We start from the raw sequence: 72,089 nt of genomic DNA on the forward strand, positions 1-72,089 counted from the left end.
TAAATATTTCAACTAATAAATCATATTTCTGCTATTCTCCACCGTTGGTAGCCTTTCACACTTCAGAGTAACTCTTCTGCTAAATAGTCACTGTTGTCTTGGAGTGTCCATTGCACATATATAATATAATGTATTAATAGAATCCATTCCTAACTATTACGAGTGCAATAACCTAAATATGCAATATTCAAGAAACATTAGCTGATTCATGATAGTTTGTAGCCTGGATCCAACTCACAGACTACACACTGCTGTATATGGAAATCTGCTATTAGCCATTATACACTCTCACTAAATCCATGGAAATTTCTGGGAAAAATAAGGGGAAACAGACATACAGTAGACACAATTCATTGTTATATAAGAAATGCAGTTTTTTTTCCCTTAAACTTTTATGCTCTGAGGACTATTTTGTCAGATCAAACCACTCCCAAGGGCCACAACCAGAGATATTCAATACCTCTATTATCATCTATTAGGTAAATGTCTAATAGATGGGAGTCAAAGAAGTGTAACCCCCGCAAAATAGCATGCAGCACCCACCTGTATCTGCTTCTGGCAGCGCTGGAGGTTCTGGCTCCCGACCACGGGAATGGAAGATCGTGATGTCACGACTCCGCCCCCATGTGACATCACGCCCCGCCCCTCAATGCAAGTCTATGGGAGGGGACATAACGGCTGTCACGCCCCCTCCCATAGACTTGCATTGAGGGGGCGGGGCGTGGCGTCACACAGCGGCGGGACCCCCCGTGATCAGACATCTTATCCCCTATCCTCTGGAGAGGGGATAAGATGTCTAGTGGTGGACTACCCCTTTAAATATCTTTGTTATATCCACTTGGACTAATAAAGAAGCTATGCTATTATCTCACCCTGTCATGCTATAGAGTGGTTCCTCAACATACGATGGTAATTCGTTCCAAACGACCCATCGTTTGTCGAATCCATCGTATGTTGAGGGATTCATGCAATGTAAAAAGTGCATTTAATACTCACCTGTCCCCTCCGCTCCAGACCGCGTCCTCATCGCTCCCGATGCTGTCCCAGGGGCTCCCGATGCTGTCCCGCTGCTCCGACATCTTCTTCGGGATCCTCTGGCTTCTTCCGTATCTTCTCCGGGGTCCGGGCCTCGCTTTCTGGTGACGTTATTACGCATGGCGTGCGCAGCGACGTAGTAACGATGCCGGAAAGCGAGGCCCGGACCCAGGAGAAGATGCAGAAGACACCGGAGGATCGCGAAGTGGACCCGGAGCAGCGGGGATAGGTAAGTGAACCTGTCCGGGATGCTTAAACTGCTATCCGACAGCAGCTTAAGCATTTTGCGCTGTCGGATAGCAGTTAATGCGATGGCCCCGACATATAAAAGCATCGTATGTCGATTTGATCATATGTCGGGGCCATCACATGTCGGGGGTTACTGTATAAGCATATGTGCATATGTTAGGGTCTGTTATAGCATAAGAGTGGTGTGAAGATAACAACTTTAAATGCCATCATATTTGATTTCACATGTAAACTATTTACATCTGAATAATTTTAGAATGAAGTAAGATGCCATAAAATTGCCTTTCACATTAAACACAAGAGAAAGGTCTTTTGTCTATTTTTAGAGTGTTATTCAGAACTCTTTTTTGTACGGTCCTGATAAATTGCCAGTCATTCAACAAATCAAACAAAGAGAAAAATACATGGACAGGAAAAAAATGGTACTTAAAGATTTTTCTACTCCCCAAGCCATTTGATGTTTTCTCTGGATGCTTTTTCTTTTTCTGTAAAGTACTTTCTCAAAAGTTTACGATTAGAAACAAAAAGTATATATATATATATATATATATATATATATATATATATATATATATAGTTTTTTTTTTTTAAAGATAAAAAAAGATTATAATAATGATATTTCATCCTAAATGTTACATCTATTGTGCATATGCTGCTCTCCAGATAGTGATTTAATAGGGGGACATCTTAATCAGCGTTGACAACAACCAATTATGTGCCAGAGGAAAAACCATTCGTTTGAATTTGCCGGTGGGTACTTTAAACTAATGTGCACTGTCAATCTAGATGCTAAACGGGCAGATTTCAGGCTCAATATTGACTTCTTGTTAAATTAAGCATCACTCTTATTTACCTCAGATTTGCCAAGAGGACAGTGCCCAAAGATTAGGTGCACATCTTATATAGTGATAGTTTTACACTGTGGTGGATTCAAGCTTGGGAGATACTATTAACTGAATGATGTAAGTACATATTTGTGGATTATACAGCTGCTTTATAATATATCGGTTTCCATGATTGAGAAAAATGTTGGTGATGGTTTCGATGGCTTTTCTCTGGCTTCCGCCTCTAGTCATACAGAAGATAATACATCACCGGAGGTTTCCTTTCCTTTTTTCTCTTCGAAAACATGAACAATCCCAGGTTTCAGAAGCAAGTCATCGGATTCTATCTGACTTTTACTTTCTTCTACTTCACTGTACTTCCCTTTGGATGGTTGAGTTGCCTTATTTAAGACCTCCTTTAAACGGTTCTTGAGTTCAACATCTGGACAGAACACATATTCATACAGGACTCCTGCCAAAACTGCGCCTACCACTGGTCCAACCCAGTACACCTAAGAAAATATATGATAGATTATTAATATGAACACTGAACAGTGGAGCATAACACCAAATTTAAAGCCCACCTATCATTTGTAAAACCTTTTTCGATAATGTAGATAATAACATTATATGTATATTTGTAGTATCCAAGCAGCAAACAGGTAAATCAGCTCACATCATACCGTCACATGGGCACGGACCGGTGCGGACCTCAACGTAGCAGCTATAATAAAATGAACATACGTCCAGCCCAATAGCTCGAAAATATGATGCTTGACTTTATTCAGAACTACTACATAAAACACAGATGCAGACACATAAGTAAGGCTCAAGACATGGGCCAAAACGTGTCACTGTTGTGTCCGCATCTGTGTTCTATGTAGCAGTTACGAATAAAGTCAAGCATCGTATTTTTGAGTTATTGGGCTGGACTTATGTTCATTCTATTATATTTATAATACACATTGGTCAAAGTGTGTATATTTTGGGGTAAAAAATACTGTGTTGTCCCTGCAGCTTTTGCCTGTGGGGCCCATTACATGACACTGCGCGACACTGCTGCGGTGGGTGATAAGCTGAGCACAGTGTGACGCATCTGGCTTCAGGAAGCGAAAGAAGACCAGGCCTAGAATACAGAAGAGCAATATTGGCGCACTGGGGAACGTGAGTTGAAGTTTGTTATTTTACTTTTTTGCAGCTGGGGCATAATGGAAAGGTAAAAAATGCCACTGGAGTAATCCTTTAAGGTTAAATTCAATTTGTATATAAGCAAATTGCCCATCTCTAAAACACTATTCTATTTGCCTCATATCTCATATGAAGCAATACAAGAATCTTTCTTTACTGCAATGTTCCATGTTGCCTTAGATTCCATATTATCTCCAGGGGAGGAGATATTTCTTCCTAGAAGCAATAGCCCACATTTTACTAATCAGATTAAGTCCATTTGGGACTTCTGTCTGCAAATTCTATGCAAAAAGGTTGCAAATATGATGTATGTGAATTTGCACTAAAATCTAGTCTTATCATTATATATCTGAAAAGTTACAAGAACAGTCAGCCTGGAGACGGAGGAGATGGAGATTTGTTAAAACCAAAAACATTAAATGAATCAAGTGGAAAATTGTGTAAGAAATGCAGATTTGATTCTCTACATGTGTAAAAGGACAAATTCATCTAATTCTTTCTCTTTCATTGGCAACGGCTCTCGGTTTCTGATCCTTCACAAGGCTCACCCAGATGTGCTGCCAGGGGGCACAAACAATCACAGGATTGTTTGTGTGGCCCTATAAATTCACCATTGCAGCCCTCATATCCTCTGTTTACAGAAGGCGATGTACATTGGATAACAATAATTTAAATGGCTGCACAAAGGATTCAGTCATGAATTCAGTCATGAATGAGCTTACTCATTTGTTGGCTTAAAGGGGTACTCCGCCCCTAGACATCTCATCCCCTATCCTTTGGGTATAAGATGTCTGATGGCGGGGGTCCCTCTGCTGGGGACCCCCGGGATCTCGGCTGCGACACCCCGCTGTCATTACTGCACAGAGCAAACTCGCTCTGTGCATAATGACAGGCGATACAGGGGCTGGAGCATTGTGAGGTAATGGCTCCGCCCCTCATGATGTCACGGTCCGCCCCCTCAATACAAGTCTATGGGAGGGGGCGTGGTGGCTGTCACACCCCCTTCCATAGAATTGCATTAAGGGAGCGGGCCATGACGTCACAATGCTCCGGCCCATGTATCGCCCATCATTACGCACAGAGCGAGTTTGCTGTGTGGAGTAATGACAGCAGGGTGCCGGAGCCGAGATCCCAGAGGTCCCCAGCATCGGGACCCCCGCAATCAGAAATCTTATCCCCTATCCTTTGCATAAGGGATAAGATATCTAGGGGTGGAGTACCCGTTTAACGCTAGCCCTTTTAGGCTATTCACATTGGGCATTTAATCAGTGGTACCACCATTTTTGAAATTGCCATAATAATTGCACAATTTTTCCGTGATTCGCATGACCATGATAAGATTGTGCTATTCATGGTATAATTGGGGCAGTAATTAACATGATGCAGCTTATTAAATGCCCCTTGTGAACACAACCTTACATAGGCTGTTTATAGGAAACAAGTGTTCCTAGGAATGCTTATTTGCCTGCAATTGGTCTGTGTAAAAAGTTCTTAAAGGGGTACTCCGCCCCTAGCATCTTATCCAAAGGATAGGGGATAAGATGTTAGATCACCGCGGTCCCGCTGCTGGGGACCCCGGGGATCGCTGCTGCAGCACCACGCCATCATTACTGCGCAGAGCGAGTTCGCTCTGTGCGTAATGACGGGCGATACAGGGGCCGGAGCAGCGTGACGTCATAGCTCCGCCCCTCATGACATCACGGCCCGTCCCCTTAATGCAAGTCTATGGCAGGAGGCGTGACAACTGCCACGCCCCCTCCCATAGACTTGTATTGACGGGGGCGGGCCATGACATCACGAGGGGCGGAGCTGTGATGTAACGATGCTCCGGCCCCTGTATTGCCCGTCATTATGTGCAGAGCGATCTTGCTCTGTGCAGTAATGATAGCGGGGTGCTGCAGCAGCGATCCCCGGGGTCCCCAGCAGCGGGACCCCGGCGATCTGACATCTTATCCCCTATCCTTTGGATAGGGGATAAGATGTCTAGGGGCGGAGTACCCCTTTAAAGGGGTACGCTGCCCCTAGACATATTATCCCGATCTTGGCTACGGCACCCCAGAAATCCGGTGCATGGAGCAAGACATCATGAGCAAGGCATGGCCATGACGTCACGAGCCTCTGCCGCTGTACCCGATGCTCTAAACGAATGCTGGGTGCAGCAGGGAGAACAAGGGGGACCCCAACGGCGGTGACCCCCGCTATCAGACATCTTATCCCCTATCCTTTGGAATTCAGCCTAGATCTCGACACAACTGATGCCACAACTGATGACAAGTTGTCATCAGTTGTATGTTGTCCGGAGTCCACTGTTTCTGCATTCTCCTGTTCGGTGCCCTCTGGCATGTCCAACCATCCGGCGTCAAAATTATGACGCTGGATGATTGTGAACTGTCTCATTTTAATGAATGGGATCAGTTCTAGCATCAGTTTCCCTCTGATGCACGCCAAAGGGAAACTATGTCGGACGCCTGATATATGTTAACCCAGCCTAACAGTGACACACTGTGTGCTTAGTGTGCTTAGTATAGTATAAAACTTTTAATACTGGCTCTGAGCCTTTGTGTTAAGATAAAGACAGAGTCAGGTCTATTGAATAAAGAATGTAATTTAATACAAGTTAAGAACAATTCTAATAATATAATGAATATAGATCATCATACCCAATGGTGTTCCCATATGTTCATAATGACAGCTGGTCCAAAGGATCTAGCTGGGTTCATGCTGGCTCCTGTATAATTGATCTAATAAAAGTATGGAATAAATATAATGTTAGAAACATCTTGTTAAATTAGAAGCAAACAACATTTATAACAGAGATGAGGTTTTATAGAATTAAGCATTTGTAATGTAGCACAGTAGGGACAAAAAGTGGAACATAAATCACTGTTAACCATACGTAAGCCAAGAAGTAATGACGAAAACAAGTGTTTCTTTATTCAATAAAATTAGTGATTTACATTTTTATGTATTCCCCGATCTTATTGAAGACTATTAAGAATATGTAATAACCACTGCAGCCATTAGATCAACAAGGCTTTACATTGTATGGTATTTAATAAAAATGTAATCTTATCAGTCACAAAGACTGAGAGAAACAATGATATGGCCTCCCAGAAGCTATACAGTATACTGAAGGAGACAGATAAGCCTTATCATACTCTCGATTAGGGCAAAGGGACATCATAGAGGGGAATTCCTTCACTCAAGACCCCATTAAAAGTAAGGAGAGGCCCCTAGACATCTTATCTCCGTGCTGCACCAGGCGTTGATTAAGAGCATCGGGTGAAGTGACGGAGGCTTGTGACGTCACAGTCATGCCCCACCCCGTTCATGATGTCACGGCCACGCCCCCTCAATGAAAGTCCCATATACTTGCATTGAGGTGTCGTGGGCGCGAAGTCACGAGTGGGGCGTGACTGTGACATCACAAGCCTCCACCCTGCATCGCCAGTCATCCGGCATGGATTGTAGTTCGCTCTGTGCACCCGTGATGTCTAGGGTGCTGCAGCTGAGATCACGGGGGTCCCCAGCGGCGGGACCCCCACAGTCAGACATCTTATCACATATCCTTTGGATAGGGGATAAGATGTCTAGGAACGGAGTACCCCTTTAAGCAGTTAATGTATTTTAAGGACAATCATTCATTTGAACTGAAGGAATCTCTTGCCATAATTCTGCAGGTTAAATATGCATTGCATAGGCCACCATCCAGTACATGGTTATGCTGGGATCCCTGCTATTCTTTGCTGTGAGTGACTAATATAAGTGGCCCCTCTATTTGATATTCCTATGTCCTAACAGAGATTCAACTATATACATGTAGCAATATGTCAAAACGTTCATAAAAATACTTAGATATTCATATTAAATTGTACTTACAGCAAATAAATGTCCTATAGCCACAGAAAATCCAATGGCTAATGCTACAGCCCCAGTGATGTCATTACGTTTTGAATCACAGCTTGCGCAAATTGTGAACAGCAACTGGAAGGTTATTACCAGTTCCACAAGGAGGCCATGACCAGGGGAAAGCATTTCATTCACCTATGGATACATTTGAAAAACATTATATCAAGTTGGACCAACTTATTGCAATAATGTAGACTATTTACAAAGTTAAATCATTTTGCATACAGGTAACAAATCAACAATAAAGCAAATCAATGCAAAAGTTTACAAAACCTTTAAAGGGAAAATGTGAGCTGCAATTTACATTCAAAACTACTGACACTGTTGGAAAGCTGCTAGGGCAAGGAGACACATGGTACTTTCATAACTATTTAACTCTCTGGTGCAAAGTGTCAAAAAGGCTGGAACACCTCCCCCCTCCTCCCACCCCAGCATCACTGTCCCTGCTTGATTGACAGTGAGGGCTCCCCTTACAGTGTCAAGCCCTGTTTTCATATCTTATTCCTTGGCTGTGAATACAAATTTTGTGCAGGTGTAAGATTTGGAAACAGGGCTTGGCTTCCAACTGACTGTTAGTCAAGCAGACACAGGGATGGGAGCGGGAGCAAAGGATGTGTTCCTGCTCTCAGCACTTCAGCATTTTGACTTTTTGTACCAAAGAATAACATTATTCTCCTTATGGAAATACAGACGGATATAGGAATGGCCCCATGGGGTGATTTATCAAAACCTGTGTAGAGGAAGAGTGGTGAAGTTGCCCATAGCAACCAATCAGATTGCTTCTTTCATTTTCCAGAGGTGTTTTTAAAAATGAAAGAAGCAATCTGATTGGTTGCTATGGACAACTGGTCAACTTTTCCTCTGTAGAGGTTTTGATAAATCTCCCTCCATGGGTTTGGAACAGATTCCCTTTAATTTACCTCTGGTTTGGGAAGGGTCTTACAGTAGTAAGTAGTAGGATAATATAGTGTGACAGCTCATACTGATCCTGATCTTCCCCAGGGATCCATTGTAGTTTTGAGAAGCCATGTATGTGATCGCTCTAAAACTACAAATCCTGCCATCTAACTTCCTCTTAAGCGTTCTTATGCTTCACTTATCTGAGCTGTGCTTCCAATGTCTGCCCCATACTGACATACTCAGAGCTGCTGCTATCATGTGCTGCCATTCTCTGCTCTCTCCTACTCCGAATATGCATCCCAATGACAGGATGCTTTGGGCATATGTACTTTAGAGCTGACCAGCAAACATTGGACAGAAGACACGTGGACGTCAACATACATCTGTGCAGTGCATCAGAGGAATGGGAATGTGCATTCAGTCCTAGACATAATGGTCATATTGAACATCACATGCTCCTGCGGGTCCTCACTTCCCATGGATGGAAATTAACTGGAGCAGGGAGACTTAGATATTTATACATGGAAGGAGATGCAGTAAAGTGTCAATACATTAGTAAATGGCATAACTTACCATCATACCATAATCTTACTTATAATCTAGAGCTATTTATACAAATATGGCCAATATCTTTTATTTACTGACATGAATTGGGATTTATAAAACAATGTATTCATTGGTCTTTTTTTATATTTACAATCATTATCATTGGGTGAGATATTTTCTGGTATCTATTGGAGATGAGCGAATTTTTGAAAAATTCGATTCAACCGATTCGCTGAATTTTTAACAAAAAATCGATTTGATGCGAATAAATTCTCGACTAATTTTTATTAATAATGTATTTTAGTAATGTGTTTAATAAAGTTTGTGTGTTTCACTTTTTTTCCTCTATTTTTTTGGCAGTACTACAGACTGTTTCATGATGAGAGCTGTAGTACCTGTGCTAATAGACAGATCACCCCGGGTGTCACTTCTGACACTCGCTGCTATCGTCCTGTATAATGCATAGATGCGGGCAGCCAGCCGCTCTTCTCTGGTCCCACTGTAGTATGAGTATATACCATATATGTACCTATTATTCAGTCGCATCGGGTGTCAGGAGTGATACCTGCTGTGATCTGTCACAGGTACTACAGCTCCCATCATGGAACAGTCTGTAGTAGTACTACCTAAATAATGAAAAAAATTAAATAAAATACACACACATTTTATTTAATTTATTAAACACAATATTAAAATACATTACTAATAAAAACATTTTAAAAAATGTATTATAAAAAATATATTATTTTTACATTTAAATAGCCCCTTTCCACATTTTTATTATTGTCGGCTACATTTTCAGGTCCCTGCCGCCCATATAAATTGATCCCTGTTTAAAAATTAAGATACATTTTTTTTTTTTTGTCTTTCAATTTTCGGGAGCGGGCAGGGACCAGAAAATTCAGCCGCTCAATATTAAAAATGAATGAGGAGTGCATATCGTAATTTTTTTTTTACTAGCTTTCATTCCAAATCATATTTTTTTTTATTTTCACTTTACTTTTTTAGCCCCATTTATTTATTTATTTTTGGGCATTTAGATGTGCTGCCATGCATAATTGCAGGGGTCAAAGAGGAGCCGAGGACAGGGACATCAATAATATGTATAATACAGTAGGCAAAAAAGGCTGAGTTTCCCTAATTTACCAAACATCCATAAATTTACAGAGTCCTATGATGGCGCTTCCTTCTCTTCAGGATCGCTGCTGTCTGGAACCGGGGGATATACGGGCAGTGATCATACAGCTCTGCCGGGAGAAGGTGGTGACTCTTTGTTCTATGTCCGTTTTGCTTTGTTTTTGTATTTTTGTGTAGTTAGGGACAGTTGTCATTTGATCCAATTTTTTCAAGTCAAAGCTTGTTGATATTGGTGACAGGAGATTAGTAAAGTTAATTTAGCTATTGAGGATGCTAGCTATAGCTGTATTGCCAGTCTAGCAGTATCCATTGGTAATGTAGCTACAGGTTGAGTCTATGCTCTTCAACTGAATATTTGCTTCCTGTCATTGCCTGTAACTGGACAAATGGCCTTTATAATGTGACCAGTTTATTTGTTGTTTATATGTTAACTACATAAAATTCAATAAAATATAAATGTTTAAAAAAAATCTACATTTTTAATAATATGTCTTTGAAGAAGCCATGGGCACCAATGCTATATGTGATATATTTAGGTCGATTGCCACAACCATGAGCTCCAGTTGGATTAATGTTGAGTAGACAGCCGATTTGGTTTATTGCACAAGTTTCTGAAAATGCAGCATTGTAATACCTGCAGCTAGGAAAGAGAGAGAGAGATAGTAGGAGAAGAACTAACTGCAGTGTAATGGACAAGCCTAACAAACAGGGGTGTTTGGTATTGGGTTCATGATGGCGGCTTTATGTTAAAGTGCTATTCCTGCCCCTATACGCTTATCCCCTATTTTATGGAGAAGTGTTTGTGGGCTGGAGTACCCCTTGATAAAGTTAATGGCCCCGATACAGAAACTGGCAAGGTGAAGCGAGAATCCCCCAACCAGAATAGGATATTTTTAGAAAGAAGATAAACCCTGTTATGGCATATGGTCAGATTGGGATAAATAGTCAAATGTTGTTGTATGTTATAGTAACCAACCATAGTTGTTGTACCTATTTGTACCGCTGTAGACACCATTTGTTACAATTTGGTCACATGCCTTAGATTAGAATACAAAGGTCCCACCACCAGGTGTCGCTATTGTAACACAATGTAGCTGATCTGTATATATGGCAACCGTAAGAATATATACTGCTGGGATAAATAGACGCTCTCCTCTATGGATGGATGTGATTTAAGGAAGTTATTGATCTACTTGCCTGTTTTACCCATCCTGAGAATTATTGGGCTTATTTGTTCTTATGGAATTTTTATGCCAGTGAAGCCCCGAATGGAGTCTGACTAAGGGGCGCTGTACTGTAGGTATCTATGGATTGTGCCCCACTTACCATGATTGAGCTTTAAAGGGGAAAACAAAGAAAATAAATAAATAAGGAGGTCACTGAAGGGTTAACTGTGTGTGCGGAGCCAAAGCCCCAATACTGGAGGTTTATTGGCTGATTATCCGAGCTTCGGTGATTATGATATTCCCGCTCTTCTGCTGATCGTTCTACCGCTCTCTCACCTTCCTCCATGTAATAACACGCGAGGTCAGGACGGGTCAGGCTCTTGGACAATTATTCCTGGTCACTCTCATTACACATATTGGGTCTTCATATAATGTCGTGCAATGTGTGCAGAGCATTCTGCCATCTGCTGGTCTCCGCACACACAGTATGCACCTCTCGTTAGAATGACTGCGGCTGATAATTGACTGCTCTACCTATTCTTTAAGATTATTCACAGAGTTTCAGCACATGTGGCCCACAGGTACATGGAGAGGCCAGCTGCGTCCTTAACCCCTTAAGGACTCAGCATTTTTCCGTTTTTGCATTTTCATTTTTTCCTCATCACCTTCTAAAAATCATAACGCTTTAAATTTTGCACATAAAATTCCATATCATGGCTTATTGTTTGCGCCACCAATTCTACTTTGCAGTGACATTGGTCACTTTACCCAAAAATGCACGGCAAAATGGAAAAAAAATGTATTTTGCAACAAAATTGAAGAAAAAATTTCATTTTGCAAATTTCGGGGGCTTCCGCAGTACAATTTTTGGTAAAAATAATACCTTACCTTTATTCTGTAAGTCCATACGGTTAAAATGATACCCTACTTATATAGGTTGGATATTGTCGTACTTCGGAAAAAAATCATAACTACATGCAGAAAAATTTCTATGTTAAAAATTCTCATCTTCTAACCCCTATAACTTTTTAATTTTTCCGAATACGGGCTGGTATGAGGGTTCATTTTTTGAACCGTGTTCTGAAGTTTTTATCGGTACCATTTTTGTATTGATTGGACTTTTTGATCACTTTTTATTTATTTTTTCATGATATAAAAAGTGACCAAAATTTGGACTTTGGAATTTTTTTGCGCTTACGCCATTGATATTTTTTTGCGCTTACGCCATTGATATTTTTTTTATAGTTCGGACATTTACGCACGCTGCGATACCACATATGTTTATTTTTATTTACACTGTTTTTTTTTTTAATGGGAAAAGGAGGTGATTCAAACTTTTATTAGGGAAGGGGTTAAAGGACCTTTGTTAACTTTTTTATTTCACTTTTTTTTGCAGCGTTATAGACCCCATAGGGACCTATAACACTGCACCCACTGATCTCTTATGCTGATCCCTGCAAAGTCATAGCTTTGCCCGGATCAGTAAGATAGGGGCTCGATTGCTCAAGCCTGTAGCTCAGGCTTGGAGCAATCAAACCCAGATCGGACGCTGCGGAGACAGGTAAGGAGATCTCTGACTGCGTCCCAGCTGATCAGAACATCGCGATTTTATTGCGATGTCCCGATCAGCACGACTGAGCTGCCGGGAACCGTTTACTTTCACTTTAAGACGCGGCGGTCAAATTTGACCGCCGCGTCTGAAGAGTTAATAGCTCACGGCACAATGATCGGTGCCGTGCGCTGTTAGCCTAGGGTCCCGGCTATGAATAGCAGCCGGGACTGACCCGGTGTGATGCGGGGTCACGGCGAGTTCTTAACTCCTTAACGACGCAGGACGTATATTTACGTCCTCCGCTGGCTCCCGCGATATGCCGCGGGGTCACGCGGTGTCCTCGCATCATATCGGGTCGGTCCCGGCGGCTATCAAAGGCCGGGACCCGCGGCTAATACAGGACATCACCGATCGCGGTGATGCCCTGTATTAACCCTTCAGACGCCGCGATCAAAGCTGACCGCCGTGTCTGAAGTGAAGGTGAAAGTATCCCGGCTGCTCAGTCGGGCTGTTCGGGACCGCCGCGGTGAAATTGCGGCATCCCGAACAGCTTACAGGACACAGGGAGGGCCCTTACCTGCCTCCTCGGTGTCCGATTGACGAATGACTGCTCCGTGCCTGAGATCCAGGCAGGAGCAGTCAAGTGCCGATAACACTGATCACAGGCGTGTTAATACCCGCCAGTGATCAGCATGAGAGATCAGTGTGTGCAGTGTTATAGGTCCCTGTGGGGACAAAAAAAAAAAAAAGGAAAAAAAAAGTGTTACTAAAGGTCATTTAACCCCTTCCCTAATAAAAGTTTGAATCACCACCCTTTTCCCATAAAAAAATAAAACAGTGTAAATAAAAAAAAAATAAACATATGTGATATCCCCGCGTGCGTAAATGTCCGATCTATAAAAATATATAATTAATTAAACCACACGGTCAATGGCGTACGCGCAAAAAAATTCCAAAGTTCAAAAAAGCGTATTTTTGGTCACTTTTTATACCATTAAAAAATTTATAAAAAGTGATCAAAAAGTCCGATCAAAACAAAAATTGTACCGATAAAAACTCGGTACTCGGTAAAAGATCGCGGCACAAAAAATTAGTCCTCATACCGCCCTGTACGTGGAAAAATAAAAAAGTTATAGGGGTCAGAAAATGACATTTTTAAACGTATACATTTTTCTGCATGTAGTTATGATTTTTTCCAGAAGTACGACAAAATTAAAGCTAAATAAGTAGGGTATCATTTTAACCGTATGGTCCTACAGAATAATGATAAGGTGTCATTTTTACCGAAATATGCACTGCCTAGAAACGGAAGCCCCTAAAATTTACAAAATGGCGTTTTTTCTTCGATTTTGTCGTACAATTATTTTTTTCCCCTTTCGCCGTGAATTTTTGGGTAAAATGACTAATGTCACTGCAAAGTAGAATTGGTGATGCAAAAAATAAGCCATAAAATGGATTTTTAGGTGGAAAATTGAAAGGGTTATGATTTTTAAAAGGTAAGGAGGAAAAAACCAAAGTGCAAAAACTGAAAAACCCTGAGTCCTTAAGGGGTTAAGAGGTTAAAGGGGTACTCCGGTGGTCAATGTGTTTTTCCGTTTGTGACTTACCCTATTTGTTTTGTTTCATTTCTATTCTTGTTGTTTAAGCTATTCTATTTTCGTTCTTTGTTGTCTTTTTATCCCCCACTTTGTTTTCCTATCTTTGCTTCTATTTCCTGTTTCTTTCTGTGCTGAAAACTACAAATCCCAGCATGCCACATGCCTTGCTGGTTTGGGGCGGACCCTTTTTTTTTGTTTGTTTGTTTTGCCCTTTACCCACCTTACTATTTTACTACACTAATATGATCAGCCCTGTTTGGGATACACTGGCATACACACACAAAAGGGACTACAACTCCCACCATGTGTCATTCAGGAGTCTTCAGTCTGTGGTATAACACTAGCATGCTGCCTCTGTAGTCTCCTGGGGGTTGTAGTTCACCACACCTCTGTAGGGCATACACCAGTATTTCCCAACCAGGGTGCCTCCAGGTGTTGCAAAACTACAATTCCCAGTATGCCCTGACAGCCTTTGGGCATGCTAGGACTTGTAGTTTAGCAACAGCTGGAGGCACACTGTATGGGAAACACTGGTGTAACATGGTGTGTATGCTGAATAGGCTAGAACAGTGTTTCCCAACCAGTGTGTCTCCAGCTGTTACAAATCTACAACTCCCAGCATGCCCAAAGTATGTCAGGGCATGCTGGGAGTTGTAGTTTTGCAACAGCTGGAGGCACACTGGTTTGTAAACACTAGCATACACACACACAACAGGGACTACAATTCCCAGCATATGTCATTCAGGAGTCCCCCCCCTCCCCCTTCACATATAGAGATCATTCCCAGTATGAGATTTATTCCCCTTCAGTCCATACATCCCCAGTCCGTGCACCTTCTCATCCTCCCTTTCAGATAACACTTATCTTCTCTGTGAGGTCCTTCTCCTGTGCAGACCTGTGTCCTTATAATACAGAGCAGGGGGGAGGGGAGGTGAGGAGCTGTGTACTCAGCTGGATGAGATGAGGGGGCGTGGCTTATTTTTCTCATGCAGACAGGATAAAAAAACAAAAAAAGCGATGACATCTTGTCCACAACAGACTCAGAACATGGCTGACCTTGTGGACAACAGTAAAAGAAAACCTTCTGAACTACAGAACTTCCTGCCCAACGAACAGGTAAGAAAAACACATACATGCTGCAAAAACATATAACACATGTATATTGCAAAAAATCTAAACTTACAAAGAAGATGCCATATAGAAAAAAAATTAACCACCCGAGTACCCCTTTAATTTCCATAAAAAAAGAAAAAGCAATTATATTTTTAAATAATTTTTATTTATATTACGCACAGAAGATATAAATGGGGGCAGCTGCACACAGTCAGGCAAAGGAATAGAGAGGAATTTTTCTGCCATTTATAAGTTGGGCAGAGCTGTATATATTTCACTGGTTGATAAAGTCACATCCTCTGTTTTGACCAATCCAAAAATACTTTCCCATAACTGTCAATCTCAATGACCAATTAGAATGTTTTTCTACAATTGAGGAGAGAACGTTCTAATTCCTTATTATGATTGACAGTTAGGGGAAAGTATATGTCTATTGGCTGGAACAGAGCATGTGACTTCATCAGATAATCCCCAATTGTTACAGAGGCACAAATAGATACAACTAGACTTATATTAAACCCACTATTCCAGTTGCGCTCATATCTGGTATACAGACAAGCTGGGCGCTTGTACTTTATATACTGTAACACACAAAATAATACAAAATAATACAGTGATGATCCTATAGGTTGGTGATAAAAAGAGAATTTAATGTAAAGGTTATAATAAAGTGTATGTTATGAGCATTAAATAAAAGCTATTGGTATTAATTATTGGTTCTAACGTTTTGGGGTTAATGTAACCCCGGGTTATAGAGATCACAGGGTCTCCTTATGATGGGGATGAGGGGGCAGTGCGCCCCATGACTTCTCCTGTAAACCCTCGGCATCCTCCCCTTAGAACAATACTTCTCTGTTCCCCAGTTAACCCTGAGGTGGCGCTCCCTGTACACCAGACTATCGTAGCACTATGTTCTACTCTTATCCGATTCTCGCCGTTACCACTGGGTAGTAGGAGTCCCGGTGATCACTGACTGTTCCTCTAAAGATCTCTGTATAGCGTTTGGGGAGAATTCATTCTACAATCCTCTCCCCTTGTAATATCAGAGAGAAACAATCTGTATCACACTATACATGTCCACCGATTATCAGACTCAGCTTAATAACTATACATATCATCCACCACAGTCTGCTCCATGTGAATCCAGCATCACTGCAACAAGAGAGTGCAGAAAGAGTATGGACATCTACAGGGAGAGGTACCGGTCCCCACCACTCACCCCTGGCAGGTGTTTGTTAATCTGGTCTACACAGACTGATAGAGGCAGATTTGGAGCTAATGGTATCGTCTATTATCGTGTGGTATGATTGGAGCTGTGATCAGATGGCTGCAGTGTGTATACAGTCCTCGGTGTTATATAGGATCAGTCCCCGCCAGTGCTCACTGCACAACCAGGAGGGACTGATCATGATGGGTGTGGTAAAGGGGGAGAACACGGGCATTAATTAGTTAACATTGACCTATTGGGATTTGAACAAATTTAATGCTGCCTATGAGCGGATAAATACCCCTGATACTGTGGTGTCCTCCCTACTGTGTATTGTGGGGCTGGGGTCCCGCTAAAGGGTTAACAATCTGATCCTGTGGGTACTCAAATAGGATGCGGGTCTTGTTCCTTCAACCAAGGTCAGATATGCTGCAGGATCGGTGGTACCCATGGACAGTTTGCAAATATATATTGTGCACTGTCGGTGGGTCCCGCAGCATATCTCTATACTGTTGCAGGACCGAGCATATTGAGTATATGTACCATATGGATAATATGTAATAATATATACTGTAGAGTAGATGTATGTAGATGTAAACAATTAAATTATATATATATATATCTATATATGTATATATATATATATATATATATATAAATATATATGTTTATATATGTAGCTATCCATCTCTCTCTCTCTCTCTCGCTCTCTCTCTCTCTATATATATATAGATAGATATAAATATATATATATATATATCTTATTTTATTTGCTCATGTAAATGTAGATGTAAACTTTCACATCAGATCATGTATGTACAGTGGTCCCTTAACATACGATGGTAGTTCGTTCCAAACGAGCCATCGTTTGTTGAATCCATCGTATGTTGAGGGATCCGTGCAATGTAAAGTATAAGAAGCTGTACTCACCAGTCCCCGCCGCTCCGGACCGCGTCCCGCCGCTCCTGATGGGGACCCCGAGCCTCCGCTGGGCTCTCCTGATCTTCTCTGGTCCTCTGCTGGGCTCTCCGGTCCTCCGCTGTCTTCTCCGGTCCTTCGCTGTCTTTCGCAAGGCCTTACTGGGCCTACGTAGCGATGTCATTACGTCGCTGCGTACGCCGTTCCTATTGGATGACGGGACGGCACGCGCAGCTTTGTATTGACGTCACCGGAGAGGGCCGAGAAGACACCGGAGGACCAGCGTTGGACCCGAAGGGCACCCCGGAGCATCGTGGAGGGGTAAGTAATACTCACCGCACCACACGGGGAACATTAAGCTGCTATCCGGCAGCAGCTTAAGCATTTTGCGCTGCCGGATAGCACTTAATGCGATGGCCCCGACATAAAAAAGCATTGTATGTCGATGCTTACATGTCGATTTGATCATATGTCGGGGCTATCATATGTCGGGGGGGTCACTGCATATTTATATATATGTATATATATATATATATATATACACACACACACGAGATCAGTATTTTCCTCGGGGAGAGGACGCCACTCCTGACGTGAGACAGAGATTTAAGTAGGCCATTTGCACTCCGCGGGCACCTGGGTAAAAAACATTCAAATGAGCTCACCCCACCCCCTATACAGGTAGTGTATCCTGCAACCAGCTCCGACTCCAGTTGAGAAGTCTCAGAACTGATTGGGATTTTATGCCAAGCCAGAACTCTCTCCAGAAGGAAAGAGAACCCATCTGCAGACAGCTGTTTCGGGGTGCTTGCCCCTCGTCAGTACAGAGCAGGGTTATCTGGCTGGGTGAGAGGCCTCTGACTAGCTAAACGGGATCAGTATTTTCCTCGGGGAGAGGACGCCACTCCTGATGTGAGACGGAGATTTAAGTAGGCCCTTTGCACTCCGCGGGCACCTGGGTATATATATATGCACTAACTGAGTACACGGCGTTGCCCGGTTTTTTCATCCTAATCCTTGTAGGGGAGGAAAGCTTTTGACTTCATATCCCATCCTCATATATTGTTGTCATATCCCAACCCCATATCCCGTTCCTATATCACGACCTCCTATCCCGACCTAATATCCCATCCTCATATCCCCTCCTCATATTCCGACATCATATCCCTTCCTCACATCCCGTCCTCACGTCCTGTCCTCACGTCCCGACCCCACGTTCCGACCCCATGTCCCGTCCCCATGTCCCATACTCATAGCCTGTCCTCAGTTGGAACTGATTTGTGATGAAGATATTGTAAGCTGAAAATTGAAGGGGATGTGGCTTTGTGTGACTGGGCGTGATTTGCAAGCCAGACCAATGCACAAAAGCGTAGAGAATAAAGGGGGTGGGGCTTAAACAGTGGGCATGTCTTTTGGAGATGGGGTGTGGCTTGCAAGCTGGATTGACACATTCACCAGGAGATGCAGAGCGGAGTTTGTGGAGTAAGGTACTGGAAGACCCAATTACTTGCATGGGACTTGAAACAAAAACCCATCTTTTATTTAAGGGTGTAGGTAAGGGCTAATTTAACTATCATATATTTGTATTTGACATATATGTAATATGTGTACCAGGTATTATTGAAATATCTCCAGCCGTACGGAAGTTATGGGGGAAGATACATTTCCCATTGATTTGCATGGGACTTTAAACAAAAACCCCGACCCTCACAAATGGGGTTAGTTAAGGGTTAAATTAACTATCCTATATTTTAAGTGGCCATATAAGTAACATGTGACCAAGTATTATGGAAATATCTTCAGCCGTTTGGAAGTTATGCAGCAACATATATTTCCCATACACTTGTATGGGACTTCAAACAAAAAACCCAGCCATTGCAAATAGGGGTGAGTAAGGGATAAATTACCAATTCTATGGTAACGTGTGCCAAGTTTCATGTTAATATCTTTAGCCGTTTGGACGTGATGCTGGAACATACACACACATTGGCCCTTATTTACTAAAGGAGAACCGATGGTTCTTCTCGGTTATTGCGCCCAAAATTTGGTCGCATCCCACGTGCGACCAAATCTGCACCCAAAATTTAGGCGCACAACCTACATTTTCAAAAACACTCGGAGAGTTTAATTTAACCTACAAAATGGGCGTGGTTTGCTCACAAATGGGCGTTAACCCGACAAAAATGGAAAAATCACTCGGAGTAATTGTGAAATCACTCTGAAAAAAGTGGGATTTCTCAACTCTGAAAAACCGACAGCCCAAGGGTCGAGTGAAAATGGAAAGATGGAGTGTTTTTGAGGAAGGGACAGCTGACCATTGTGGTTCATGATTAAATTACTTGTTTTATACTGTAAAAGCATTTTTAACCCCTCAACGCTTTTATGATTAAATTATGTAACAGATTTTTTTTATTTATATATATATATATATTTTTTTTTATATGTATATATTTTTTTAAACTTTTCAGTTGTTAACCCATTAACAATCATGAATGTAAAGTTACATCCTTGTGCAGAGTAACTTTACTTTATTTATTTGGTTTAATTTTTGTTTTTCCAGTGCAACACTTTTTATTCCTGTGCGACAGAATTTTATATCGTGCGACACAAAAAAAACAACACATGCGACAGATTAGTAAATCACAAGGAAAAAAGAGACAAGTACACTGAAAAAAAAAACCTAACCAACACTCCAGTCTTTGTAAATGAGGGCCATTGAGCAAACCTCTTCTAAACTGAGCGGTTCCCGAGACACGTGTCATCAGAGAGCACTTAGACAGAAAAGAACAACTCAACTTCAGAAGCTCATAAGTACTGAAAGGATTAAGATGTTTTAATAGGAGTAATTTACAAATCTGTTTAACTTTCTGGAGCCAGTTGATGTATAGATAAAGTTTTTTACTGGATAGCCCCTTTAATTGGCTGTGGTCTCATTATTCAATTAACCTTAATTAACCTTAATTTATTAACCTTAATGCCGTATTAACCCCTTAAGGACCAGGGGTTTTTCCGTTTTTGCATTTTCGTTTTTTGCTCCTTGCCTTTAAAAAATCATAACTCTTTCAAATTTACACCTAAAAATCCATATGATGGCTTATTTTTTGCGCCACCAATTCTACTTTGTAATGACATCATTCATTTTGCCCAAAAATCTATGGTGAAGCGGGAAAAAAAATAATTGTGCGACAAAATTGAAAAAAAAAACGCTGTTTTGTAACTTTTGGGGGCTTCCGTTTCTACGTAGTACATTTTTCGGTAAAAATTACACCTGATATGTATTCTGTAGGTCCATACGATTAAAATGATACCCTACTTATATAGGTTTGATTTTGTCGGACTTCTGTAAAAAATCATAACTACATGCAGGAAAATTAATACGTTTAAAATTGTCATCTTCTGACCCCTATAACTTTTTTATTTTTCCGTGTATGGGGCGGTATGAGGGCTAATTTTTTGCGCCGTGATCTGAAGTTTTTAACGGTACCATTTTTGCATTGATAGGACTTATTGATCACTTTTTATTCATTTTTAAATTATATAAAAAGTGACCAAAAATGCACTATTTTGGACTTTGGAATTTTTTTGCGCGCACGCCATTGACCGAGCGGTTTAATTAATGATATATTTTTATAATTCGGACATTTCCGCACGCGGTTATACCACATATGTTTATTTTTATTTTTATTTACACTGTGTTTTTTTTTTATTGGAAAAGGGGGGTGATTCAAACTTTTAATAGGGGAGGAGTTAAATGATCTTTATTCACTTTTTTTTTCCACTTTTTTTTTGCAGTGTTATAGGTTCCATAGGGACCTATAACAGTGCACACACTGATCTTCTATGTTGATCACTGGTTTCTCATAAGAAACCAGTGATCAACGATTCTGCCGCATGACTGCTCATGCCTGGATCTCAGGCACTGAGCAGTCATTCGGCGATCGGACAGTGAGGAGGCAGGAAGGGGCCCTCCCGCTGTCCTGTCAGCTGTTCGGGATGCCGCGATTAGCCGCGGCTATCCCGAACAGCTCGACTGAGCTAGTCGGGAACTTTCACTTTCACTTTTAGCCGCACGGCTCAGCTCTGAGCGCGCGGCTAAAGGGTTAATAGCGCGCGGCGCCGCGATCGGCGCTGCGCGCTATTAGAGGCGGGTCCCGGCTTCACTATGACGCCGGGCCCGCCGTGATATGACGCGGGGTTACTGTGTAACCCCGCGTTATATCAGAAGAGCAGGACCAAGGACGTACCGGTACGTCCTTTGTCCTTAAGGGGTTAACCTATCCTGATCGGCAAATTTTCTCTTCACCTTGCCAGTTTCTGTATTCTGTACTTTATTAAGGGGTACTTCAGCCCACAAACACTTCTCCATAAGATATGGGATAAGCGTATAGGGGCAGGAATAGCACTTTACCATATCTATGATGTTGGGACCAGTAGTACCTGCAGTTAAGGACAGATCACAGCAAGTGTCACTCCTGACACCTGCTATCCCGCGATCGTCCTATCTATTGCAGAGATGCAAGCGCAGGAGAAATCCGCTCGCATCTAACATTATACAGGATGATCACAGGGTGTCGCTAACGAAGAAATTCATTATTTCGAATTGAGTCGAAGTTTGGATTCGGTCCGAATCCAATTTTACATGAAATTTGGAAAAAATTCAACTTCGTCCGATTTGATTCGCTCATCTCTAGTATCTATGCATTGATATGTTTATTATTATGGGACTTTTCCTGTATTGGCTATACTGTATATCTTAACTATTAAACTAATTGTTTAGTTAATATGGCAGCTACTGTACCATGGTGTATAGTAATGTTCTTTGGAGTCCCTGTGGAGTAAAGAACTGATATTATAAAATAAAGTAAATGGTTGTAAGAATTACCTTGGTAACACCTAAGAGGCCAGAAACGTCTGATGGAGTAACCAGGTAGAGAATTCCTGCTCCAGCAATGGCACCCACGCATTGTGCCACAATATAAAAGACTGCCTTTGCAATGGTGATCTTCCTCATGCACACCATCGCAATAGTGACAGCTGGATTAATATGGCCTCCACTGATATGTCCAAAACATTGTACTAGGGTTGCAATGCTGAGTCCAAAGCAGAGTGAAATAAGGACCAGATCTGCTGGTTGACGATTTTCCTTTGGACTCCAGTTAATAGTTGAACCAAGACTTAAAAGGACAAATATTAGCATAGCCAGAAACTCGCCAACCACTGCTTTCCAGAAGGGCTGTGTCCAGACGCCTTTGCACGCCACCATGATTGACTCACACTTGCACAGACGACCACACTTGCTGAAACAGAGAGAATTAACGTCTTTTAGCTCACATGTCTGACTATAGTCTCATGCTTAAATTCAAAAAAGACAGTGTCTTAAATATATGTATTCAGGTGAATAACAATGACTATTTTCTGTCAATGGCTCCTATGAAGGTGTGGGATATATTAAATGGGTACTCCGCTATAAACATTTTTTTTTAAATCAACTGGTGCTAGAAAGTTAAAAATATTTGTAAATGACTTCCATTTAAAACTTTTAATCCTTCCAGTACTTATCAGCTGCTTTATGCTCTACAGGAAGTTCTTTACTTTTTGAATTTCCTTTCTGTTTGACCACAGTGCTCTCTGCTGACACCTCTGTCCATTTTAGGAACTGTCCAGAGTAGGAGCAAATCCCCATAGCAATCCTCTCCTGCTCTGGACAGTTCCTGACATGGACAGAGGTGTCAGCAGAGAGCACTGTGGTCAGACAGAAAGGAAATTCAAAAAGAAAATAACTTCCTCTGTAATATACAGCAACTGATAAGTACTGGAAGGATTAAGATTTTTTTAATAGAAGTAATTTACTAATCGGTTTAACTTTCTGGCATCAGGCGATAAAAAAAAAAAAAAAAATGTTTTCCAGTGGAGTACCCTTTTAACAACTTAAAGAGCAAGCCCATTTTGGTCTTATAGGGGTACTCCGGCACTTAGACATCTTATCCCCTATCATAAGGATAGGGGATAAGATGCCTGATCGCGGGTGTCCCGCCGCTGGGGACCCCCGTGATCTTGCACGCCGCACCCCGTTAGAATCAGTCCCCGGAGCGTGTTCGCTCCGGGTCTGATTACTGTCGATCATGGGGACGGAGCATTGTGACATCACGGCTCCACCCCCGTATGATGTCACGCTCCACCCCCTCAATGCAAGCCTATGGGAGCTGTCAGGCCACCTCCCATAGACTTGCATTGAGGGGGCGGCCCGGCCGTGACGTCACAATGCTCCGTCCCCGTGATCGATAGTAATCAGACCCGGAGCGAACACGCTCCGGGTACTGATTCTAACGGGGTGCGGCGTGCAAGATCACGGGGGTGCCCAGTGGCGGGACCCCCCACGATCAGGCATCTTATCCCCTATCCTTTGCATAAGGGATAAGATGTCTAAGCGCCCAAGTACCCCTTCAAGGAGGCAAATTTTCGCTTTTGCACTTCCGTTTTTTCCTCCCCTTCTAAAAATCATAACACTTTTAATTTTGCACCTACTGACCCATATAAAGGCTTGTTTTTTGTGTCACCAATTGTTCTTTGAAATTACATCAATCATTTCATAACAAAATCTATGGCAAAACAAAAACAAATTGTGGGGTAAAAAAAAAATTAAAAAAATTGTACCTCTTGGGGATTTCCATTTCTATGCAGTGCACCTTTTGGTAAAAGTGACACCTTATCGTTATTCTGTAGTCCTATACAATGTTCGGAATTAATGGTGGGTCCTGGCTGCTAATAGCAACCAGGACCCACCAGTTATGAAGCATGCTCAGTCTGTGAGCATGCTTCAAATTGCGGTAACAGGACCAAGGCATACAGGTACACCTTAAGTCCTTAAAGGGTTAAGCAGAAAGTCACCTGTCAGTTCTTGAAGTTGATATGTTGTAAGCAGGAAAATTGGTAAGTATAAAGGTGGCTAAACAGATTCATTAACTGTCAGCTGAACAAATGGTATATATCATATTTCTCTCCTGATTTCACAATACATTTTTTGGCATAGCTAAATATTTATGTGTTCTTTATGGAGAGAGGAGCGGTAAGCTGCTGCCAGACAGCTTTGGTAGTGGCGTATTTATTCAAGAACAATACAGTTGGGTAGTTGAAATCAAACATGCCAAACTTTTCTCTTTCCTGAAATTATTTGCCATACACATAAGAAAGTTGGCCAGTCCCGCCGAACTCAGCTGGTTTCGCCTGACTTTTGTCTAAAATGTATGAGAATCATTCTAATTAAAAAGGGTACTCCAGCATTCAAAAATCTATCCTCTGTCTATCTGGGACCCCCTGAAATCTCCGGAACGGGTCCCAAATCTCCGGTATCGGAGCTCGTATGATAAGGCATCAAAGCCATATATGCACCCCCAAGGGTACTTGGTACATCACAGACTATGTTGTATGCACTTACTGGTGTGGATTTTTGATTTTTAAACATATTGAATAAAAGCTAAATTATACCTGTATATAGGGTTTACCCTTTTATGTACAGAATTCCCTTTTGGGAATATACCCCTTAAAGAATAAAGAGTAGTATTATTAGTATTACCAGTATTCATTAGAAATCTTTAGGTAACTTTATGTGAAGATAACAATGAAGTCCAACAATGAAGTTTCATAAGTAAAAAAACACAAACAACAAGATGACAATATCAGGGCAAAGTAAATAATTATACAGATAAATGCATTTATAAGTCATGTTTCTATATCTCGTGTTAGACCTTAGAAACGCAAATTAGCAGAAAATATTTTTTATCATAATGCTCATCTAGTTTCTCAAACAATGTTAATACTACATATTCATCAATAGAGGGCGCTTTTACCTTAAAAACTGTTGTACTTAAATTCAGTGTGACATTGTATTTATATCAACATGTTTAATAAACTAATTGGATGTTTAGCTTCTATTATTTTAAAAACATTTCTTTATACTCATGGCTTATTCTAATGTAATAGTCTATGTTATTTCTTAAATGGCTTGTTCAAGAGTTTATCAATATTTTTTATGTATTCTTTATAATGTTTTTCTTTTTTGTTTATCTTACGTTGGCATAATTATGTGCAGCATAAATACCAATTTGTAAATACATATTCATACTGTATGCACTTCATGGATTGTATACTTTTGACTTCAGAAATCAGAATTAATCCTTGTGAACTACAATATAAAAGATCTGCGTAAAACATGTTGCTCTTTAACATACCTGACCATTTGTTCTCTCCTTGTTCAGCTCCTTATCGCTCTTTCTACAATGCAAATAAGGAGTTTTTATCCTCTAGATTTCTTTCAGTAAAGGGTCTTTTACACAAGGTTATTTTAGACAAACCAGACATTTATTTCCCCATGTAAAAGACCCAATGACCAGGAAAAGAACCAGCAATCACATATTCTCTGGCGGCTTGCTGGGATCATGAAGCTCTACAAATCATTGTTGATTGGCATTGTGTGTGTGCGGCCCAGGGCTTACAATTATTAAGCCATATAAAAGGCCCCTATAAAAGGACCTTACGCAATGTAGACAGATGGGGCATGGTACTCCAAACAAAGAAAAAAAAAAAAGGCCCCAGTCCTTAGAAACATAGAATGTGTCACTAGATAAGGACCCATCTAGTCTGCCCAATATTTCTGAATACTTTAACCCCTTAAGGACGCAGGTTTTTTTCGCATTTGCATTTAAATTTTTCCTCATCAGCTTCTAAAAATCCTAACGCTTTCATTTTGCACTTAAAATTCCATATAATGGCTTATTTTTTTCGCTAGCAATTGCAGTTACAATAGTAATTTTACCAAAATATCCACAGCGAATCGGAAAAAAATTTATTGTGCGACAAAATTGAAGAATAAATGCCATTTTGTAACTTTTGGGGGCTTCTGTCTCTACGCAGTGCATTTTTTGGTAAAAATGACATCTTCTCTTTATTTTATAGGTCCATATGGTTAAAATGATACCCTACTTATATAGGTTTGATTTTGTATTACTTCTAAAAAAAATCATAACTACATGCAGGAAAATGTATACGTTTAAAATTGTCATCTTCTGACCCCTATAACTTTTTTTATTTTTCCACATACTGGCCGGTGTGAGGACTCATTTTTTGCACCCTGATCTGAAGTTTTTATCGGTACGATTTTTATATTGATTGGTCTTTTTGATCACTTTTTATTCATTTTTTTTCATGATATAAAAAGTGACCAAAAATAAGCTATTTTGGACTTTGGAATTTTTTTGCGCGTACGTCATTGACCATGCGGTTTAATTCATGATATATTTTTATAGTTCGGACATTTTTGCACGTGGAGATACAACATATGATTATTTTTAATTTTATTTACACAGTTTTTTTTTAAATGGGAAAAGGGGGGTGATGCTTACTTTTATTAGGGAAGGTGTTAAATGATCTTTATTAACTTTTTTTTACACTTTTTTTTTTGCAGTGTTATAGCTCCCAATAGTGGCTGTTTCACTGCACATACCGATCTCATACACAGATCATTGCCGTGCATTGACATGGCAAAGATCAGTGTAATCAGCAGTCGATTGCTCAAGCCTGGATTTCAGTCTTGGAGCAATCAATCGCCAATCGGACGTGACGGAGGCAGGTGAGGGGACCTCCGCCTGCATTCTAGTTGATCAGGACATCACAATTTCACGGCGATGGTCCCAATCAGCCCGACTGAGCTGCCTTGAAGCTTTTACTTTCATTTTAGACGAGGCGATCAACTTTGAACGCCGCGTCTAAAGGGTTAATAGCTCACGGCACAACGATCGGTGCCCCACGCTATTAGCCCAGGGTCCCGGTATAAAATGGTATGACCCATTCTATACCAGGACCGGGCGCAGGGCGTACAGGTACGCCCTGCGTCCTTAAGAGGCTAAATAGTCCCTGGACCTATCTTATGTGAAGGATAGCCTTATTCCTATCCCATGCATGCTTAAACTCCTTCACGGTATTGGCAGTTACCACTTCTGCAGGAAGGCTATTCCATGCATCCACTACTCTCTCAGTAAAATAATACTTCCTGATATTACTGCATAAACCTTTGCCCCTATAATGCACTGCTCCAAAAAATTAAGGAAACCCTAAGATAACATATCCTTGATCTGAATTAATGAACTAATCATATGAAAATCATCTTTACATAGTTGAATGTGGTGACAAAAGAAATCACACAATAATTATCAGTGGAAATCAAATTTATCAACCCATGGAGGTCTGGATATGGCAGCAGAACGTTCTCCACAGCGTCTCCAGACTCTGTCACATCTGTCACATGTGCTCAGTATGAATCTGCTTTCATCTGTGAAGAGCACAGGACGCCAGTGGCGAATTTGCCAATCTTGATGTTCTCTGGCAAATGCTAAACGTCCTGCACAGTGTTGGGCTGTAAGTACAACCCCCACCTGTGGACGTCGGGCCCTCATACTACCCTCATGGAGTCTGTTGCTGACTGTTTGAGTGGACACATGCACATTTGTGAAATAAAAAAAAAGCACAAACGGATGCGCTCCGTAGTGTAACACCAAAGGTGAGTTGGTAACGCTAAGTGTGAATTGCGCTTACCACATGAAGTTGTACTCCAACCAAGTACAACAATGGAACAGGGTGTATCATCAAAGGGTCTCTGCAGCTTCGTCCCGCTGAAATAGAATCACGATAAAAACAAGCAATCTACAGGTAGCAGAGCGGGATCAATGGAAGCGCTGAGACCAGATAAGAAGTTAAAAGGATTTTGGGAAATAAATCCTTTTAACTTCTTATCTGGTCTCAGCGCTTCCATTGATCCCCCTCTGCTACCTGGAGATTGCTTTTTTTTATCGACATGCACATTTGTGGCCTGCTGGAGGTCATTTTGCATGGCTCTGGCAGGGCTCCTCCTGCTCCTCCTTGCACAAAGGCGGAGGTAGCGGTCCTGCTGCTGGGTTTTTGCCCTCCTATGGTCTCTTCCTCATCTCCTGATGTACTGGCCTGTCCCCTGGTAGCGCCTTCATGCTCTGAACACTATGCTGACAGATACAGCAAACCTTCTTGCCAGAGCTCACATTCATGTGCCATCCTGGATGAGCTGCACTACCTGAGCCACAAGTGTTGGTTGTAGACTCCATCTCATGCTACCACTAGAGTGAAAACACTGACAACATTCAAAAGTGACCAAAACATCAGCCAGGAAGCATAGGACCTGAGATATGGTCTGTGGTCACCACCTGCATAACCACTCATTTATTGGGGGTGTCTTGCTAATTGCCTATAATTTCCACCTGTTGTCTGTTCCATTTGCACAACGGCATGTGAAATCAATTGTCAATCAGTGTTGCTTCCTGAGTGGACAGTGGGATTTCACAGAAGTGTGATTGACTTGGAGTTACATTGTGTTGTTTAAGTGTTCCCTTCATGTTTACTAGCAGTGTTTACAATGATGTCCTCTTGTGGTAGTTTTCCTTCCTTTGAATATGTTCTCCTCCTTTACTGTGTTGATTTTCTTTATGTATTTAAAAGTCTTGTCATGTCATGTCTTTCTTCCAAGCTATACATGTTAAGGTTCTTTAACCTTTCCTTGTAAATTTTATCCTGCTACCACTTCTGCAGGAATGCTATTCCCTGCATCCACTACTCTCTCAGTAATGTAATACTTACTGATATTACCTTATAAAACTTTGGATTAGTTAAGTAGCTCTTCTTTGAACTCTCTCCAAGGTATCTATATCTTTCCGGAGATACAGTCTCTAGTACTGTGCACAATACTCCAAGTGAGGTCTCACCAGTGTTCTGCACAACAGCATGAACACTTTCCTCTTTCTACTGCTTATACCTCTCCCTATACATCCAAGCATTCTGCTAGTGTTTCCTGCTGCTCTATTACATTGTCTTCCTACCTTTAAGTCTTTTGAAATAATTACTAAATCCCTTTCCACAGATACAGAGGTTAGGACTGTGTCACATATTCTATATTCTGCCCTTGGGTTTTCATGTCCGAGGTGCATTATCTTGCACTTTTCCACATAAAATTTTAGTTTCCAAAGTTCGCACCATTCCTCTAGTTTACTCAAATCTTTATTTATTTATTTACTTTTGTTTAGCTCAGCTATCACCGGGCATCAAAATTTTTTTAGTGATTTACAATTGTTCCTCTCCATGGAAATCTTTAGTAAAAGGTGAAAGATTTAGTCGGGAATGAAGAGAAACCACAGTATATAGGGGGGCGGGGGGAATTATAGTCATGCATCCTGAGCCTGGCAGTGTTCTGCAGCGTGTACAGCTCTGCCTGACAGGTAAATCAAAGCTTCCCTCTATTCTCAGCAGCAGAAGAAGTTTATTTCTTAGTGTAACCCCTCCCTTCCATTTTTAGTTTCATTTCTTCTTGCATAGCACCTTAAGTAGCCCCCACATGTCTGTAATAGCGTACTATAAATCATCCCTCCAGTACCAGCCTGTTCATTTCAGTGCACCCTTATCAACACTATGTCATTTCATTTAAGAGAAAGAAGTATGTGATGTGCTGTGCTTTGATTTCCGAAGGAAGGAAGGAGAGAAAGAAGGATGGAAGAAAAGAATGGAAGTTCTGTGTGACTCCTACTGGCAAACAGTCCAGCCCTGGTCACCCCTAATATGTAGTGAATGAGAAATAACTGGGGGAGGGGGGGGGGATGGTGGGAACTCTCAGAGGCTCAGCAACAGTGGAGGAACACAAAAATGACTGGTATGCTTTTAAAATTTATTTTTATCATTAAAGATATACATTAATTTTGAAAAAGAAAAGTAGTATGCACTCACCGCTATGCTATGGCTGTCATTCATCGGAGTCCGGGGGCATCGGCGGAATCGGCGTCTTCAAGGAGCGCTCGGAGGCTACACCGGGAGTTTCGCAGGATCTACCCACTTCATCCGGCCTCTTGGAGGCCGGATGAAGTGGGTAGATCCCGCGAAACTACCGGTGTAGCCTCCGAGCGCTCCTTGAAGACGCCAATTCCGCCGATGTCCCCGGACTCTGATGAATGACAGCCATAGCCTAGCGGTGAGTGCATACTACTTTTCTTTTTCAAAGTTACCACTATACTTCAGTTTCTTTGTATGCACCCCGCAGGTGGCATATCCATATGAATACCTGGACCTCCATATCTATGTACATGTCTCCATATAGCCCGATTATAGATTAGGAGTGGAGATTCACCTTGTGAGTGCCCCGTTTGTTCTTCAATATTATACTTTATTTAATGTTTTCAAACTCCTTTACCTTGCTGCCAGAAATGACTGTAAAAGAAAGGACGCTGTGGTGGATGCTGGTAGGTGTTGGTTCCATGTTTTGCTACTGTGAGCATCTGGGCATTTGGGTAAACTGTTAGGTGGAAGCCCTAAATTAAAGGGGTCCAGGAAATTGTAGAGTTGCTATAACCACTCTTTGTAACATGGAGGGAAAAGGGTGATCACATTCTTATAGACATGTGTATAATGAAGCATCAAGTGGGGCAAAATGGATACATTCTGTTGAAGTAAATTAGATATTTAGCTTGATTTCTAAAAAGTGCTAAAAGACAGGTAATCGTAGGCCAAATATAGATCATCTATATCCCAGGGGTCAAGAATTAAGCTCACAAAACAATTGGTCATCCATTTGTTCAATCCCTAATTGTGTGAGAAATAAATAGATATTTGATTCTACATTGTGAGTATTTATCCTATCGTGGATTATATTGCTGGTCTTGCTTGCATCTGGTTGAGCACAACAAGGAGTAAAGATACTATGGGACTTGGTGGCGATGTGCTGCAGGTGTACAAGCTCTTGACTGGCTTCTGGCAGGCTTTTTGAACGTTTGTTGATTTTGCTCATCCATATCTGCCCTAGCATTGTGTCTCTGAATTATACATATAAGACATCAATGGAGAAAACAGACATGGTCACACATCTACATCTTGCTCAAATCATACTGTATTTTGATAATTAGGAAAGGTTTTTATTCATAATGTAGCCACAAATGATATAGCAGAATGGTTAAAAAAGAAATACATGTTGGAGTTGTTTGTGAATAGTTACAAATAAACTAATCTACAGCCATAATATGAAATACCATTAATAATCTGTTTCCAATGGATCCTGTCAAGGAGCGGTCAGTTGATGTGCTAGAAGGAACTTGCAAACATAAGGTTTTCAAAGACGTTTACGACGGCCAAATAGTAATTGAAGAACAGCTGGTTAGAGGATCTCCAATATATATTGGGGGAGATTTATCAAAACCTGTGCAGAAGAAAAGCTGCTGAGTTGCCCATAGCAACCAATCAGATTGCATCTTTCATTTTGTAGAGGCCTTGTTAAAAATGAAAGAAGTCATCTGATTGGTTGCTATGGGCAACTGGGCCACTTTTCCTCTGCACAGGTTTTGATATCTCTCCCACATTGTCTTGTTGGGTATTACTGGTATGCAGGATTCAGTTCCTACCAAAAGTGGTCCAAGGGCAATGGTGATCTGGTGACAGGGTCATGTCTCCATTCATGTGGTTGGGGAGTAAAAGCTATCCTGTCTAGTCTAATCCTACAGAACCGCTACTATAGCACAAATTGTTTAACAAAATGTTGGCTACAATAAAAAGGCCTCACCTCACAATTTATAGGACTTTAACCTCTTAAGGACCCAGGGCGTATGAGTACACCCTGGCTCCCTGGTAGTTAAGGACCCAGGGCGTACCTGTACGCCCGTGGGAATTTCGGTCCCTGCCACGCGCTGGGCGGGGACCAGACCGGGATGATGGCTGATATCTATCAGCAGGCATCCCGTACAAATGCTCGGGGGGGTCCTGTACATGCTGGGAGTTCTAGTTTTGCAACAGCTGGAGGCAAACTGGTTGCAAAACACTGAGTTAAGTAACAAACTCTCAGTGTTACGCAAACAATGTGCCTCTAGTTGTTGCATAACTACAACTCCCAGCATGTATGGTCTGTCAGTGCATGCTGGGAGTTGTAATTTTGCAACATCTGGATGTTTGCCCCTGCCCCATCGCGTGAATCTACAGGGTACATTCACACGGGCGGGTTTACAGCGAGTTTTCTGATGCAAGTTTGAGATGCGGCAAATTTTCCACCACAGCTCAAACTCCCAGCGAGAAACTCACTGTAAACCCCACAAAATAAAAAGAACACTAAAACCCTACATATACCCCTACACAGTCCCCTCCCCCCAATAAAAATAAAAATAAAAAAAATGTCTTGTACAGCACTGTTTCCAAAATGGAGCCTCCAGCTGTTGAAAAACAACAATTCCCAGTATTGCCGGACAGCCACTGACTGTCAAGGCATGCTGGGAGTTTTGCAACAGCTGGAGACACCCTGTTTGGGAAACACTGCGGTAGGGTATTTTGGTGGCAGATGCAAATCCCCAAAATAGTCCTCAAATGCGCATGACGCTCTCTCGCTTTGGAGCCCTGTCATATTTCAAGGAAATAGTTTAGGGCCACATATGGGGTATTTCCGTACTCGGGAGAAATTGCATTACAGGTTTTAAAGGCTTTTTATTCTTTTACCCTTTATGAAAAGGTAAAGTTTCGGTCTACACCGGCATGTTAGTGTAAAAAATAAATTTTTTTACACTAACATGCTGGTGTTACCTCATACTTTTAATTTTCACAAGCGGTAAAAGGAAAAAAAGACCCCCAAAATTTGTAACACAGTTTCTCGTAAGTACAGAAATACCCCATATGTGGATGTAAAGTAATATGCGGGCGCACAACAAGGCTCAGGAGTGAGAGCGCACTATGTACATTTAAGGTGATTCGCACAGGGGTGGCTGATTTTATATTGGTTCTGACATAAACGCAAAACAATAAATACTCACTTGTGACCCCATTTTGGAAACTACACACCTTACAGAATGTAACAAGGGGTATAGTGAGCCTTAACACCCCATAGGTGTTTGACGAATTTTCGTTAAAGTTGGATGTGAAAATTAAAAAAAAATATTTTTTTTCACTAAAATGCTGGTGTTAACCTAAATTTTTCATTTTCACAAAGGAGAATAGGAAAAAAGTCCCCCAAAATTTGTAACCCTATTTCTTCTGAGTAAGAACATACCGCATATGTGGATATAAAGTGCTCTGTGGGTGTACTACAATGCTCAGAAGAGAAGGCCCGCCATTGGGATTTTGGAGAGAGAATGTGTCGGAAATTGAACCCCATATGTGGATGTAAAGTGCCCTGTGGGTGAACTACAATGCTCAAAAGAGAGGGAGCGCCATTGAACTTTTGGAGAGAGAAGTTGATTGGAATAGAAGTCGGGGGCCATGTGCATTTACAAAGCCCCCCGGGGTGCAAGAACAGTGGACCCCCCCACATGTGACCCCAGTTTGGAAACTACACCCCTCACAGCATTTAATAAGGGGTGCAGTGAGCATTTACACCCCACTCGCGTTTGACAGATCTTTGGAACAGTGAGCTGTGCAAATGAAAAATTAAATTTTTCATTTTCACAGACCACTGTTCCAAAAATCTGTCAGACACCTGTGGGGTGTAAAGGCACACTGTACCCCTTAATAAATTCTGTGAGGGGTGTAGTTTCCAAAATGGGGTCACATGTGGGGGGGGGGGCACTGTTCTGGCACTATGGGGGCTTTGTAAATGCACATGGCCCCCGACTTCTATTCCAATCAAATTCTCTCTCCAAAAGTTCAATGGCGCTCCCTCTCTTCTGAGCATTGTAGTTCGCCCACAGGGCACTTTACATCCACATATCAGGTATTTCCATACTCAGAAGAAATGGGGTTAAACATTTTGGGAGGCTTTTTCTCCTATTACCCCTTGTTAAAATGAAAAATTTGGGGTAACACCAGCATTTTAGTGAAAAATCTAATTTTTCACGTCCAACTTTAGCGGAAGATTGTCAAACACCTGTGGGGTGTTAAGGCTCACTGTACCCCTTTTTACGTTCCTTGAGGGGTCTAGTTTCCAAAATAGTATGCCATGTGTTTTTTTTTTTTGTTCTGGAACCATAGAGGCTTCCTAAATGCAACATGCCCCCCAAAAACCATTTCAGCAAAATTTGCTTTCCAAAAGCCAAATGTGACTCCTTCTCTTCTGAGCATTGTAGTGCGCCAGGAGAGCACTTGATGTCCACACATGGGGTATTTCCATACTCAGAAGAGATGGGATTACAAATTTTGGGTGCAATTTCTCCTATTACCACTTGTAAAAAAAATTAATTTGGGGGAAAACTGGCATTTTAGTGAGAAAAAAAAAAGAACTTACACATCCAGTTTTAACGAAAAGTCTTCAAACACCTGTGGGGTGTTAAATTTTTTTCAAATTAACTGGCTCCAGAAAGCTAAACAGATTTGTAAATTACTTCTATTTAAAAATATCAATCAGCTGCGTAAACTACAGATATACTACAGAGAAATTTGCGAAGTTCTTTCCAGTCTGACAACAGTGCTCTCTGCTGACACCACTGTCCATGTCAGGAACTATCCAGAGCAGGAGAGGGTTTCAATGGGGATTTGCTTCTAATCTGGACAGTTCCTGACACGGACAGAGGTGTCAGTAGAGAACATTATTGTCAGACTGGAAAGAACTTCACAAATTTTCTGTATTATACAGCAGCTGAAAAGTACTGGAAGGCTTCAGATTTTGTTATAGAAATAATTTACAAATCTGTTTAACTTTTTGGCACCAGTTAATTTAAAAACATTTGTTTTCCACTTGTTTTCACCGGAGTTCCCCTTTAAGGCTTACTGCCCCTTGTTACGTTCCTTGAGTGGTGTAGTTTCCACAATAGTATGCCATGTGTTTTTTTTATTTGCTTTTCTGGCACCATAAGGGCTTCTTAAATGTGACATGCCCCCCAAAAACCATTTCAGAAAAACTCACACTCACTTCCCTTCTGAGCCCTCTAGTGCACCCACAGAACACTTTGCATACACATATGAGGTATTTCCTTACTCGAGAGAAATTGAGTTACAAATTTTAGGAAGATTTCTCTCCTTTTACCCCTTGTAAAAATTCAAAAACTGGGTCTACAAGAACATGCCAGTGTAAGAAATTAAGATTTTGAATTTTCTCCTTCAATTTGCTGCTATTCCTGTGAAACACCTAAAGGGTTAACAAACTTTTTGAATGTCATTTTGAATACTTTGACGTGTGCAGTTTTTATAATGGGGTAATTTATGGGGTATTTCTAATAAAAAAAGGCCCTTCAAATCCACTTCAAAACTGAACTGGTCCCTGAAAAATTTCGATTTTGAAAATTATGTGTAAAATTGGAAAATTGCTGCTGAACTTTGAAGCCCTCTGATGTCATCCAAATGTAAAAACATGTCAACTTTATGATGAAAACATAAAGTAGACATATTGTATATGGGAATCAATATATAATTTATTTGGAATATCAATTTTCCTTATAAGCAGAGAGCTTCAAAGTAAAAAAAATGCAAAATGTTAAATTTTTTCATCAAATTTTGGAATTCTTCACCAAGAAATGATGCAGGTATCGATGAAATTTTACCACTAATATAAAGTAGAATATGTCACAAGAAAAATTATTGGAATCAGAATGAAAAGTAAAAGCATCCCAGAGTTATTAATGCTTAAAGTGACAGTGGTCAGATGTGCAAAAAATGGCCGGGTCCTAAGGTAAAAAATGGGCTGGGCCCTTAAGGGATTAATGTCTGCCAGTCTTACTGCTAGATTACACAAGATAGCTTCAGGGGTCATTTGGAATCCATGCTTTAGTGGTTCAGAATAGTTTGGTGGCATAATAAAGACCGATACAACATTAGGCAGGTGAATTTATTGCAATGGATGATTGCTGCATAATACTAAGGGGTCATCTGGTTTAGGAAACCTATGTCCATACAACTTTTTGCGGTTTTATGTCTCTATTTAGGACCCTTATTTCTTGACCAGAGAGAAGAGTGGTTGGACAATGTCTAAATATGGTTATTTGTACATTAGTCATGAGTGGTGGAGCTCCTGGCTAGTGCCTATGCACCCAGTGTATATAGGATTTCCTTTCACTGTATAGAGAATCCTAGTCTAGTACATTTTCCTATGAAAAATGCACAGTAAAACCTTTTTTTTTTTTTTTTTTTATGAGAATAAATGCTAGTAAGATGATTTTCCTCTTTAAAGGGGTAGTCTGGTGGAATTTTTATTTTTTTTTTTAATCAACTGGTCCCAGAAAGTTAAACAGATTTTTAAATTACTTCTATTAAAAAATCTTAATCCTTTGAGTACTTATTAGCTGCTTAATACTACAGAGGAAATTCTTTTCATTTTGGAACACAGTGCTCTCTGCTGGCATCATGACCACAGTGCTCTCTGCTGACATCTCTGTCCATTTTAGGAACTGTACAAAGCAGCATATGTTTTCTATGGGGATTTTCTCCTACTCTGGACAGTTCTTAAAATGGACAAAGGTGTCAGCAAAGTGCACTGTGCTCGTGATATCAGCAGAGAGCTCCGTGTTCCAAAAAGTAAATAATTTCCTCAGTAGTATTCAGCAGCTAATAAGTACTGGAAGGATTACGATTTTTTAATAGAAGTAATTTACAAATCTGTTTAACTTTCTGACACCAGATGTTTAAAAAAATTGTTTTACACCGGAGTACCCCTTTAATGACACAGAACTGTAATGAACAATATGTGTATGACTAACAGTGGCATAGTGAAATTCTGAGCTGTCCTGACACCAGGACCAGGACAATCGCCTATTTGTCCAAGTTCTTGTCAGAAAGTAGAAATGTCTCTGTAAAGGAACTGCTCTTTTTCCCTTGCAACAGCAAATTATGTAACAAAAGTTTGACATAGACACAGCTAGATGGTTGCAGAACAAATTCAGCCCCATTCTTCCACATGAGTAGGTTCTCACTTTTAAACTTTGCCATGTTACCATCTTGAGATAACTCTAATACTAGCACTGTTCTCCAATGACACACTTGGCTTATCACTGTGCCTTTATATTCATAGTACAAATATTCCGTGCAGAATTTCCGCAAAAAATTCAGTGTCGACTCCACGTGCAGCAGCCTTGCATTGATTTCAGTGGGAATTTCATTGCACAGTTTACATGTTGGAAGTTCATTGATGGAATTTCTCACCCAAAAAAATTGGATTTAGGAAAATGAGGCATATTCTAGTAGCAGAATCCACTGGAGAAGTGCCGTTTGACAATGAGATGGCACATATGTCAGCGCCAAGTTGCCACGGACAAGAGCACAATTCCTTACCATTTTAGAATGCTGCGAATCTGCTGAGGAAATTCAGGAAAGAAATTCCTCACTGAAATTCCTTAGTGTAAACCTAACTTTCGTCTGTGTTCACATCTGCATTTGTGCTCTCCGCTTTATTTTTGTTTGTCTGATCCGTTCAGACATCAGAAAAACAGAAAAGAACTGATAACATTGAAGTCTATGATGAAGTATATCACCCATGTTTACTAGGATCTGTTCGACTCCATGAACGGATTCCTTCTGAAGGGATCCCAAATATAGATACAAACCTAGCCTTACCAGTCCACTCAATCTATCTGACGTGGATGGTGATGCTTTAAGAGTAGTGAATATTTCACTAAATGTATTTTTTTTTTCTAAAAACACTGAAATGTCTTTATTTTTGTATCCATAATAAATAAATAACTAATTATTGATATGTTGCAATTTATGTAATTTATTATTATTTTTTTTATTAATTAAAAACCTATTATTTAGCTTAAATATTTCTGAAAAAAAGCTCCATGTCCTTTATGAAATGTCAATTTTTGGCCTTTTCAACTTAGCATATATTGGGAACATGATAGGCTTTCTATATATGGCATATTCCTGACAGATACAGTGGCATATCATATCTGAGAGAAAAGTTTATTAGTTTGGCAAAGTATTGCTTGATATGTTACTTTGTGTCCCACCTAACATTTTATCTACAAGATATTTTCACCTTTAACAATTTTTGGATCGAGACAACATGTATACAACATAGATACTATACACAAATGTCTACTTAGTTTTAACAAGTTGCTGCCTTTTTGACTAACATTGCTGCAAAGAGTCAACTGTCAGATAGGTCTTATATAATATATATCATTATATTATATATTAGCATGTGCATAAAATATTTCACAACATAGAAATTGCAAATAATAATGCAAATAAAACATCAATTGGTTCCATGTGACACCTGTATACATTCGATCATCCAGTCAGACCTGTAGATGATGAAGAATTATCTGCACTTTTTAACATGAATGATGTATTGTGTGTTGCTTAAAGCACTTACCCTCGAACGCTTGTATCAGATCTGTCACTCATTCCTCCTAAGGATAGAATAAAATGTTCCGATAGCCTACACTAGGAAAACATAAGGAGTCATATTACAGCAAGCTGTCTGATTGGGTTCTGCAAGACTAGGAGTGGAAATGGACAGGGCTTTTTGCTCCAGGTGTAAACTTAGCAGCTGTATCTCTGCCAAATAGTATCTGTATTTATGAATCTTTACATAATATTTATATTGTTAGAGTTATTTACATTTTTTTAACCTGCATAAATAATAAGAATAAATAAAAAATAAATAATAAAATATATTAGTTGTCATGAGTTGTCATTAGTTGTATATGAGACTGAAACCGTCTAATACTCAAGACTAGAGGTGAGTGAACTGAGCCTGTAGAACCTGTCTCGCTCAGAAACATTAGAACTTTGCCAGGCTTAGCTCATGCGGGCTTGGCAATGATGCTATTATAGGAGAAGGGATAAAGAACACGTGTTTTGGTGCCACTTCAGCATAGGATAAGAAAGTAGGAATACAGAGATGATGTGAGGGTAGCCCAGCATACTTTACAGTTAGCATAAAGATCACATGACTATAGGTTAGCCAAGCATTGATTACATACAGTCGCCCAGGCCAATCAGAAGATAGCATAAGGGTGGGTTTAAAAGGAGTGATAAAATGCTATGAACTGCATTGCCACTGCCATTTTGGAGAGAAAGCCGAACAGTCCACAGCAGAACTAACTGTGGAACTACTGGTCCAGGAAAGCTTTGACACTACAATACAAAGCAATTTGAGCAAATCATTGTGCAGTAAGCTGACCTTAGTCATCTGCATTACTGTGTTCAGTTACTGCAGAATAGATCCCAGCAGTGTGACTGCAGAACAAGCTCATAGAAAGCGATCACACTACAACACAAAGCTATTTGAGGAAAGCACTGTGTAGTGGAATGATATGTAATTTAAAGGGGTACTCCGCTAGAAAGCATAAACTGGAGCCAGAAAGTTAAACAGATTTGTAAATTACTTCTATTAAAAAATCTTAATCCTTCCAGTACTTATCAGCTCCTATATGCTCCACAGGAAGTTCTTTTCTTTTTGAATTTCCTTTCTGCCTGGCCATAGTGCTCTCTGCTGACACCTCTGTCCATTTTAGGAACTGTCCAGAGTAGGAGCAAATCCCCATAGCAAACCTATCCTGCTATGGACAATTCCTGATATGGACAGAGGTGTCAGATGTGAGCTCTGTGGTTAGACAGAAAATTTTTTTTTAAAATAAAAGAACTTCCTGTGGAGCATATAGCAGCTGATAAGTACTGGAAGGATTAAGAATTTCTTAATTAAAGTTGTTTCTGGCACCAGTTGCTTTAAAAAATTTTTTTGGGGTTTAACAAAAATAGAGCATTTCTAGCTGGGTTTAACAAAAAAAAAAAAACCTAATTCCCATCAGTGAGAGTGAAAGTTGCATAGGCCTTTTACACTACGGTACTTGTATTTTCTGGGGTTAACTAAATATGGAACATTTATAGCTGTGTTTAACAAAGCATTTCTGGCTGGGAGAGTAAAGTTGACTTTTTATGCAAGGTTACCTGCACTTTTTGGTTTTAACCGAAAACTGGGGGGGGGGGGGGGGCAAACAACTTAATAGTTGGTAAAAAAAAAAAAAAAAAACATCCAAGAAAAAAAACTAAAAGCAAAACACACACACACACAAAAAAAAAAATTTTTAAATTGTTTTCTAAACTTCTTCAAGCTTCCAGCCCAGACTCACCTCCAGTCTTACTTCTTCAACAAGTCCTTCTCTGGTGTCCACTAGAACTCAACTGACATGTAAAATGTTTTTTTTCTTAAAAGGGTACTCCGCACCTAGACATCTTAGGGGATAAGATGTCAGATCGCTGCGGTCCCGCTGCTGGGGAACCCTGGGATCCCCACTGCGGCAACCCGCTATCATTACAACACAGAGCGAGTTTGCTCTGTGCGTAATGAAGAGCGATACGGGGGACGGAGCAGCGTGACGTCATGGCTCCGCCCCTCGTGACATCACGGCCCGTCCCCTTAATGCAAGTCAATGGGAGGGGGCGTGACGACCGCCATACCCCCTCCAATAGACTTGTATTGAAAGGGTTGGGCAGTGACGTCACAAGGGGCGGAGCCGTGACTTAACGATGCTCCGGCCCCTGTATTGCCCGTCATTACGTGCAGAGCGAACTCGCTCTGTGCTGTAATGATAGCGCAGTGCCACAGCGGGGATCCCAGGGCTCCCCAGCAGCGGGATCGCAGCGATCTGACATCTTATCCCCTATCCTTTGGATAGGGGATAAGATGTCTAGGGGCGGAGTACCCCATTGAATTGTCAAAAAATTTTACTTCATGAACACATCTTTCTCTGGTGTGCAGAACTGATGTAAATTTGTTGAAAATTTTTAATTTATTCCTAAATCAATTGTCAAAAATGTTTTTCAAATGTACGCAGCAGAATTCTCTGCTCCCTGCTAAGTCGCCCAGTTTGCCATGGGTGTTCTGCCTTCTTGTCCACCCTCCAGTATTATTTGCGATGTCCAGCACGGCAGGTGGTGTTGTTACCCCTAAGCCAACATGATTGTCTGCCAACAATGTGAACAAACTCATGTTGGTTAAAATAAATCAGGTGTGGATCAGTGAGGAAACTACTGTGTTTGATGCCACTGATTAGATAGTACTACCATTACCCCTGCTGTCCACTGCCTACAACTTCTAGCAGTCCAACACCGTCTGTTGTGCTATTGCTATACCTACCAACAGTTCACTACCGCCTGCTGTCACTGGCTACAACTGCCACCAGTCCACCACCCATGCTGCCGCCCACTACTACCAGGCCTACTTATGCACAGATTCAATTTCCCTGTCATGTACTTTGTGCTTTATTGTACCACCTTTGCTACTGTTACTACCAGGTCTACTCATACACAAAACATGATTCCCCAAAAATTCATCTTCAGCCTTTCAAATTTTACAAAAGCTATATTAATGCCAGGCACAAAACCTGTTACAAGGTAATGGAAAGAGGGCTGCTCTTGAAGTACTTTGCCATTCACGTGGATTTGTAGATATCCAGAAAAAAGAAAGTATCCCGGCACTGGCTTCTTTGATGTTTTTTCAAATGCTTTATTAATGCATAGTTCGCATATATAAAAGCAATACGCGTTTCGGCTTCTGCCTTTATCAATTGCTACAGCTACCGCTAGTGAACATCTCCCTGCTAACACTGACAGGCATATTGTCAGCATGAAGGAAAGAGAGGATTACTGGATCCCCACACTCTTAGACCCTCGGTATTAAGCCAGAAAGGGTCAAGCACATTTTGAGTGGGAAGCAGAATGATCGTTTTGACTAGATAATCACCTGTTAGGAGGTATTGGGAGCAGTGGTTATGTAAGGTCATGCACACACTGCAAAAAGTCTCTGGATGGCAGAATCCTTTTATCGACCGGCAAGCACAAGCAACTTCCACAGTTTCCTTGTCCACCATCCAGAAGTAAATTTGGTGTCACTGTCCCCAGTGCATGTCCTGCCATTGACAGCCGCTCACCTCACTTTTGTTTGCAGTTGTGTCATGAACAACAAACTTGGATCAGAACAGACTAGAACCACATCATTTTTATCATTTAATCCATGTGCTGTTTGGGATCCGAAGACAGTTAGGTTTAAGTATGAAGACCTTGTTTTCAGCACTTTAATCCTGCCTTTGGTGTGGACAACACAGCTGCCCCAACTGCTGTTGTGATAATATTGGGAGCCATCAAAGATAATGCTCACAGATACATAGCAAGGTTTTCCCAGAAATGTCTCCACCACATTGCAAAACTTAATCACCAGATTTATTGCCAATTGAGCATTAATGGGGCCAGCTGGGATATCAGCTTTGACAACCTACGAGTGTGAAGCATCTACAGGCCCAGCAGCTTCATCTGTGGGCAAATATGCTGCAGAATTCCATACAGAACCTGTGCCCAACCATATGGCATCTTTTATATATATATATATATATATATATATATATATATATATTGTCATGAACCGGCAGGACTGGTAGTGGATCCTCTAGACCAGAGAGGCGATGGCACGGGCCGTACCAGGGGAACGGAATCTAAGGGACTACTGGTCTTCACCAGGGCCCGCCGCAAAGTGGGATGGACCTGCTGCGGCAGGTAGCCCCCAGGTCGTTTCCCCAATAGTGGCTCGACCTCTCCGGCAGCTGATAAGATGAAGTACACAGGGAACAGGCAAAGGCTTAGTCGGACGTAGCAAAGGTTAGGGCAGGCGGCAAGGGTTCACAGGCGAGTAGACGGTAGCAACGGGTTCGGCAATAGGCAAGGAAATAAAGGCTACTAGGAATGCTTTCTCAGAGGCACAAGGCACAAAGATCCGGCAAGGGCAGGAAGGGGCAGGGAACTTTTATTAGGAAGGAGTAGGGGTAATTAGCCAGCGCACCTATCAATGGTGCGTTGGCCCTTTAAATTTACTGAAGGTGGCGCGCGTGCGCCCTAGAGAGCAGTGCCGCGCGTGCCGAGAAGCAGGGAACGAGGCGCCGGGTAAGACAGACTGGGACGCGGCGCGTGAGCGGGGACCAGCCGCTACGGCAGCCGCGTCCCCGACACAAAGGATCCCGTGCCCCCGGTCAGTGTGTCTGAGCGGGCAGCACCGGGATCCCGAGGAGAGGGGACGAAGAAGTGGGCGCTCCGGTCCGAAAGCGGGGACCGGAGCGCTCGCTGTGACATATATATATATAGATAGATGCAAATCAAAAAATTTTGCAGTATCTTGTAATACCTTTTTTTTTATTGGACTAACATAATTTTGTAGAGACAAGCTTTCAGGATACCTCCCTTTATCAAGTCCAAAGCAAATCTAAGATCACAAGCAGCAGACACAGGTTACATCTCACAAATATGCAGGGGTTAAGACAATAGATGTGGAGAATTCACACTAAGATGGGCCAATATATATATGTGTGTGTGTGTTAAGGCTAACTTGTTAGCCTGAGTTTGTGGGAGTGGTGAACATCACCATAAGAATCCATGGCTGCTCCCAGTCCTTGCGCTGCGGGTTCTTCATGTCTCCACCTAACAGGAAGTTCAGCATCACGTGGAAGTCGGCATCACGTGGGAGGTAAGTATGGCGGTGCCCTGCAGCGTCTCCTGTTCGGTCTCTGTTCGGGGCAGGCCGGGGCTTGCAAGTTACACTGTATAGTATTTACTAGCACTAGCAATGTACTGTTTGTTCGGCTGTCTGCTCTTCTCCGGTATGTGGCGAGGTGTTAGCTATCACGGGCTATAGACTATTTTGTTCGCTTCCTGCGTGTCACGTGTTGCTCCTGTGAAGGGGGTCTGTTGTTTACCTGTAGCAGTGTTCGGCTTAAGCTCCCGACAGTCTGTAGGCACTTCATACGTGTTATGGTTGCAGGCAGGTCACGTTCTGGAAAGAGTCAGATCTACACCAGGTGGGACAACAGAGATATGTCGGAGCATTATCCTTACTTTCAGTTTGCTTTGTTTGGTTTTAATAAAAAAAAAAATATATATAAATATATATTTGTAAGGATTCCTCCTTGGGGATAGCTCTGGGATCGTCCTGGACACTGCCACGGGACACGTTTCCACTCAATAAACTTGCAGACAACGGTTATTCATGCGAGCCTGGCACCTTGCCAGCTTCATTTAGACAGGTTGCAGGGGAAAAACAAACATAACGCAGGAACAAAATAAAATCCTAGACCGTCTGGTCACTGACTACACATGTCAGCATGCCCTGACTACTAGCTGGTGAGCTAACCTCAGCCAGTTAAACATGTGACTCCTGTAACCTGTTACTCACAGTTCACACCACTTCTTGGACCACTCACAGATTCCAGCTGTGTGGTTCCTCAACAGGGTCCGAGTGTCTCCCCCTACAGCAACATGCTGTTTCCCAGGGAGAGCACAGATTAGACAGACTCTCCATCTTATATACACCTCCCTTCCCTGCTGCCTCATTACTTAAGAAGCAGGCGAGAGAATCTTCAGGGTGAGCTAAGGAAATACACCCTTTCCTTGCCACCTTATCACATATCCCCCTGTTTGCTCAGACCACCGGGAAGGAGCACATGCATTTGAAAGGCAGAAACCATCTTCCTTTCCTTTCTCTTGGACAACTTTTGTCCCACAATCTCTGAAGTCCTTGACTTTTTTCTTCCGGACTTTTACCAGCCACCATCTGCAACTATTTTGGTCACAACTCTCCAGTACCAGGTTCTTCACTCTGGTGTGGGCAGGGTTTTTGAAATTAAGGACATAGAGGACCGATGCTTCTAACCTTTGTCTTCTTCTGGCTTGCCGGACCTCTGCCTCTGCTTCAGAGAATCTTTCGGCCTCAGTGGCTTCACCAACCACTGTCTTGTTCTCTGTAGCTTCAGAGGACCTCCGACATGGGTCCATCTCAGTTTCAACTTTAGAGGACTTCCCACCTGGTTTCACCACAGTTTTGACTTCAGTGGATTTCTCACATGGTTTCACCTCATCCCTTCCAGCTTTCTCTTCAGCTTCCTCAGGTTTGGCTTCAGAGTCTTTGGCTCCTTCAGATTCTTGTGTAGAATCAGCTTCTACTACTGTTTGGCTCTTCTCTGCAGCTTCTTCAGGCTTACTCTTCTCTTCACCTGTAGCTTCAGTTGTGCCATTCTATTTATTCATAACTTTTGAAGTTTACTCTGGTTTAGCTTCTGCTTCAGAGGATTTCTCTGCCTCAGCATTACCTTCAGAATTGTTGGTCTGCTCAGGTTCAGAGGATTTCCCATCTGACTTCTCCTTAGTCTCCACTTCAGAGGATTTCACACCAGGTTTCAGCTCAGTCCTAGCATCAGGGGACTTCTTACAGGGGGCTTCACCTCAATCTTATCATTAGAGGACTTTTTACTGGGCTTCAGAGAAAGCATCCCTGTATCCCGTAACTTCTGCCCCAGAAGCCTTTCTTGAGCCAATTCCACCATAGCTTGGTCTCTGCTCTCTTTTAGAACTTCCTGGTCCTCTTCCTTTTTCTCACATTTTCGCTGCTTACACTGGAGCTTAGTGGACTTCATCCTCTCACTGTCAAGTAACTCTTTCAAGTCCCTGACAGTATCTTCTGAAGACAGCAATTGTTTCCTCAACTGTTCATTGTCCGCCAGCACAGCCACCTGCTCGTAGAGTTGCGCTCCCAGCAAAACCAAGGCAGCTACGTGGGAGCTTCTGCGTGTTTCGTTCTGTGCTTCCAGGCTCTCTTTTAAGATCTTCATGTCCTCTTCCAGCTTTATATCTTTCAGCTGCTCACTCTTGAGCTTTGCGGAGATCATCTTCTCACTGTCCAGCAACTGTTTCTTGGTCTTCTCTAACTCATTGATACATTTTCCACTCTCACCAATCTGTTCAGATAGATCTTAGATCTCCTGTTGCAAGTTCTTGTTTTCATGTTTCAGAGTCTCAACTTGTTCCAGGGCCTCCTCATACTGCTCACGGAGCAAGTCATTGTCATAACGAGCAGATTGAAGAGGATGTGCAAGGGTATTCTTCGCCTTGACTTCCTCCTCAAGTCGTCTCTTAGCTTTAGAGACAGACACTCTCCATATTGCTGGATAGAGCATCAACTTCCATCTTCATTTCATTCTTCTCTTTCTTTCTCTTTCAATTTTTTCCATGGCTACCAGCCTAGCCTTGTGATCACTCCGCAGAGCTCGATATGCACCATGTAGAAGACTCACTTCTTCTTCCTGGAATGACATTCGCTTGGCCAGACTCTCCACTTCACTCTCCTTGCTGGTCACAAGACCCTGGGAGCAGGACAGTTCATCCTGCAGAGCCACAAACTCACTTCTGTGGTGCTCCATGACTTTTTCCAGCTGAAGCCTCGCTTCTTGCTCTTTCTTAAAGTCAGCAAGCGATTTGTCCCTCTCCTCTGTCAAGCAATGTACCTCTTTTTCCTTTTCCGTCAACTTCATAGAAATCATCTGCAGGGATTCTTCCAGATTCTGGATCTGCTCCAGTTTTTTTCCAAGGCCAGCTCGTCTTTTCCGAGACCTTTTACTGACAGCGGTCTCCTCACTCTCGCTGTTAGACCTTGAGACATCTCCTGGTCCTCTGTCAGACACTCGACCCAGCTCTACTGGTACTCTCTTCCGGAGTTTTGTTTTTTCCACAGCCATCTCCGTAGCTTCTATTCCAGTCACCTCTTTAACTTGACTCGCGGACTGTTCTTTAGCTCTCCTAGTGGTCTGGCACACTCCCACCTGACATATACCTAGGGTCTGCTGACACTCCCCGTCCTCATCATCTGCTGAGTTACTGTCCCCTGCTATGTGATGAAAACCAAGTGTTGAGAGCCTATCAGGTGTTCCTGCTCTAGTCACCTGACTATCTTCCCACAACTGCTGAAAAAACGAAAAATCCTTCCCCATCACTACTTCATACTCTAAGGTAGGCTCTTTTGCAACCTTGCGACTTGTGGTACCATAGGGAGTGGAAATACACACATTAACTGTTTTATAACCCCAAATATCGGCTTGTATAGACTTTACAGCAGGGTCTGGCTTTCTGCAGCTGGTCTTTACCAGACTTATTACACATTTTGGATTTAACAAAACCATCATCTTTTTACCTTCTATTTCCAGCTCACACAGGTTTTCTTGTGTCCTGCTAGAGGTGGGAATAGAACTCTTTACATCAGAACACATTAACATAAGTGTTTCAAGAAAAACATTATCAGCCTGCATGGGTTCACAATATACAGCACCATTCACACAGTCCAGTAGAGACCCCCCAGTCCTCACTACTTCCGGAACCTTTGGGTGCGAACTCTCAGGTGCACTCTCGGCATCCCACAGCTGCCAGAAATACGGAAAGTCTCTGCCCAGTACAATTTCAACTGTAAGTTCCCCACATACCTCCATCACATGGCTTACTGCCCCAAAACATGTATCAAAGGTAATTTGAACAGTCTTACCGGGCTCCGGGTGGGACTTCACAAAGAGAATTATTTCTGGCATAATCCGAGATACAGTCTGGCAACAATCCAAGTCCACCCACAGTGGGATTCCGCCCACCAACAACTCACGGGACCTCGGATTCATCCTGGTGACCACTGGTTGTGGCCCACGTCGGTTGCCCCCAGCAACGGCCTGTCGATGTCCTTTTTCCCCAAAAAAAATATCTCGATCCGTTACCCCTAGCAATGCTCCTCCACAGACACCATCCTGTGCTTGAACTCCTCTGCTGGGCTCCTCCGACTTGCAATCTTGCAGGGGGTTGCTCCCAGCAACAGCTCCTCTCCAACTCGCCCGTTGGTTGCCCTTGGCAACGGGTTGCCCTTAGCAACGGCGTGCCCGCATCCTCCTTGGGGATAGCTTCGGGATCGTCCTGGACACTGCCACGGGACACGTTTCCACTCAACAAACGTGCAGACAACGGTTATTCATGCGAGCCTGGCACCTTGCCAGCTTCATTTAGACAGGTTGCAGGGGAAAAACAAAAATAACGCAGGAACAAAATAAAATCCTAGACCGTCTGGTCACTGACTTCACATATCAGCATGCCCTGACTACTAGCTGGTGAGCTAACCTCAGCCAGTTATACATGTGACTCCTGCAACCTGTTACACACAGTTCACACCACTTCTTGGACCACTCACAGATTCCAGCTGTGTGCTTCCTCAACAGGGTCCGAGTGTCTCCCCCTACAGCAACATGCTGTTTCCCAGGGAGAACACAGATTAGACTGACTCTCCATCTTATATACACCTCCCTTCCCTGCTGCCTCATTACTTAAGAAGCAGGCGAGAGAATCTTCAGGGTGAGCAAAGGAAATACACCCTTTCCTTGCCACCTTATCACAATATATATATATATATATATATATATATATATATATATATATATATATGAACAGCAAGATAGAGGCAGCACAACCGTAGTTCACAGATGGTTTTAGGGTGCAGACAAGTAGAATACACAGTCCCAATCGCAGACCATGGAAGTAGATCAAAAACAAAAAGATCCTCGCAGCACACCAAAAATAGTGCAAAGCAGTGAAGGTTTATTAACCCATAGAAAAGTTACAACATTTCAGCAGCATCACGCTGCCATTCTCAAGCATGATACAAGGTTACAAGTGCTGATTTATATCAGGTGCATCATTAGCATCATTAGATATAATATAATAAAAAGAGCAAATATCAAATTTACATGATATTTGCTCTTTTTATTATTTTATATCTTAATTGTCACTTATTATGATGCTAATGATGCATCTGATATAAACCAGCACTTGTAACCTTGTATCATGCTTAAGAATGGCAGCATGATGCCGCTGAAACATGGTATCTTTTCTATGGGTCAATAAACCTTCACTGCTTTGCACTATGTTTGGTGTGCTGCGAGGATCTTTTTGTTTTGTATATATATATATATATATATATATATATATATATATATATATATATACAGCAATGCAAAAATAGTCGCAGCACTCCAAAGTATAGAAGAAATAAAAGTAGCTTTATTCCATTTCACAAATACAGGTGCTTGAAAAAGGCTGCATGGGCAGCTGAAACATTGCACCTGTATTTGTGAAATGGAATAAAGCCACTTAAAAATTTTTCTATACTTTGGAGTACTGCGACTATTTTTGCATTGCTGTATCTGGATTGGGGTCTCAACCGGGCCCAACTAGTTGCTTGCACCCTCCTATTTTTTGCTATTTTTTGCCCCCTGGGTTGTGCTGCTTCTCCAGTATTTTTTCTTATTTATATATATATATATATATATATATATATATATATATATATATATATATATATATTTGTGGTCGGTGCTCAAGGGAATAGTGAGCCTACCTACACACCTCTATCAAGCTTAAAGTGTAGCTCCCACAATCCTATTTTTTTTTTCTGTCCCTGCCTATTACCCATCTATCCCTAACCCCCTCCTTGCTTTAAAATTTTATTTTTACTATATTAAAAAAAATGCTTTTTGTCTGCCTGGCAGTGTGCTCACTACCAGGCAGACTTCCCCAGCAGGCACCACGTTACTGATGCCTGCTGTGGGGGACTTCCGCCCTTAGTTCATCTACACAGGGTGCCTCCAGCTGCTTCATCACTACAACTCCCAGCTTGCCCTGACATCTATTGGCTGTCAGGGCATGCTGGGAGTTGTAGTATTGAAACAGCTGGAGGCACCCTGTGTAGATAAACTATATTAGTTACATGCGGCGCTAGCCCTTCCCCTCCGTCTCCCCCGCCGCCCGCCATACCCTGTTCCCTCCATCACAACACCCCCCCCCCATTACACTTACTGCAGAGTCCGGCAGCGGGCGTGCAGGGACAGCAGCAGTGGCGACGAGGCGGCGGCGGCGATGTGCGGGAGAAGTGGCTGAATGAAAAAGGACCGATGCCCGGCCGCATCGGTCCTTTTTCAGGCGTGACATCACGCCAGGCTGCAGCCGGCCACTAGGAGGGAGACCCCTAATGGCCGGTTTTCAAATGAAAATTAAACAATTTTAATAAAAAAAAATAATAAAAGTATATTAGAGGTATGTTGTAGTACATAAGTACTACAACAGATCAAAAAATAAAGTTGGTGACAGTGCCCATTTAACACTCTAAACAAGCTAAAGGCAGTCTGTGTTGTGCCATATACTGCCGCGTATAGGTACACCTGAATAAATAGAGGGCATACCTTTAAGCATGATGATAGACAAGGAGAATGGAAAAATTGAGGGAGGGCTGGATGGGACGTGAGGAACCCGCGGTGTTGCCTGACGAGTACGCCGCGGGTTCTTCACGCCTCACCCAGCCAGCCCTCAATTTTTCCACTCTCCTTGTCTATCATCATGCTTAATGGGTTCTTATGGAGAATACCCTTCCCTCCCACAAATACAGGCTAATTAAAGGCCTTCAGAGCTGCTTTAATCGCATGTGATGTAAATAATGATGCCTGATATGGATAGGACAATGAGATATGGTGCTGCACCCCTGATAAATATAACTTCATGGTGTTGTGCGCTAAGTGGAGTGAAGAGGGGCAAAATCCAATAAAGGCCAGTAGAAATGAAATGTTATGAGGAACTTCCTCCGAGTACCTGTTGCAAAATTTAGTGTACGTCTTTCATGCCGTGGTATAAACGCTCCATGTGTTGGAAGACAATGAATTGCTGATGAGATGTTTAGCTGCTGACAAGTGAACTTTTAATCCAGGATCAACTCTTGGTACGTGGGTACTGGGGACCTTGCTAAGTTGGCCTCCGGTATCACCTGTAAAAAAAGTGGAAAGTTATGTCGGGATAACGCATCAGCTGCTGTGTTCCTGACTCCCTGAATGTGCGCACTGGTGAAGTGAAAGTTATGATGTAAAGATAGCCAAACTAAGTTCCTAGCTAAGGACAAGATCACAGAAGACTAGGACCTGCCTTTTAACAAAATGTCGACTATAGCCACATTGTCAGATACAAACATAACCGTCTGCCTGTGCCACAAGTGACCCCACACCCTGGCTGCTGTGACAATCGGGTATAACTCGAAGAGTCCTGAATTGGAAGTGAATCCAGGTGACTGATATACTTCTATGGGCCAAGCGTTGGCCAACCATCTGTTCCCCCAGATCGTGGCAAAACCGATGGAAGACGAGGCATCCGTGAAAATCAACAGGGACCGGTTGTCTACTCCTGGTATAAAAAAGAATATACAGTTCCAACCATAAATAAAGGAGTCCCACATGAGTAAGTCCGCCTATGTATGTCTATCTAAAACCACAATGTCATTTTGGCCGGGTACCAAAGACATCAGTTCTAGCAACCTGGAGATAAACGACCTTCCTTAGGGTATGATTCGCATTACAAAATTCAACATGCCAAGGACGGACTGCAACTCTACCCTGGTGATCCTAGGAGTCAACAACACACTGTGAATAACATTCTTAATGCAAGTCAATTTGTCTGCAGGAAGTCTGGCTCCCATGGCCTGCGTATCAAGCACTATCCCTAAAAAGGTCATTGACCTGCTGGGACCTTCCACCTTCTTGCTAGAAACCAGGACCTTCAACTGATCAAAAGATGCCAACAAAACACCCAAATCTCTGGGTCGTTCATCACCCCTTTCTATTAACAGAAAATCATCCAGATAGTGAATGACATGTGTACAGTCAAACCTATGCTCTAGGACCCAGTGTAGTGCTTGCGCAAATCTGTCAAATAGCCAGGGGCAACTGCGTGAACCGATTATCAGCTTGACTGCAAAATAATAACAGTTGCACCATTTTAACCCATGCCATTTCCATAAATCAGGATGAATGGGGAGAAGCTTAAAGGCGTCTGAAATGTCAGCCTTGGACAACCAGGCCCTACCCCCCATGCTGATGATTACTGCAATGGCTTGGTCTATTGATGAATATTTGAGGGCAAACTCCTCCGCTGGTATAAGTGAATTTAAGCTGGACGTGGAGGATGAGTAAGGCGCGGACAAGTCATAAATTAATGGTTTTTTATTGTTGAATTTGCCAACTACCAACCCTACCGGATTCACTCTACAAACATCAAATAGGGGAGTGTCAAAGGGCCCAATAACAAAACCCTTATTAACCTCGCTAGCAATCAGCTCATCTATTACTACAGGATCTCTCAAAGCCGACCTCAAGTTCTTACATTCGAAAGTGACCCCTTGAAGTGTTTCAAATCCAGTGCAAAAACCCTCCTGTAAACCTTGAATCAAAAATGCAACAAAATCTTTGTCTGGGTGTTCCTGAAGAAACAGCTGCAAGGCCGGCACCTCCACCACTGCTAGTAATGCTGTGACATTTGGCGGGAAAGCGCTCTTTGGGTGCGCTCTGAAGCATACTGCACATACGTGCAGCAGCCTGCACTGATTGTAGTTGCATACTGTAAAGTTGAAATTATTGCAGATCTGCGACTTGCCCAGGTACTTAATAGGCCTCCCTAGCTTGTCAGTCAGACCAACTGCTTTTGGGCCTTTAGACTGAGCAGTGGAAGTGAACGTCCCTGGGACTGCCTCATCCGAAACATTATTGATACTGCTGCACCATTCCGTAGAGTATGCTATCGATTGGCAGCGGGCGCATACCGGGTCTTTCAAACCTGCGAAGTGATCACAGAATATTTCTGTGTCAATCAATGCCCAATTCATCGAATAAGTAAATTGAGCCAGAGCTGCTGCTGCCTTCCCCCGAACTGGTGCCTGCCTGATCACTAGCACCAGCTTGCTCGGTGACCAATAAACGATAAAGTTCTGCTTTGCGGGCTGTGGCCAGGAAAGGAATCCCTCTGTGCACCAGTTCTGCTGTCAGGTTAGGTGTCGTCCAGCTATGTAGGGACGGTATACTGCCATGTTCTGAAGTTCTGGCAGTGTTATCCTGAATGGAGCCAGCAACCTCAATGTCCGATGCATGCAACATTGCTAACAACACAAACATTAAAGTTACAGCGTGCTATGCTTTACTTAGTAGACAAAGTATTCAACCATGCCATACCCCGCGCTTACAACCAGTCCAAAAAACAACTGAAACATGACTTACCTTTCGCATCTGAACCTAAAAAGAAAGCTAAACACAGCTGTCAACTTAATCGTCAGAATCGTGCTGAACAGAACTTGCCTGATGCATGATGAGGTCTGAGGACATGACAGACCTCCAAGCAATAACTGTGACTTAGTGGAAATCAGTGGAAACATACTCACAACCTGTGACAAGAGTGAAGTAACGTGAAACTACGTAGTAGTACTCAAAGACGTGTTGAGCCGAACTGTGATAAGCGTTAATACCCATAGACGTAATGGACAGATGACAACGGAAAAACAGAACTACCTGTACCTCTGTGAACCATGAGTTGAATATTTGCAAGGAAACACGACAAGACCCCTGAAACATAGACTCTCCCCTGAAAGCCTTAAAAGGGTACTCCAGTGGAAAATATATTTTTTTTAATCAACTAGTGAAAGAAAGTTAAACAGATTAGTAAATGACTTCTATTAAAAAATCTTTACTTTTCCAGTACTTTTTAAAAGCTGTATGCTACAGAGGAAATTGTTTTCTTTTTTAATTTCTTTTTTGTCTTTTCCACAGTGCTCTCTGCTGACACCTGATGCCCGTATCAGGAACTGTCCAGAGCAGGAGAAAATCCCTATAGCAAACCTATGCTGCTTTGTACAGTTCCTGATACCGGCATCAGGTGTCAGCAGAGAGCACTGTGGACAAGACAAAAGAATTTAAAAAAGAAAACAATTTCCTCTGTAGCATACAGCTGATAAAAAGTACTGGAAGAATTAAGATTTTTTAATAGAATTTACAAATATGTTTAACTTTCTGGCAACAGTTGATTTAAAAAAAATGTTTTCCACCGGAGTACCCCTTTAATTGTATAACTCCGTTTAAACACCTACCCAAGTTGCAAATGCAAGATTTCTAAGTGTGAGATACGCCAGGAGCTTCGGACGCTCGCAATGCCGCTCCAAACTACTTGCCTAGAATGCTGACCTGTACCAAAAATCAAACCCATATAACTATTCATGCTTAACTGCTACTGACCCATTTGCAGTGAAGACACACACCTAAAGCCTCTGTGGGAAGAATACCACTGCAGACGCTCCAAACTGAAGTGCTCTAACCGGACTGACTGTATATCATCTAAAGACAGGGACCTGAAACAATCAAGTACAAACCGATGCCCATAAAGTCTCCTGAATGCAATTCCGAATGCACAGCATAGGACAAGTACCCAATGACGTGATGGGTAACCCATGAGAATTTTTTTTTGTTTCATTTTTTTTTTTACCTGCCGTAGAATGAACCTTGTGTCGCTTCTGAAAAGACGAGCATGAGCTGGAATCTGATCCCAGAAAGTTCTGCTGCAATATTTAGGACTGAACCAGAACAAAAATTACTCACCTATGACCCTCTAGACCTAAGACTAAACTCATAGCACCTACCTGAGCCCAACTGATCTCCAGGTACAACGCCCTGCGCTCACGTGCTCTGAGGTGACTCTACAAACCACTACACCGTGGCCTTAAACAGAACATAACTATTCGTGAAAACTAACATGTCAATGCACTGCTGCTTCCCCTAAGACCGGATCACCCTGAGTTCCTCACCTAGACTAATATGCTTAGGACTATACTAACAACACCTACCTGACAACCGCCAGCAACTTGATACAAACCCTGTATCACGTCTGTCCCAGTACAGTTATACACTGAGATTAAGCGTCAAACCACCCGAAAGGAGACCTTAGAATAAAATATTAACTTAATCAGCACATAGCATATCATTAACCCTACATATACATTTAATATCACTGTACCTGTGAATATAATGACATGAACTCCTAGCTACATCCTAGCTACTATTTCAGAAAAAAAGAGAAAGCTAGCAACTATATGATGCTGCACACCAATAAATTATTTAATCAGTCTCATGTGCCATACAAAAAATATCTTTATTTCAATATGCAAAAAAAGAGAGAATACAGACATTTAAAAACAATTAAAAAACATACATTCTGGATGGCGGAATGTAACCCTACTACACCCACCCCGTGCTGGGCAAATGACCCACTCTTCAGGGAGAGGACAATCCTGCCACAAAAATAGCTGAATAGAGAGTAACACCAGTTTCAAATAAATAATGCAGTAAGTACAAAACGTTCACAAAGGTAATAACATCAAGATGAAATCAATTCCACACTATCCAAATATGAGCAAACCAACTGACATGCATCTATCCAACTATCCTAATGGCTAGCAGGTCAAATCAAGGTAAATACCAGTCCTAGTAAAGTGCATGTGACATGAGAGAGATGACCGTCTCTAGCTAGTAAAGGTGCAATGGCAGAATGTCCTCATCCCAAACACGGGGGCAGCAGACCCCACGCGTTCCGCCTTCAACTAGGAAGGCTTCCTCCAGAATGTATGTTTTTTTATTTTTTTTAAATGTCTGTATACTCTCTTCTTTTTTGCATATTGAAATAAAGAGGTTTTTTGTATGGCACATGAGACTGATTGAATAATTTATTGGTGTGCAGCATCATATAGTTGCTAGCTTTGTCTTTTTTATTAAATAGCATGTGTATTTCAGCAACTTTCTTGTACCCAGGGGTGTGTATTTAGGCGGTGCCTGTTCTCCCCTTTTTTTTTTTTTTTTTTTTACATCCTAGCTACTGACCCCATAGGCTGAGAATTAAGAACTACACAAAACAGGAAATGATACGTCAGGGAAATCAATAAATATGCGTATGTGATGGCTTAATAATAATACAGACATCTAATATATAACCCCAGCCCCTTATACTCAGAAAAATTTTGCATTACAAAAACAAGGAATATGCATGATTGGAGGTTAATATGGAAACACGTACCCCACACTAACATCACATGGTACCCCCAGAGCTGTATGTACGGCTGGGTTATATAGCTGAATGGCATATAGTGTGTGCCACGCAATGGGCTCCGCCTTCTCCTGACACATGTGAACCTGAACCCACCATCGTGGGTGACTAGGGGGCTATGAACCTTGTGCATCAGAGGGTCGGCCCCAACGCGGAAATCCTAAGGCAGCCATACCTGGCACCCTGAATCTGCCCATAGCCACGAGGGATGCCGCCTGCTAGCCCCCCAATACCACCGAGGCAGCCATGATCAGGGCACCCAAGCCCCCCAGGCCGCCAATATGACCCTGTGACCACAGCCTGAGGCTGGAGCATAAATAGAAGGGAACCAAATAGCTTTGCCCCCATGCTGTCACCAGGGTCTGATGCTGAGGCAGAGTTCCTGCGGCGACAGTACAGACCCGACCACCTACAAGATAGATCTGCACTGCCGCAGCCCGCCAGCCCCCCCAACAAATTCCGCACACCAATACTAACAAGCAGGCATGGTATCAAACCTGCCCGTATGTACACTTCTGGCCGCCGGGACCCTCCCCCCCAGCAGCCAGGCACCTCCGCATGAGTTGCTGCTCCGTTGGGGGAGAGCCCGGAGTAACCGGACAATCGGGATCAGCACCCCTAACCCCCCGGATCCCACGACCTACTCACCAACTGGCGGGGGTGAGGTGACGTCGTGCCGCTTGCGGGAGCCGGGAGCACCAGGCGCACATACTCATTAGCAGAAAGACGCTGTTTCCTGTTCCTGCTTCCTGTCAGCTGAAATCACGTGAAGAACCCACGGCATACGGGTCAGGCAACGCTGCTGGTTCTTAAGGAGAATACCCTCCCCTCCAACAAAAACAGGCTAATAGGATTGGCCTTCACACATGTAATGAAAGGTTTTATATGTGTAAAAAAAAAAGGGGGGGGGGGGAACTTCAGACTAATAGTACAATTGCTCACGTTGCGGAGCCACGTTTGTTACTTTAGTTGTGATTGATTCAGCCTCCGTGCGGTGGGTCACAGTCATTTGTTGTACTATGATCATGTTGGGCTGTGTTAGCAGCTTGTTAATAATGTAACACAATTTGTTGCATTTTTCTTATTGCAGGTGCTTTTTTGGTAAAGGTGACACTATATGATTTCGTATGGGGCAGGGCATGAAGTGCAATTGCTCATGTTACGTAGCCACATTTGTCTCATACCTTCATTTTACTGTAATTTTGATGTCTTCTCTTAGTTTTTATTGATCCGGGCGGTGGGTCTCAGTCGGTTTTTCATAGTTTTTCATGCTAGGGGTTTAAACTGTTGTGCATTCAATGTGTTTTCCTCTTGCAGGTCTGCATATACTAATCTGATTCTTGCAGAGTGTCTGTTTCCAGTTCTTTTCACATATCTAACTACAGTATGTAGCATTTGTAGTTGTATGATTTTATGGGTAGCATTTTATTAACTATGATTTCACTCAGGTATTACAAGTGGTGGTTAATTTGCTGCTTTGGTTGTCCAGCTACGGTCACATGTTTTGTGGTCTACAGTTGGGGTAGGTTTACAAAAAAAAAAAAAACGGAATAAAGAGGGTGTTAGCATTTGCTTTCTTTATTACCGTTATTTATCTATTTGATTATTTTAGGATCAGAATACTGGGAAATAACGGTACATTTGTCCAGTTACGGTACTATTCTATAACCATATTCTTAGGAGTGTTGTGGTAAGTGTCTTAGTTACATGGATAATTAGTAAACACGGACTTTAGGATAGCTAGGTCTGTTCTGTTGTTATTTTACAGATGCCGGAAATTATTGTTTTTCTGGATCTTCGTACGGGGTCTGTATCTTACTGCTACTACCAGTTACTTACCACACTGTTTAGCTCATGTTTCAGGGATTACTGTAGGTAAATTAGTTAGATTCGCTAGGTGTTGTTGTTTCGGATTTTAGTATACCATTGACGTGTTTTGTTCTTATCGTAGTCTGTCCGTTTCATCTTACGTGGTGCTCGTATTACCCAGTGGTATATTGCTTGTGGATTCATTTCATTACAAGTACAGTGGGGATCAAAAGTTTCGGCACCCCAGGTAAAAAAATGTATTAATGTTCATAAAGAAGCCAAGGAAAGATGGAAAAATCTCCAAAAGGCATTACATTACAGATTAGACATTCGTATAATATGTCAACAAAAGTTAGATTTTATTTCCATCATTTACACTTTCAAAATAACAGAAAACAGAAAAATGGCATCTGCAGAAATCATTATCTGGGAAGACCAGGTGATGTCAATCTCAAAGGTTTTAAATGTCCAGACTCATCTGATTGCCCCAACAATCAGCACCATGGGTACTTCTAAGCAGTTGTCTAGAAATCTGAAACTGAAAATAGTTGACGCTCACAAAGCTGGAGAAGGACATAAGAAGATAGCAAAACATTTTCAGATGTCAATATCCTCTGTTCGGAATGTAATTAAGAAATGTCAGTCATCAGGAACAGTGGAAGTTAACGCAAGATCTGGAAGACCAAGAAAAATATCAGACAGGACTAGTCTGTAGAAGGTATAATATACACCCAGCAGTCCAGACTTTGTAATAGTCTGTGAGTGCAATTTTGGGTTTAGTAAACAGCGACTGTTGTGCAAAAATAAGTTTTTTAAGCGTACTGTAGTGCATTTTTCTGCCATCAAAAGTGCATACCAAATACGTACATCTTAGTAGTGTGCTATTTTGTACCTGTTAATCTGTCTAGGGCCTAGATACTGTGAAAGGCCAGGCAAAAGTAATCACCGGTTGGTATTTTACTCCAATACGTTTTTAAAGCGTATTGTAGCGCATTTTTCTGCCCTCAAAAGTGCATACTACATATCTGTCAAGGGCCTAAATACTGTAAAAGGCCAGGAAAAAGTAATGTCTGGCTGGTGTTTTACTCCACTACTTCTTTAAGCGTACTGAAGTGCATTTTTGTGCCCTCATAAGTGCATACCACATACATACATCTAAGTAGTGTACTATTTTGCACCTGTTAATCCGTCAAAGGCCTAGATAGTGTGAAATTCCAGTCAAAAGTAATCACCGGCTCATGTTTTACTTCACTACTTCTTTAAGTGTACTGTAGTGCATTTTTCTGCCCTTATAAGTGCATACCACATACCTACATCTAAGTAGTGTACTATTTTGTACCTGTTAATCTTTCAAGGGCCTAGATACTGTGAAAGGACAACCAAAAGAACACACCTGCTGCTGTTGTAGACAAATACTGTTTTAAGCGTAGTGAAGCATATTGTACTCCCCTCATATATGCACTAAGTATGTCAGGCAGAGAAGTGCCAGTACATGCACAGAGGAGTGGCAGAGGCCTAAATTCATCAGGCGCAGGCAAAGGTTGCAGCAGACTAGGGGCGAGTGGCAGCAGGAGTCGCAGCCTTTCGACCAGCAACCCATCTGCCGTCATTGATTGATTAACACGGTCATCCACTTAATCACAAGTGACATGTGATACCCCCAGTCAACATTCGGTGGTTTCCTCAGACACAACCCACGGTTGGCATGGCCCGGGACCAGTCCCTGTCCTCCCATTGCCTCTGTCCTTTGCTGTTCCTTTCATAAAAAAAAGTAGGTTCTTATGCTGTGAGTTCAGCTCCACTATTAAGTGAGGATGAACTTATAGAGGACATTCAGCAGCTACTGCCCAACCAAGAAGTGGAGGAGACATCCGGCGCTTCCTCCGCTAGGCGGGCAAGTAGTGATGAGGAGAGATGACGTGGGAGAGTCCTGAAGCAGACACTGTTGAGGAACCTGAGGATGACATCAGTGACGTGCAGACACTTGTTTATGATGATGAAGCCGATCACAATTGGGAGCTGGGTGTAGAAGGGGCTTCATCATCATCAGGAGAAGAGGGTTGCAGGTTGCCCGTGAGGCAGCAGCTGAGCCAGCAAGGTGGTAGCATGGTTGGAAGTCAGCATGGTGGCAGAAGTAGAAATTCTAGAGAAAAATGTGTCCAGGGGAGACCACCTGCTTTGCTAAAGCCTACCTTCCCGGGAGGTAGTGAAACAGGGGTTCCTGGAAACGACAGCAGTAGCAGTCAATTAGTGTGGACTGTTGGTTGGAAAATCAGCTACTCAGCGGTGTGGCAGTTTCTCATCAAGCATCCGGAGGAGTTTAACATAGCCATATGCAAGATCTGTTGGCAGAAGATGAAGCATGGACAGGGTCCCTATGTTGGCACCATGGCCCTGCGTCAACATATGTTACGCCACCATAAAGCAGCCTGGGAGAACCGTGGCTCCGATGTAGTGGTCCAGCCTGCTGCATCACCCAGTGGCCAGCCGCTCCCTCTTTCAGCCAGCCAAGGCTCCACCACCTCAGCAGAAGGGAGCTGTGTGTCATACCCTCCTTCTGTCGCTCCAGATGCTCCAGCTCCTCCTACTTTTAGTCAGTCATTCCACCAGCAATCCATCGGCGGAGCCATGTCCAAGAGACAACAGTATGCGCCCACTCATCCAACGGCACAGAAGCTGAATGTGCTCCTGTCCAAGTTGCTGGTGGTGCAGTCCCTCCCTTTTCAAGTGGTGAACTCGGCACCTTTCAGAGAACTGATGGCTTGTGTCGAGCCAAGGTAGAGAGTACCAAACCGTCATTTCTTTGCGAAGAAGGCAGTAACAGCCCTGCACAATTTTGTGTAAGAGAAGGTGGGCCAGTTCTTGAGCCTGTTGGTGTGTACTAAAGTGCACGGCAGCACCTACATTTGGAGCTGTAACTATGGTCAGGGACAATACATGTCCTTTACGGCCCACCGGGTGAATGTAGTTCCTGTACAGCCACAACACCAACTTGGACAGGTCACGCCGCTTTCTTCTCCACTCTCTCAGGCCGTTGGTCCTGTGACAGTGTGGACTCCGCCTCCTCATCCTCCACTGTGTCCTCAGCCTTCACTGCACAGACAAGTCTCAGTGCCCCTTCAGCATTTCTTCATGAATGACTTTTAGCAGTTCCTCCCCTTTGTGACTCCATTCGCCAAGGCAAATCATGTGAAGAACAGCGTGACAACGCTGTGCCCTGCACATGGTTTGCCTTGGCAAACAGAGTCACAAAGGGGAGGAACTGCTAAAAGTCATTCATAAAGAAATTGGAACATGGCTTACTCCACGAAAACTGGAAATGGGAACCATGGTGACTGACAACGGGAAGAACATCTTGTCTGCGCTGCGACAAGGAAGGCTGAGCCATGCGCCCTGCATGGCACACGTGTTCAATCTGGGTGTCAAGCAGTTCCTAAAGTGTTCCACCCCATTTTCAAGACATCTTAACAATGTGAAGGAAACTTTGCATGCACTTCAGCCACTCATACACCGCAAAGCACATCCTCCTTGAGCTGCAGCGTCAGACCGGTATCCCCAACATAGTCTGATTTGCGACGTTGCCATGTTGGACTTCCACCCTCCATATGTTGGACTGACTATATGAACAGAGAAAAGCAATCACTGATTTCTAGATGATCCCCTAGACTCCCCTGTGTAACTTCAATGTCAACCAGTGGCAGCTTATACGTGACGCCTGCCGTTTGCTCAGGCCCTTTGAGGAAGCAACATTATTAGTCAGTCACCAGGGTTATAGGATGAACGACATCATTCCACTGCTGTATTTACTATAGCACATGTTGGAAATGATGGCTGGTTAGGGCAATGGAGATGTGGCGCCTACATCTCATGGCCACATGGCCACATGAGCCCTAGGGCAGCTGAACTGGAGGAGGAGGAAGGGCACAATGAAGCACAGTTTAGGTTTTGCGAAAGTCATCGGACAGGAGAGGAGGAGCAGCTAGAGGAGCAGCTAGAGGAGCTAGAGGGTTATGAGGAAGGCGAGACAGAGGACCCAGACAAACTGTGGAAGTATGCAGTGGAGATGGAGGTAGGGAGTCCCTCCGAGTCACTGAAGCACAGACGCCAAATGTGATCCTGCCCAAGTTGCTGGTACTGCAGTCCCTCCCTTTTCAAGTGGACACTCACAGTATGGGGGGTGTGCTGAGAGGCAGGGGCTGGAACATGTGGTAGCTTGCCTCACGGCTCGATGCTCACCAGAATGGGTAATCAAAAAATGAAAATAAATTAAAATTAAATTAAATGAAAATTACATAAAAATCCGCCACATTCAGATTCTCTGTGGCAGTGATTCTAATAGCGATGCCTGTAATCTGCATGTCATACTGAATAACAGTATTATTTCACTAACACAGCACGCTCGCTATGCATGTTAGGACAAAGCAAAGTGTTCCACACCCCAATTGAGGCTCTCTGTAGGCCAGAAACAGCCATTTTTAATAGCGGTTCACTGCAAATAAATTCGACCTGAACCAAATTTTTTAAGAAAATTCTGCAAATCGTCCGAATCAAATTTTTCTAGTGTTAACCAATCGATAATGTCAGATGGGTTTCTGGTCGAGACACGACCGCTAGATGATACCGGGAGATCGGGCTTCTCGCTGTGACTCCTGTTGCCACTCGCCCTTAGTCTGCTGCGACCTCTGCCTGTGCCTGATGAATTTAGGACTCTGCCATTCCTCTGTGCACGACCTGGCACTTCTCTGCCTGATATACTTAGTGCGTATATGAGGGGAGGACAATACGCTCCTCTACGCTTAAAACAGTATTTGTCCACAACACCAGCAGGTGTGTACTTTTGGCTGGCCTTTCACAATAACTGGGCCTTTAGGACTATAACAGTAACAAAATGGGACACCACGTATATGTATGTATGTGGTATGCACTTATGAGGGGAGTACAATGAGCTCCACTACACTTAAAACAGTATTTGCACCCTGACTGTTGTGACTGTCAGAGGAAACAGGATCAGATATGTTGGATTTTAACAGGAGTGTCGAGAAACTTTACCAATAGCTCCAGTATCTTTTGTGTATGTCCTGTCTAACAAATATCTTTCAGTAGTCGGTATCTTTGAGGAGGAAGTTTTGTTCACTATTAATAAAACAAGCTTTTTTTTATTCCAACATAGAACCACAATACATAAGATTTTAATTCTCAGTATAAAGCATAATTCCCTGCTATTTGTTTCAGCTTATTAGGTTAACAGGCGCACATTGCTTTTGAGGTTTGGAAATGAATAGGCAGTTTAGAATTTCTCAGGAAATTGTTTATCATCTTGAAGGGAGTGAATGCCTCCAACAAGACAACAAACTCAATGTTCCTTGACATTGCCTTATGTTATCTATATGGCCATTTATTAAGATGTAAACCAATTTAGCAGAAGCACAAATACCTTTGAACAAGAGACTTTTTTTTTTTTTAATAGAGTAAAGAGAGATATGAAATTCCTGCACTCACCGCAACTGTGGGGACTTCAAACGGTCATTGCAGACAGACGGAAGAGCCCTTTGGCTCTTCCGTCCGTCTGCAATGACCGTTTGAAGTCTCTACAGTTGCGGTGAGTGAAGGAATTTCATATCTCTTTACTCTATGTTGGATGTCTACAGTATTGACTTAATCTGTGCACCACTGTTTGGATAGTTCAATAAGTCCAGTGCCAAGTCAGCCAAGTGCAATATTGCAGAGTGCCTCCTCACACTCTCCAGTAAGTGGCAGTGTTGTTATAGTTGTGCTGCCCTCCACTTCATTATTCATGTCTTTTTTAAATTTTTTTTACTAACAACAGTTGTCTCAAACTGTGGCCCTCCAGATGTTGCAAAACCCGGACAGGCATCGGCTGTGGACAGTCAAGGCCCCCATTTATTTCAATGATCAGAGCATAGTCAGGTACTGACTACGTTCGGGTCATTTCTCGGGCGTATACAAATTTTGGCTTGGACTGTAAAATGCGGCTTGCAGCAATTTTCAGTCTGAGACATAACTCTGATATATTGGGACTATGCTTTGACCATTGAAATTAATAGAGTCCATGCCTGTCTGAGCACAGAGACATCGGCATTTCATTTTGACATTTTCACAAGGTTTTCGTCCCTCAGAGGTTCAAATCGTGGTGTAAGCCTAGCCTTAGAAAGTAGGCCAGACAACCCCTTTAAGTTTGTCCCTCCTGTTTCCCCATGCCCTGTTTGTGATGTAATAGCTTCTCCCCTCCCTACAGCCCTGGCTTGCTATAATCCTTTTAACCTGCTGTATTGTGCATTTTATTACAAGATTTCTGCCTGGAATTCATTTTTATCCTTCCAAAATGCTTCCTCAGTTGAGTTGAATGTTATGTGACCAGGGCTGCCATCAGAAATTTTGGGGCCCCTTACACAGCATTATGCCCCAAGGAAGATATTGCCCCTAGTAGGTAGTTGCTACCCCTGGTAGCCACTGTGTTGAGTTTAAAGGGCCCGCAGCCCGTCCTGTCATCTTGATGAGTAGGGGTACTGGGGAAGGGGGGTAGACTTGGGGTTAGGGGCTGGTGGAAGGCCTGGCCCAATGTCTAAGTAGGCTAAATTTAAATAAAAAATAAAGTGCTGGCAACGACAGGCCCACCCTCACGCTTAGGCCTTCGGGGAGTGCACAATCTGCCCCTATATGTATATATATATATATATATATATATATATATACAGTATATACTGTGTATATATATATATATATATATATGAGATAGATAGACAGAGGGACTAACAGACAGATAGTTAGATAGATAGATAGATCAGTGTTTCTAAAGCAGGGTGCCTCCAGCTTAACTACAAGCATGTACAAATTCCCAGCATGCCCACACAGCCAAAGACATTTTTGCAATAGCTGGAGGCACCCTGCTTTGGAAACACTGAAATAGTGTCACATAACCTCTCAATGACCCCCAAACTGCAACTCCCCCCCTCTCCCCCCCCAGAAAGTTCTTTACTCTGATTGGTGGCATCCTCGGTGGGCAGGAGAAGTCCCAGCTGGGTGGGGGGTGTATGGCTCTGTGCTGAAGCAGGAAATAAAGCACACACCTGCTCCACCCAGGGCTGGCGCAGGACAATGTGCTGCCCAGGTTCAAGAGTGAAATTCTGCCCCCCCCCCCACCCCCCAAAAAAAAAAGAGTTTACAATACAGTAAATTTGACATGCTATCTTTAATATATGGGTCAGTAAGATTCCAATGATACCAAACATTTTAACCGGTTGCCGACGAAGGACGAGCCGGCTCGTCCTGAGCCAGCAACCGTTGTATGACGTGGGCTCCTGACTCGAGCTCGTGTCATACTGGCCGACCCCCAGCTGATTCCTGTAGCTGGGGGCCGGTGTCAGAGGCGGCTTTAGACTTTTTGAGGCCTTAGGCGAAAATAAATCTGAGGCCCCCCAAGCGCTATAAAAAAAAGTAAGCCGGCGATATTAAAATTATCTGTATAAATTGCATATTTTAAGGCAGACCTCAATATATATAATAACCTCGCTATTCACAGCTCTTGAAATCTTATTTTTATAATTCAATTATTCTACAAAATATCTATACACAAACATTGGGTATAGCTAAAAAAAAAAAAATGTGTCTGACAAGTTATTCTTGTTGGTGTCTCCTAAAACTGAAATAAGGTTGTCAACAGGGTATTCAAAGAACACTATAGAATCAGGAACACAAATGTGTGTTCCTGACCCTATAGTGGCACCCCACATCCCCTTTAAATTTAGAAAAAAGGTACCTTAATTCTAGAGTTGCACAAGTCCGCCAGCGCTGGATGCGCCAAATTGGCTGACATAATCTAAATTGATGATCTCAGTCAATCACAGTGCTTTCCCATAGGAAAGCATTGGATTGGCTTAAAACTTAAATCCTATAGTAGTTGTAGATTTGCAACAGCTGGAGAGCCACAGATTAGGCTACATCATCACCTATCATCACTGCAGAGCTAACAAGTGATTACAGCTCTGATGGGACAGCCAGGAGAAAACACAGTGATATCACTGACCTGGGTGACATCTTCTCTGTTGTCTTTTCTTTTCTTCTCCAACTGGTTCAGATGTCAGGACATCTTCCAGCTCCATCTTCTCTGCAGAGTCTGACACCCGGACATCATAGGCTCCTCACTTTGTCAGTAGTTCCTCATCCTCTGTATGAGGACAATAATCATTATAATTCTGCTAAATAATGTACCCCTGAATATAATACTGCCACCCACTGTATCCCCTGAATATAAAACTACCATCAACTGTACCCCCTGAATATACTACTGCCTCCTATTGTACCCCCTGAATATAAAACTGCCAACCACTGTGCCCCTGAATATAATACTGACACCTACTGTACCCCCTGAATATAATACTGCCACACACTGTATCCCCAGAATATAAAACTACCATCAACTGTACCCATGAATATAATACTGCCACCTACTTTACCCCCTGAATATAATACTGCCATCCACTGTGCCCCTGAATATAAAACTACCATCAACTGTACCCCTGAATATAATACTGCCTCCTACTATACCCCTGAATATAATACTGCCTTCTACTATACCCCCTGAATATAATACTGCCACCTACTGTACCCCTGAATATAAAACTGCCACACACTGTGCTCTCTGAATATAATACTGCCACACACTGTGCTCTCTGAATATAATACTGCCACACACTGTACTCTCTGAATATAATACTGCCACACTGTGCCCATGAACGTAATACTGCCACGCACTGTACCCCTGAATGTAAACGCTCAAAAATAACCATGCTATACGCTGCACCCTCTGAATATAACTCACATATGCCACACACTACCTTCCAAATATAATAATCCCTTCATAATAATAATACTAATACTGTTACACACTGTTTCTTCTCAGTTTCGCTGAATCCCACCTGTCCTCCTCCAGACCCCTCTGTCCTCCTTCTGGCTCCTCTGTTCCAACCCCCCTTCCCCCCCCCAGACTCATAAGTCCTCCTACATGCTCCTCTTCCCCCCTCCCTAGACCACTAAGTCCTCTCCAGGCTCCTCTGCTCCCTCCCCAGAGCCCCCGAATTCCGCTCTAGGCTCCCCTGCCAAACTCTCCAGTCCCCAAAGTCCGACCCATACCCAATCACCTCCTGGCCCCCCACATTGATGAACAGTATATGTATTTATGTATGATGTGTATGAGACTGGTGTATGTATGATATTTGTGTGTATGGTGTATGTATGATAAATTTACACATTATACACCAATCTAGCATACATATACACATCTATCATACATACACATACCTATCATTCATGCATACATGTATCATACACACATCCATCATACATACACACAAACACCATACATACACACATCATACATCCACTCATCATAGATACATCCATCTAGCATACATACATAACATACATACACACATCACAAATACACACACATACACATATAGCTTACACACATCTATCAAATATACACGCATCATACATACACACACCTGGCACCTCCGCCCCCCCTTCCACACACACACATGCATAATACATACATACACACGCACATCATACATACATCATACACACAGCCGCCACCTCCAGATCCCCCTGCATAATACATTTCCACACATCATACATACATCCTTTTTGTCCATATAGGAGAAGATAGAGCAGTAGTGTACTGTAGTAGTGTGAATTGGGTCTACACCTGGGCACTGTAGATAGAATCAAATGTAAGTCTCGGCAGCGGGTGGTAGAAGCTAGTGTCGGGGGAGGGGGGGAGGGAATGGGGGTTGAGACTAGCGGCGGGCCTGGTACTGGCAGCGTCGCTACCACAGCGACAAGCCTCCGCTTCAGGCCCGAGACCGCGGGCTGTGCTTGAGGGCCCGACCTGCGGCCATAGTACAGTATAGTGGCAGGGGGGCCGCGAGGCCCCTTTAAGCGCGAGGCCTTAGGCGGCCGCCTAGATCGCCTCTGGCTGGCATTAATAGCTGACATGCAGCGATTGTCGCTGCCGGCTATTAACCCTTTAGATTGCCGCTGTCAAAGTTGACTACGGCATCAAAAGGGACATTTAAACACTCCCTGGTGGTCCAGTGGGGTGGATCTCCCCCCCGCAGAGCGATCGTCTTGGGGTGGGGGGGGGGGGGGCGATCCACTGCTGAGGTAGCCTGAGGGCTTACCTCTCCTGCTGCGGTGGTTCCTGAGCTCTGAATGATAAATTCTGGGGCCAGGCTTTATCAATCGAGCGCAGAGCACACAGATCAGTGTGGTTTTATGAAACCACATTGAACTGTATGAGGAATCTAATGATTCCTCCTAAAAGTCCCCTAAGGGGACTAAAAGTGTAAAAATAAAAAGTAAAAAAAAGTTTCAAAATACACACATTAACCCCTTCCTTATTAAAAGTTTAAATCACCCCCCTTTTCCCAAATTACATATAAAAAATATGTAACCATAATAAAAATAAACATATGTGGTATCGCTGCGTGCATAAATGTCTGAACTATAAAAATATATTGTTAATTAAACTGCACGATCAATGTCGTACGCGCAAAAAAATTCCAAAGTCCAACATAGTGTATTTCTGGTCACCTTTTAGATCATGAAAAAATTTATAAAAAGCAATCGAAAAGTCCGATCAATACAAAAATGGTACCACTAAAAACTTCAGATCATGGAACAAACAAATTAGCCCTCATACCGGCCTGTACGCGGAAAAATAAAAAAGTTATAGGGGTCGGAAGATGACAATTTTAAATGTATACATTTTCCTGCATGTAGTTATGATTTTTTCCAGAAGTAAGACAAATCAAACCTATATAAGTAGGGTATCATTTTAATTGTACAGAATAAAGATAAAGTGTCATTTTTACAAAATTATGTTTTTTCTTCAATTTTGTTGTAAAATAATTTTTTTTGTTTCACCGTAGATTTTTGGGTAAAATGACTGATCTCATTACAAAGTAGAATTGGTGGCGCAAAAAATAAGCAATCATATGGATTTTTAGGTGCAGAATTGAAAGGGTTATGATTTTTAAAAGTAAGGAGGAAAAAACAAAAGTGCAAAAACGGAAAAACCCTCCCTCCTTAAGGGGTTAAGAAAAAAAAATAGAAAACTTGAAAAAGAAAAACAAGCAAACATTTCTTCAATGCAATTTTCTGACCCCTATAACTTTTATTTTTCCACCTACAAAGCTGTTAGGGTTTATTATTTGCACCATTTTTTTAAAATATTTTTTTCATTATTTTTTTTGTGTTTATGCCATTCAACATGAATGATCACGAGCACCATAATTTAATAGTTTGGAAAATTATGCACGCGGCGATACTAAATGTCTTTTTTTAATTTTTTTTTTTACAGTGTTTTATTTCAAAAATGGTTATAGGGAAGTGATTTAAACTTTTATTGCCCCCCCTCCCCCCCAATAAAAGTTTAAATCACTTCCCTTTAACCATTTTTGAAATAAAACACTGTAAAAAAAAAAAAAAAAGACATTTAGTATCGCCGCGTGCATAATTTTCCAAACTTTTTTTTTTTTACTTTTCGGTGCTTGATTGCTCATGGAGCAGCGGGAAGGATGGGTTAGTCCCTGTTCTTCCCCAGCAACACATCTGCAGCCTGCGATTACATCGTGGAGCTGCAGATGGGTTCCCTAGACCCCAGGGATTACCGGGATTTAATGTTTAAATGCCATGATCGCTATTGACCGCCATTTTATTGGCAGATATCAGCTGCTGATAACAGCGTGGATCTGCCGGATATGACATGGACCCAACCAGGGTGCCCGCACAATGTTCCCCTGACCCAACCCATGACGTACTGGTACATCATGGGTCGTAATGTGGTTAAAAATATTATTGGGGCGGCAATTGTGAAGGTGCTGCCTGGGTCCAATGGACCCAGCGGGACCCAATGTAGGGCCGGACCTGGCTCCACCATTAGGATTGCATGGCAGGGAAACATGAGTGGGGAGGAGCGTCCCTCTCTGCTTCTTCCCAGAGAGTCAGTGCGGCCGTGGCCCCTGCGCTGAATTTAACCTCTTAAGGATTCATGGCGTACCTGTACGCCCTGAGCCCGGTCCCGGTGTTCAAAATGGGGTCACACCTTGACCCCGCATCACGCCGGGTCGGTCCCGACTGCTATTCATAGCCGGGACCCTGGGCTAACAGCGCACGGCACCGATCGTTGTGCTGCGCACTATTAACCCTTCAGATGCCGCATCTGAAAGTGAAAGTAAATGCTTCCCGGCAGCTCAGTCGGGCTAATCGGGACATCGCGATAAAATCGCAATGTACAAATCAGCTAGGACGCGAGCGGAGACCCCCTTACCTTGCTCCGTTGCATCAGATCTGGGCTTGATTGCTCCAAGCCTGAGCTACAGGCTTGAGCAATCGAGACCCTATTCAGGAATCAGCATAAGAGATCAGTGTGTGCAGTGCTATAGGTCCCTATGGGAGCAATAGCACTGGAAAAAAAAAGTGAAAAAAATAAGTTAACAAAGGTCATTTAACCCCTTCCCTAATAAAAGTTTCAATCACCCCCCTTTTCCCATAAAAAAAAAAAACTGTAAATAAAAATAAAAATAAAGATATGTGGTATCACCGTGTGTGGAAATGTCAGAACTTCTGAACTATAAAAATATATCATTAATTAAATCACACGGTCAATGGCATACCCGCAAAAAAAATTCCAAAGTCCAAAATAGCGTATTTTTGGTCACTTTTTATATCATGAAAAAATGAATAAAAAATGATCAAAAAGTCCGATCAATACAAAAATGGTACCGTTAAAAACTTCAGATCACGACGAAAAAAATGAGTCCTGATACCAGCCCATATGCGGAAAAATGAAAAAGTTATAGGGGTTAGAATAGGAGAATTTTTAACATAAAATTTTCCTGCATGTAGTTATGATTTTTTTCCGAAGTACGACAAAATCAAACCTATATAAGTAGGGTATCATTTTAACCATATGGACCTACAGAATAAAAATAAGGTGTTATTTTTACCGAAGAAGCCCCCAAAATTTACAAAATGACATTTTTCAATTTTGTCGCACAATAAATTTTTTTCTGTTTCACCGTGGATTTTTGGGTAAAATGACTAATGTCACTGCAAAGTAAAATTGGTGGTGCAAAAAATAAGCCATCATATGGAATTTTATGTGCAAATTTGAAAGCATTATGATTCTTAGAAGGTGATGAGGAAAAAATGAAATGCAAAAACGGAAAAACGCTGAGTCCTTAAGGGGTTAAAGGGACCGCAATGTTAAAAACAAAAAAATGATGCTGGCAGCGGCGGGCCCCTTCTCATGCTTGGTCAGTACCTGAGTATCTGACCATTAGCCAATCCCTGGGAGCAGGGGCTGCTGTTAAAACAGCAGTCTCCTGCTTCTTTGCTGAGGGGCTGCTGCAGGGGGGTGCAGTGGGGCTGTACCCCTTTGATGGCGGCCCTGTATGTGACACATGTACCTGGGTATAAGTACTGGGTAAAAAAAAAAATACATATATAGACATGTAAATACACAATAGACGAGCAGACAGCACTCCCCATCCAGATAAATGCTTTATTCAATCCAATGAAGCATTACAGGTGCAGGCGGGTATGGCGGTCTCGGGCGGAGGTAACCGGAGCAGAACGTTTCGTGAGTATGACGCACTTCCTCTAGAGGGTTACCTCTGCCTATAGACTTTAAAAGGGTTATCCAGGATTAGCAAAACATAGCTGTTTTCTTCCATAACAGCACCGAACCTGTTCTCAGGTAGTCTGGCTGTCCGGGCATGCTGGGAGTTGAAGTTTTGTAACATCTGGAGGGTCACAATTTGAGACCACTGGTATACATTATCTATTCAGTACACTTTTTTTTAACTGTATCAGTAAACAACACTTTTCAATACAAAGGTTAGCTGCCAACAAGTCTGTTGTGCAGTATACATATTTTTTTGCGCAATAAGGTTCATACATGTGGGCATAACTTTAGTTTTGCGAAAATCCATGGCATTCAGGGTGCACTGAATTACAATGTGAATAGAACCTTAATTATGAGATGTTTAGAATTCTATAATCATCAGTGTGACTTGTATATCTCCTAAAAAGTTGATCAGGGTTGTATGTTTTGAATAGTCTATGATAAATAAGGTACAGTATGTTGGTTTAGGATATCCCTCCGCTAGTTGTATTTTGATATGTCTAGATTAATATTCCACTCCTGACATTCAATGCAAG

General features: G+C 42.3%; 1 protein-coding gene and 1 non-coding gene across 9 annotated transcripts; both read right to left on the reverse strand.

Moving 5' to 3' along the window:
* Positions 1-1,928: 1,928 nt before the first annotated feature.
* On the reverse strand, positions 1,929-42,008 carry AQP4 (aquaporin 4). 8 transcript variants are annotated; one of them, XM_056518522.1, is made up of 8 exons: positions 41,316-41,353; positions 38,614-38,684; positions 25,571-25,613; positions 24,916-24,942; positions 22,225-22,639; positions 7,176-7,340; positions 5,957-6,037; positions 1,929-2,620 (listed from the first exon to the last, which is right to left on the reverse strand). In XM_056518522.1, the coding sequence occupies exons 3-8, from the start codon at positions 25,576-25,578 to the stop codon at positions 2,357-2,359; spliced, it is 960 nt and encodes a 319-aa protein (XP_056374497.1). In that variant the 5' UTR covers positions 25,579-25,613; positions 38,614-38,684; positions 41,316-41,353; the 3' UTR covers positions 1,929-2,356. The 8 variants fall into 8 exon arrangements, with proteins under 8 accessions (XP_056374497.1, XP_056374501.1, XP_056374499.1 ...); XM_056518526.1 differs by lacking the exon at positions 24,916-24,942; XM_056518524.1 differs by lacking the exons at positions 24,916-24,942; positions 25,571-25,613 and having other exon boundaries at positions 41,316-41,347.
* Positions 29,442-29,557, reverse strand: LOC130274726 (U5 spliceosomal RNA). Its single transcript, XR_008844445.1, has one exon. It is a non-coding gene; the product is annotated as a U5 spliceosomal RNA (small nuclear RNA).
* Positions 42,009-72,089: the final 30,081 nt, after the last annotated feature.

This window comes from Hyla sarda, chromosome 5, assembly GCF_029499605.1.
Source record: "Hyla sarda isolate aHylSar1 chromosome 5, aHylSar1.hap1, whole genome shotgun sequence".
Lineage (NCBI taxonomy): Eukaryota > Metazoa > Chordata > Amphibia > Anura > Hylidae > Hyla > Hyla sarda.

Bases quoted from the DNA above. Each gene is read 5' to 3' on its own strand.
- AQP4 (XM_056518522.1), bottom strand. The intron at 22,640-24,915 runs GTAATACTAATA...TCTCTGTTTCAG, and splicing joins AAGATTTCTAATGAATACTG to CAAGTGTGGTCGTCTGTGCA. The intron at 2,621-5,956 runs GTATGATGATCT...ATATTTTCTTAG, and splicing joins ACATATGGGAACACCATTGG to GTGTACTGGGTTGGACCAGT.